General features: G+C 35.4%; 2 pseudogenes across 1 annotated transcript; both read right to left on the reverse strand.

Moving 5' to 3' along the window:
* Positions 1-5,617: 5,617 nt before the first annotated feature.
* Positions 5,618-6,743, reverse strand: LOC143541337 (small heat shock protein, chloroplastic-like; annotated as a pseudogene).
* Positions 6,744-40,348: 33,605 nt separating this feature from the next.
* Positions 40,349-43,844, reverse strand: LOC143541338 (protein CANDIDATE G-PROTEIN COUPLED RECEPTOR 7 pseudogene; annotated as a pseudogene). Its single transcript, XR_013136746.1, has 2 exons — positions 43,813-43,844; positions 40,349-41,653 (listed from the first exon to the last, which is right to left on the reverse strand). The product of XR_013136746.1 is annotated as a protein CANDIDATE G-PROTEIN COUPLED RECEPTOR 7 pseudogene (transcript).
* Between the last annotated feature and the right edge of the window lie 28,245 nt (positions 43,845-72,089).

Genomic DNA, 72,089 nt, shown 5'->3' on the forward strand with positions numbered 1-72,089 from the left:
AACTAAAATATGTGTGTTTATTTTTTAATTTAGTATATATAAATTATAAAATTATTATGTAACATTAATTTAATTTTATTCATTTCAGCTTCTGGTGGTCCAAGATTGTGAATTAGCAAATTGTCTCAAATGAGTGTGGATGTTATTGAAAATTTCTACTAATTGTAAACATGTTTTGATTGTTAATATGCGTGGATGTTATAGAAAATTTCTATCAATTTCAAACATGTGTGTCATTATTTTTTTAATATGCTTTTTACATAAAACTTTTTTCAGCTTTATTACAGAATTACATTTTAAAATACAAATTAATGACTTCAATTGATATTTAAATTTCAAATAAAGATTGTCATTTGACTTTTCTTTAAAATCTTTCTTAAAATACAAGTCTTTGTTTCTTAAATTTTGCTTAATATTCATGACATAATTAATCAAGAATAAATACGTATAAAATTAAAACATTTTTTATGCCTAAAATATGTTCCAACATTATAACCGAATTCCAGCATTAATGATTTTAAATACATAGCTTGAACAAAATATAAGTATTATCTTTGTTGCTTAATTTATTCTTAACTAATAAATAATTAATATTCATAACATATTTATTTCCAATTAGATACGGAATTTTACTAATTACTAACAAACTTTTAAAGCTTTCCATATTCTTCAATGTCAACAAACTTTCCATTTGTTTATATTTGACCATTTTTAATTACGCATAAATGTTAAAATTAATGTCTAAAAATAAACCCTCAAATTAACAATTTCAATTTCTATTCGAAATTCAAATTAGAATCATTATTATAACTTACTTTTAATTTTAATGTTACTGAAAATATAGTAAGTGTTGCTTAAATACGTAATTTGAGATAAATCATTTCGAAGTTATATTTAAATTTCATATTTTAAATAGTCACTATAACTGCTTAATTTATGGTTAATAGTCATAACATATTTAAACCCGATTAAATACGAAATTTTATAAATTAAATACAAGCTTTTAAAGTTTTCCATAGTCTTCAATCTGAACAAACTTTCCATTCTTTTATATTTGACCATTTTTATTATGCCTAAATGTAAAAAATAATGTCTAAAATAAACCCCCGATTATAATGCTTCAAAAATCAAAAACCTTTCCATAAATTTTTGAAGTTGATTAATTAAGCATATTTTTTATATTTTGTAATTATTTTGAAACAGGTTGTTTTAATTTTAAAAGAATATCAAATTTGTTCGGTATGAATTCGTGTCATCACAAGTTATTTTTAAGTTATACTATTTTTTTTTTAACTAAAAGACATTCATTTTTGATATATAAATCATTTCGTAACCAAATTTGACAAAATATGAATATTCAAATTAAACCAAAACTGACACACGTTAATATTCAAATTTAATATTCATATATAGACAAAAACTGACATCATAATTAATTCTATCACATCCTTACAAATTTTATCTAAATCATCTATTAATAAAAACCGTGTAATAATTTTGTCAAACAACTTCTATTAAAGCGTATGATAATATGATGACTATCTCTATATAATTCTTATCATAAAATTCATTCTTTCATTCCAAAGATGTATATAAAGATTTATGATTTGTTTATAAGCTTGTGAATTGTATTTATACCTTTATTTCTCTTATTAACAATACACCGAATTTGATTTTGTGATGATTTTAGTTTTCTTCTTTGCAAGTATAGAAATTACAACACATTTCTTTCTATTTCGATGATTGTTTAATAAACAAGACTTTATGACTTCATATATCATGATGTAGTTTATATTCATATATTTTTTGGCCTCATGGTTTAAGTTATAAAGATGTTTTAAGTTGGCAATTTACTTTGTGTGTTATTTTGTTTTACTAAAAACAACATTGTACTACCTTCTAATGAATGTAAAATTATTTGTTCTTATAAATATTACACTATCAATTTATTATTATTATTATTATTATCATCATCATCATCATCATCATCATCATCATCATCATCATCATCATCAATGTCGCTATATATATATTTATATACAATTTTCACGCGTATGATACGCATGTTACTAGCCATTGAAAGATATTGAAATTGTTTATTATTGTTTGAGTCTTCGTCTCCAATTCTTCCAACGTTATAGAAAGACATTTTTTAATATGTGACAACATTTTTTTCTAAAAATCATTTTTATACACATAAAATGTATAATAATATCGGTATGAATGTTTTGTTTTAAAATAAATCAAACACCAAGGTTTGGTTTGCAAATTATAATTTATAATTAATAGTATATAAATATATCAAAAACTTATTATAAAAGTCATAAATAAAACTAATTATATAATATAACTCAATTTACATATTACATGTAATATTTTTTTTATTTTTATTATAACTTTCATCCGTGTGTAACACGAGATTTCATTGTTAAACATGTTATCATATTAATGGTATATTTCATTTGGATGATATTGGGTTTTTAAAGTTTTAGGTGGTGAAGCAAAATGAGTTTCTTTTGTTAAAATATTTAAAGAAGTTGATGGTGGTTTAATATGAAAGAACATGTTTAGGTGTTTTGTTGATTTTTTTTGGGTGGTTTGGTGCACACTAACTTATTGTAACTTTAAACTTTTAATATCTAGACATTGTAAATGGACGTTTTGGTCTGAAAGTTGAAGAAACTTTGTGTTGCTTAATTTGTTGTTTAAATTTATTATGTTTGTTGACATGTTTTTCCACCTGTGTGTAACACGGGTCTACACTAAAACTGGCCCCAAAATCAAACGATTTTTACAAAACAGATATTGCAAGTCCGAAGACAGGCCAGATATATTGTGTAGGTTGTTCAAGATGAAGCTTGATTCGTTAATGAAAGACCTGAAGGATAGAGCTATGTTTGGAAAGCTTCAAGCAGGTAATTGTGTGGTTTTAGTTCGTTATCATAATTTTTAAAATGTTAATATTCATTACCTTGTCAAAATTATGTTAGTATACCATATATCGTTAACATATATTATATTGGTATTCAATAACTTATATAATCTACTACTACTTGTCATGTGCAGTTGTGTACACAATTGAATTTAAGAAACGCGGATTGCCCCATGCACATATATGCCTGTTTTTGCATTCCAATCACAAAATTTATAATCCGGAGAATATAGAAAAATTTATCTCAGCCAAAATTCCAGATAAGAATGAAGATCTGGAGTTTTATTCGCTTGTAAGCGACCACATGATGCATGGTCCTTGTGGTGTTGCTAACCTTAAATGCTCTTGCATGGTCGATAACTCATGTTCTAAAAAATTCCCAAAAGATTTCAAAATGAGACGTCAATTGATTATAATGGGTTTCTTGTTTATCGAAGAAGAGATTTGGGTAATGTTGTTGTGAAGTCTGCGGTCAATTTAGACAACAGACATGTTGTTCCATATAACAATAAATTGTTAAAAAAATATCAGGCCCATATCAATGTTGAATGGTGTAATCAAGAGGGTTCGATAAAGTATTTGTTTAAGTACATTAATAAATGCTCGGATCGTGCTACTATAGCACTTGTACAAGAAAAGACTGACAATCAAGATGAAGTGGTAGACGAAGCTAAGGCGTTTTATAATTGCAGATATCTATCTGCATGTGAGGCTGCATGAAGAATTTTTTCTTTTGACGTCCGTTATAGAGTTCCTTCTGTTACCCGGATTTCGTTTCATTTACCTGGACAACAAACAATTGTGTTCGTAGATGATGATGATGTGGAAGATGTTTTAAACAAGCCGACTGTTGGTTCTTTAAGATTCACTGCTTAGATGGAGTGTAATGAGAAATATGGTCTTGCTCGAACGCTAACTTACATTGAGTTTCCAAAAAAATTTGTTTGGAAACAAGATGAACGACATTGGGACCTACATAAACGAGGTTTCTCTATTGGTCGTGTTCATCATGTTCCTCCAACTTTCAATGAAGCATACTATCTAAGAATTTTGTTAAACAAGGTTAGAGACCCTACGTGCTTTGAAGATATTCGTACTGTTGATGGTGAAGTGTGTGCTACTTATAGAGATGCTTGTTATAAAAGAGACATTTTAGACGATGACAACGAGTATATAGAAGCTATTGGTGAAGCAAGTCATACTGCAAGTGGTTATTATTTACGAAGTTTATTTGCTACAATCTTAATCACATATAGTTTATCTAGACCGGATGATGTATGGGAAAAGACTTGGCCGTATTTAATTGATGACATTCTTTATAAACAACAAAATGAGCAAAAAAATCCAGGTATCAAATAATTAGAACTTCTTATCTTTTTAAATACTTTAAGACATTACCAAATATGTTTAGTTAAAAACTCAGTTTTATTCTGTTGTGATTCGTTATAGATTTGGTGCTTTTAGAGGCACAACTAAAGAACCTCGCCTTACTTGAAATTCAAAACTTCCTACTACGAAATAATTATACTCTGCGTTATTTTCCTACAATTCTTTTCCCTTATGAGGATTCTATCGTTGCATCAACAAATCATTTTATGAACGAGGAGCTAGCTTATGATACACAAGTCATGACTGATGAGTTTCAACGACTTTTTATTTCATTAACGGTTGAGCAACGAGATGTGTATAATGAAATGATGAAAAAAATGATCCAAAGAAGGGGGTATTTTCTTTGTGTACGGTTATGGAGGGACGGGGAAAACTTTTTATTTGGAAGACATTATCGGTTTCCATAAGATCTAAAGCTAAAATATTTTAATTCCTATAAATCTAACTAAGGATTCTACCTGTTCAATAACAAGGAATCCAGATATTTGCAACATAATGAGTAAAACGAATCTGATTATTTGGGACGAGGCTCCTATGATACATAAACATGCTTTTGAAGCCTTGGATAGAACTTTAAAATATGTTTTAAAAAGTGGTAACCGTAACACTTATGAACATCCATTTATTGGGAAAGTTATTGTTTTTGAAGGTGATTTTAGACAAATCCTACTAGTAGTACAAAACGGATCACGTAGTGACATTGTTAATGCTTCACTTAGTTCATCCCACATTTGGTCCAAATGCAAGGTTCTTAGGTTAACAAAAAACATGAGGTTAATGATCGGATGTCAGGCATCAGATTTGGAAGAGACCAGTAGATTTTGCCGAATGGTTGTTGGAGCTTGGTGAAGGAAAACTTGGCGGTGACAATGACTCTAATGCCATTATAGATATACCAGATGATCTTTTGATTAGTGATTCATCCGATTATTATTGGAAAATTTTAATGATATTTCATCTTTTAAGAAAGGATTATACTTGCACCTTTAAATGAGGTTGGCCAAGACATTAATGACAGATTTTTGTCTTTGTTTCCTGGAGAAGAAGTTGAACATCTCAGTTCTGATAGTATAGAAAAGCCTGATGGTGTTGGTACTGGTTTCTACCCGTGGCGCCCACAGGTCAATAACCTAGTAATATAATAACATCATTGTGTTTTTAATACCACTCTCACCCGTATAACACATTCCGGTTTAAACTTGGTATTTTAAAACAAACATTGAAAGAAAGAAATTTACAACTCACATCACATTATTTAAAAAAGGAAGTTACAAGCAGATATACATAACACATACATCACTGGATATCCACATCAATCACCTTTCTCTCAACTTTCACCTTTGGAATGGATATCAAAAGAACACCATTCTTCAAATCAGCTTTGATCTTATCTTTCTCACAGTTATCCGGCAGATTAATTCGAGTATGATAGGAGCTGTAATTCTTTGTAGCCCATGAATTACCTGCAGCAGCATTATCTCCTCCTCCTTCATGCTCCTCCTGCTTATGTTCACCCTTGATCCAAGCATGTTATCCTCCACAAACACCTTTAGGTCTTCCTTTGAGAGCCCGGGAACATCGAATCTCATCTTGATTTCGTTCTCGTCGTCTTGTATGTCCCATGGAGACCGAGTGTTCCATCCTGCAGTCTGGCTCCTCATTGGGAATGTCATCGAGTCGTCAAACATCTTGTCGATTGTATCCAGCATTGTCGCATTGTTCTCATCGGAGATAGCGGATCCAACAAACCTATATATAATTACAATGTATAAGAAGCCATTAATTAAAAATGGCAACTAATTATTACCTATATATATATATTTCAAACTAGTTTAAGGCCCGTGTATTACACGAGTAGTTCTTGAAAATATAATATTAAATAAATAATCAGTATACAAGAAAAAATAAACCCGTTAAACACTATTAATACAGTCGTTGTACAATAGTCTTTGAAAAAAATTTTAAGGTAAAAGATAATAATAAATATCAAATGTTTATGTTTGAAAAAAAAGAAAGTAAATATTAAATTAACAAATTTTGAAGTATAAATTTTAAGAATATGATAATTATTATTTTACTATTATAAATTTGTTAAAAAATGTGAGATTTAATATAGGAATGACAAGTGACAAAACTTGTAGCCTTTTATTAGAAAGTATAGATATAGATATGACAATATTATATACTTACCGAAGGGTGATATGGTTGAAGACGGTCGGGAACGTTGAGCAGTAGCGCCATCTTTGTTTTGGGTGTTACTGACGTGAACATCTATGGAGCTATCGTTTCCAGCCTGAGCTCTGATGGTGGAGCGTCTCTTACTATTACGGGTTTGTGAACCCGGGAAGAAGGCCAAGCAAGGTGGCTTGGGTGAAGGTTTAGAGATGAGAGGAGTAGATGGAATTCCGCATGTACATGCCATTGCTCAAGGGTTAAGTATGCTTAAAGATATTGATCGATTGTTTGATGATTTCATGGGATAGCATGAAGAGGTTTATATAATAACATGATGATGGTGGATTCTTGAAGGACCTTGAAGATTAGAACCAAACCAGACCCACATCGTGTTCTTTTGTTTTCCCGGGTGTTCTAGACTCCTTATTTGCTGTCAAATTTTCCTTTTTTTCTTTTTATTTTTATTTATTTATTTATTTTTGCAAATTAAAGCAATAAATATTTAAAGTTAAAAAGTATTAAACTTTGTTACCAAAAATAGTAATTTATTTATCACACCTTCATACAAATTTCTTCACACGTTTTATGAAAGTGTTGCTAAAATAGTTTCGTAAACGAGAAAATAGCTGCTCTTGGTTCCGATTTATGTTTCTATATTCTATTATATTTAATTTAATTAACAAAACTGTTGAGAAAGAGAAGTTCTTTCTTTATTTAATTTTTTTATTTGTGATGAAGTTGATTAGTGTTTTCTAGAAAATTGGTTTTGTAAATGAGCCAAATGAACTGGCTCGATATGTGAACGGGCTGATTTTCAGCGAGTTTTTTCAAGCCGGCTCGGTTTGTGAAGGGCCGATTTTGAGTGACTTTCTCAAGCTGGCTCGCTTTTCAAACATTGTACTTTTTTCAAGCTATTCTTAAGTACATGTACAGTTTTATTTGATATTTTAGTTTTTATAATGGAATGTTTAATTTAATAATATGCTTGTATATAAAGTTTATGTTTTAAATACTTCAGTAAGTAAGCAAGATGGACCTCCATTTGGGTCTGATAGTTCTTCAAGGGCAAGTCATATGAACCAGAAAAGCACAACCTTGTTTCTGATTGGATGTTCACATTATGTGGATGCGTTACTTTTTAAATGAGGACTGGTGATGCTCCTCCTGCTTACATGCCAATGCCATCATCATATTTGACTTTATACTCCAAGCTTGCGGGTCCAACTGCGCAGACGTCCCTGTTTAAGGTGAGTCTTGCGGGTCCAACTGGGCTCTGCTGGGACCTACCTCTTCAATAAGAAAGGACGAATAATGCTCCTCTTGCTTACCTGCATAATTTTTTTCTTGTTGTTACCTTTGACTAATTTTGCACGTTCGTTGTTACTTCCAGTTACTGAAAAGTTTGCTATACTGATATACATGTATTTTATAAATAATGTTCAATCGAATGTCAAAATTCTGATTTTATGTTCTATACTTGTGTTTATTTTGACATGTTGTGTTATCTCAAATGTCCTGTTTTAATGGTTACATGTGCCACAACGACAGTTATGCATTTGGCTTACTTACTGTTATTGTGTGTGCTATTTGTGTGATGTGGGATGAAGAGGTGGAATTCTTTAGGTTAATGTATGCTGCTGGTAAAGCTGACCGAGCCGTCAAGGCAGAAGCCGGGGCAAACAAATTTCAGAAGAATTGAAGAGCTTGAAAGATTATGGTATGTGTTTTTCTTTTTGTTACTCATAGCTTTTACTAATTGATACTATTTTTATTTTTATTTTTTCAGAATTTAGTTCTTTTTTTTTTGCAGTAAAGATGACCGAGCCATCAAGGCGGAAGCCGAAGCAAATAAATTGATGAACAATTAAAGAGCTTAAAAGTTAATGGTATATGTTTTTCTTTTGTTACTTGTAGCTTCTACTAATTGATACTATTTGTATTTTTCTTTTTTCAGAATTTAGTTCATTTCTTGGTGATTGATATAGATGTTTACATTTGCATAGATGTAGGGAACATTGTACTATTTATGAGCTTGATGATAACTTTTAGAAGTTTTCGTAAGCCACACAACCAAGTCTGTATTATAAAATTTTAGCCATTAACGTTTTTAATAGGTTATAGACATAAATTTCTCTTAAGATTGATTTGTGTTTACGTTGGTAATTTACTTATTTAGCCGTAAGTGAGATCAGACTGCTTTAAACATGTGCTTGTTAGAATGGGATGTTTTAGATATTACATTAAAAAAACACTGGTTTGAGTTTACCCTTAAAAAACTTGACTTTATACTTTAAAAAACACATGTTTACTTTACCTTTATAATAAACTTTTATTCAATAGAAATATATATTAATGAGATAAACAATAAGTCCAAGTTGCAGGTTCAGATCATGTGTGTTGAGATTAGTGCTTCCAGGTTATGCAAGCTTGGAGTACAATCTCACTTGCCGAGTTGTTTGGTATGATAATGATCTGAACTTAATTAATCTTGTAAACTGAATGCATCTTTATTTCTATTGTATTTCAATTTCTTGTCACCAGAACACCGCATTTCATTCATATGCATTGAGCTATGGGCATATTGTTTGCAAGTGTTGTACTTATTTAGCAACATCTGTTTTGAAATCTGAAGAGTTTATATTTGCAAACCCAAAAATCAAGTATCGCGTTTGCAAAACGTTTTTTTCTTTTTGATGAATTGTTAGATCATTGAGGCCAACATGGTATTATGCTCGGGCTTTATTTGGTTTAATGTCAAGTATTTCTTTTTTTTTTCTTTCGTTGAGTAATTTCGACAATCAAAAGCATGGAGATTTATAAAACATCTCATCTAACTTTTGTCTGTATTTAGTCAAATCACACTACTATATCAATTAAAAGAAAATTACTGTATTTTAAAGGGATTATAATTATTTTAATTAATCCAGTTGTTCAGTTGAAAATCGTTAAATAAATATGAATCTCTTTAATGCAAAAAAGAAAAAAAAATATGAGGACCTTGATATAAGCATGAAGTTAACAACTATTCTATATTAATGATATTTAATTTTAATGGGAAAAGATACAATACAATAATAGCTTATTGTACCATAGGTACGCGAATCCCCCTTTTGCACAAAATCGATCCATAAAATCACATCCCAATATCTCGGAATCGTCAATACATATCCTATTAATCATTGGTTCACAAAAAAAAAACAGCTTTGGATCGTTAATCGATCAATAATTTACTTTTTTTTTCACGAAAACCGTTTTGAGCGTTTTAGGTTTTGGCTAAGCGTTTTAGGTTTTGGTTAGCTTTTTTTGGGCGTTTTTAGGTTATGCCTTTGAGCGTTGTTCATATTTTATGCATATTTGCTAATTAAACTTGAAATTGTACCATTCCTTTAAGATGTTAAATGATGTTTATAAAATTTGTGTTTTTTTAATTGATGACGCAATGGGCAAACCCGAGTCAGCGCAACCTACCGCCTCAACTTGAAAGGTCCATTATACTAGATCTGAAACATTGTCGTATTGCAAGCCGTTTTTGGATCCCTCCGCATCGCGCGGGCATCTACTAATATATATATATATATATGTATATATATATATGTATATATATATATGTATATATATACATATATATTTTAAGTTGTTTGCTCAATTTAAAATATTTCATACAAATGTTTTAGTTTTCTTTTAACCCTTATTTTCATGTTTTTATTAGTTCAAGTTCGAATGATCCGTTGGCGACTTTTAGTTTGTTTAAGTCAAATTTTCGTTACACACAAGCACGCAAGATCCTAACTTATATGTATACTTATCTTATTAGCAACTAGCAAATATATATGTATACAAGTAAACACAAAGTATTAACAAATGTCATACATTGTACCATACTAACAAACTATTATAATCTTTAGTAATATATATAAATTTATATAAATATGTTTTAGTTGCTGGAATATTATAAAATTATAAGTTTTATTCTTATTGTGATTATGGTGTCGTTTTGTCGGTTTTGCCGGTTTCGCGTTTTAACGGTGAACCGGTTAACTTTTCGTGAAGATTTGAGTTTTAAATTGTTAAAAATACTTTTTAAATGGTTTTAATCAAGTTTTATTAGGTTTTCAACAAAAATGATATGGTTTCTATATTTGTTTCCATTTTTTAAAAAAAAAATTATTTTTAACGTTTTCGTGTCGGTTTTCGCGACACGAACCGTGTAGGGTCAAGCTTTGCTATCTTGACATTTTCTTATACTTTAACTTATGTTAAATATAAGAATTTTATGACTTTAGGAGCTGTTTTAAAAGAGTTCCGAAAACTCATGTCGGTTCACGTTAAAATTCGAACTTTTTGACCATTAATGTTACCGACAAGCTATTTAAGTCATAATATCAAAGCTAAATCATTTTATACAGAAAATACACACGTAATAACAAGTAATTCACCATCACATTCATGTCTGATCATATAACACCAAATATGCACACTAAACCAATTTCTCAACTAAACATGCTCAAGCCTTAACTTCAAATTTCTATCAACACATGAGCATGTTATTTCTATAATGTTAATATGATGTTTATGCATCAAATTTTCCAGATCATAACAATTTAGAACATGTTCCTATTTTATCCTAACATCATCATCTAAACAATAGTATTTTTAACACTTCAAACAACAAAGTTTCCATAATTAGCAACTTGGTTATATTTACAACTTTCATTCAACTCAAAAATTTTCATGATAATGTTTACTAATACAATTCTAATTATAAGCCCTTAATCATTAATATATCAATGTGTTCAATAATCAAATCAAATTATTAAACAATATGCACCAATTCAAAAAGTTTCCTTTATTAGTAATCAACAATTCATCATAATCTAACTTTGGATATTTGTTTTGGAACAAGCAAGTCATAAGATTTCTAGCATGTAACCTATCATGAATATTATCTTAAAGTTTCATTAATCATTTAACAATCATCAATTTATCCAAGTATTCAAATAAATCCCCAAATTGCAAATTTCAATCTATGAACAATCTTTTATCAATCTTTATCTAATTTCACTTTAATTCTAGGAGATTAATATGTTATGACTACATTAAACAACTATTTGATCATTAGTTAAACAAAAAATCCACTTTAAAATTCAAACCCACTTATCGAAATAATCCATGTTCTTCCTAGGTCTTTCAATCAAGTAAGATTATTATCAAATCCAAGTGTCATAATCAATTTCAACAATACAAGCAAGCTTATTACCATGAGTGTATGCATGTATGTGGGTGTTCAACACCCCTCACACATACACACACACACACACACACACTCACGGATGAATCACACACACACACACAAGCATTCACTAATTTTTGTTTCTAAGGTTGATTCTAACCCATTTGTGTGAAACATTACTTAATCAAACTTGATTAACCAAAAATAAACTATATATCTTACCTTGGATTTTGAAGAAACTAGTATGATAATGAAAGAAAGATCTTGTGTGTGGGTGTTTCCTAGCTTGATTCTTGCTTCCTATAATACTTAATCTTCCATTATAGTGTGTGTTCTTGATCAAGTATGATTTTCATTTGGATCGATGGTGGTGTAAGGGAGTGGTGGTGGTGGTGCCGTGAGTATATGGAGAGGGAGAGGGAGAGTAGATTAGTGGGTTGTATACTAGGATAGCGTACCATATTTATAGGTTTATTAGGACATAGTTTTGCAAGTAAACTATGGTTGGTGGCCAATGGTTTTGAGAGAAACAATGGGCGGGAACATGGGTTTGGGTTGGGATCTTGTGGGCAAATTAATCAAAGTCTTAAACTTCCTAGTTTACGTGTTATAAATTTTAGCTAATCAATCGAACTCCGTTTCAAATGATTTTTAGCATGTTTGATCCAATATTGAATTCCTGACAAAACGAGCTAAAGAAACTTAATTTTGGTGGTGGTTGGTTCCGAGTTCATACGGTGTCCTACACTGGCTTTTGAACACTTATTTTTCTAGTTTTCGCGATTTGAATCTTCTAAAATTTAGTTTATATACTATCTCTAATATTATAATATAAATTTTAATTTTTCGAGGCCATTTAGACACGTTTAGGATTTTATTCGTTTCTAAGTCATCACCGGAGGTCATTTTGCGCAGTGTTCGCTACGAGACAAAATTGGACTTTTTCAAACTTAATTAAATATGTCTCAACAATGGCTTATCCAGACAAAAAAAATAATCCTCAGGGACAGGAATATTTTAACTATTCAACGATACAAGATCCTTACTTTGCTCAAACTAATGGTGAACGTCAGAACATGGAAATATATGACATTGAAGATGATTCAACTCATTACGAAATCAATGTTACTAAACTAGCTAAAGCAATGCTCAAGAAAGAAATAGATACTTAGGAAAAGCGAAAAAAAAAGGAGAAAGGAGAAAACACCAAGAAGGACAACAAGATCAAGAAATTGATTGTTCGATGAAATTAATAAGAATCTTAGTAGTTGTAAACAATGCAATTATAATAAATGAAGTGCAATCTTGTAACAACATAAATAAAAGATATATTTAAATTTTCTTGAAATTATTAAAAGAATTATGTCAAGAATAGATCACACGAACTCTCAGAGTAATTCTTTCAGTACATCTGAAAGTGAGAGTATACTAGATAGGAAACTGGGGAAAGGTCCAGGAGGACGAAATCCAACTCCAAGTCAATGCTACATGAAATAACTCGCAAAGATTAAATAAAACAGATATAGAAAGAGAATTATAGAAATTCTCGTGGTTTGTTTGTACACAAGGTATGTACTAACAACAAGAAAGTATGGATGCCCCTCAAGAACCTCATCAACTATCATGAAGTGTAACAACTCTGGTTTTCGAATATATATATATTTTTATACCCGACTCAGTTCGATGTTCAAACTATATTATAAAAAAATGTTGCGTTTATCGGGGAGATTAATTATTAATATATTATTGTTTAAATTATATAAAATATATTCATTATACTTTTCTTGTTTTGGCATATTTAACCCAAAACACAAACTTTTATCCTTCTTTGTACCATCCTTAATCATCAGGGACTGAAAGTGAAAATTAGGTATATTATTATTAAAGAATCTATTTAACCGGTTCTTATCTCTAACTAGACCCGATTTCTCAAACTGAACCCATAACCATGATCACAATCGAATCTGTGAGCCCTAATCCAAGGATTATAATCGGAATTGATAATCCCAACTCGTTTATATGTTAAAAATCGGCCCAATAGCCAAACTTAATTATAATATCGTGATCTACAAGTATCTAATTTGATCTTTCTAGAACCAACTATAAACCCTAATCCCTAATTTTATATAAACGATGATAATATTCCAATTAAATTCACACCTACCGTCCCTCTGTAAGGCCCCGTTTCCGGTAGCCCTACTTTAGCGTTGGATTTACTCATAAACGCAGTTCTACAAGTCAAAGTTAATTAAAACATTTCGCGGAAATGTTAACTTAATCATTCGTTACAAACATTCAGACTTTTCTTTAAACATAACATAAAACATCATATTTAAAACATCATTTCTTTCATCTTCAGATGCCAGCCGTTCAATCCACGTCATGTGTCATCCTCATGCCAGCTTGTTAAACATAATTACCTGCGTGCATACTAAAAGTCAGCTACACTGAGTGAGTTCTAGTTAATCAGGCCACATACAATACATTCTCATGAAATCACGTATACGTATCCGAAGATACATATTCCTACTTAACCGAACTTCATTCCTGACACTTCATAATTATCCGTAAGAGGACAATTGCATAATATCTATTAGAAAAACAATTACTATCATTCATAAAAGTAACAACTTGAATCACCCATAGAAGGGTCTATATAAACTATCCATAAAAGGATCCATAGATATTATCCATAGAAGGATCCATAACGATACCCATAGAAGGGACCCTATATACTTTCCATAAAAGGACCACTATACTTTATCCATAGAAGGAACTCTATACCTGATCCTTAGAAAGAACCATATACATTGTCCATAAAAGGTACTCCGTGGAAGGAACACATGCTCAATTATATAATATCCGTATAGGGAACACAAATAAGGTTCACAGTCCTTATTTACGCTATCACATATCGAGTCTAAGTCCCATAGTAGTTTAGAAGGATTTGCCATCCTAACTTACTATGCCGAACGTAGATCTCACATACCATTCATGTACCTGCTTACACATACCTCACATATACGATAATTACATCGTAGCATACGAACACTCTAGGCGTTCTTCACATCATTCATCTAAAAACCATACTCCTCGACGATACGTGCAATATCCGAAGATCATTCACGCACCGACAAGCATTCATTCATAACATTCATACATACTATCACATAGTTCATTATAGCATACACTTAACATTTAAGGTAGGTGTATTAACGTTCACATTGAGTATGCACACAGCCCCGAAAACATAACAAGGAAGTGGGCTAGAAACTCACCTGAGTTCTGTTACGTTCTCCGTTAATTGTTATTCCTCTCTTTAACTGTGCTCGGCTAACTGTACATTAATTACACGTATTAATATTGTCCTAATCACATTATTCAAGTTTCACCAGAAATTTGTATTCGAATGGCATTAGAATACATTTGTGTTAGTATACATTTGTATTCTAATGGCATGTGATTAGAATACATTTGTTAGCATTCAACTTGTATTAGAATACCTTTGTATTCGAATGGTATATGATTAGAATAAATTTGTATTCTAATGATCATATTGTAATTGATTGTGCCCATGTAATTGAATGAGCACATTGTAATTGAATATGCCCATGTAATCGAATGAGTACATTGTAATTGAATGTGCCCATGTAATCGAATGAGTACATTGTAATTGAATGTGCCCATGTAATCGAATGAGTACATTGTAATTGAATGTGTCCATGTAATCGAATGAGTACATTGTAATTGAATGTGCCCATTTAATCTAATGACTACATTGTAATTGAATGTGCTCATGTAATCGAATGAGTACATTGTAATTGAATGATACATTGTAATTGTATGGGTCAATGTAATCGAACGAGTTGAAATCGTTTGGTCTTTTTATAACAATTACCATTACGTTTCATGACCTTAACACCCTATTATGGTTCAGTATTAACCCCTAAACGTTCCCGTTTCCATTTTCGGCCAAGACTCAACCCATTTAGCCCTAAAGTTTGAACCTTTATGGGTTTAAAACATTCAAATGCTAGATCTAGGGTTTCCTTATGAGCCTTATATATCCAAGAGTTTGTTAAGTCCATTTTTGAACATCAAGTTTATAACTTTATGAACCATCCACACCCGATCTACTCTAGGGTTAAGTCTCATGGCAAACCGTTCATAAAAACATAATATTTAAGATAAAGAACGTAACTTTACTTGTTGTTAAGCTACGGGTTAGCTTTGTTATGGACTATAATCTTGCATCTTGCTTGAATATCCAAGGTTTATGAGAATCTAGGCTCGGTTTTGGTCTTGGATCTCTCTCTTTAGTCGCGGCCGTGAATGGGAGGGTTTGTGTGTTTGTGTTTTGAGTGTGTAGGGGGGCTATGGTGTAGAGATGGATAAAAATGGAAAGGATTAGGGTTTAAGGGGTATTTATACGCCCTTAAGCCATGGATCTAAGGCCCATCTTTCCTTTTTAGTCCATACTTATTCCATTTAATTAGCCTACTTAACCTTCCATCTTTATTATTTTATTAATTCTTTATTACTTCAAGTAAAATTTTCCTTCATAAATAATAATAATAATATATAAAATATTATTCTTGGAAATTCCCGGATGTTACAAGTCTACGTCCTTTAAAAGAGGTTTCGGGGAGATTATTCCTTGTAAAAGGAACACTTCCTATATTCACACACCTTATCGAATCGTCTGTCCTCTCTTGGTCATCCTTCTTAATCCTGACTCTGTAGTCACCGAGTGGTGTTCATGTGTTTTAGCTATTAAGGTAGCTTGTCCATGAGGCCCTCAATGTACCATGTCTCGTCTTGTCTTCCCAAGGGACTCTGGTTTATATCATATTAAAGCTAATGCCTAAGACGACGCTTTATCACAACACAAATAGTCATCATAACCAACATGCATTCAAGACAATTCATATCATAATTAATTTAGACAATCACCGGTCTAAACTTTAATATAAAATAACACGTGTCAAGTCATTTGAATAAAACTTATGGCTAGTATCTAGCCTTCTTGAACGGTCTTTTCTAAGCATACATATGAAACTGTTAAACTTCAAACATTCTTCTCTGCTTCACGTCCTTCCTTCGGCTTCCTGCAGTCCCTTGCTAGGTGTCCACGTCCTCCACAGTTGTGACACATATGGTAATCCTTACATTCCCAGGAGGAATGTCCTGCTTTTCCACACATGAAGCACACGCCTAAACCGATTCTGCACTCTCCCGAGTGTTTCTTCCCACATTTTCCACAGACCAGAAACTCATCCTTCCTTGCCTTCTTCTTAAGGGAATCTTCTTTATTAACTTCATCTGGTTTTGTGGCTGGGTTCTTTTTCTTCGTTTCAACCTTCTCCTCTTCATTGGTGGCAAGGTCATCATAAACCATCTCGGCCAATTCCCCAGCGGAATCAAATGTTGTGGGTTTATTAGCCCTGACCAATGTTCGGGCACTTTGTTTGTGGTAGTCCTCTAATGTAACACTTGATTCTTTTCGCTTCAGTATTAACCATGCCGGGAACCAACCTAGACATGCGGTTGAACTCAATGGTGTATTCACAGTGTGTCATTTTTCCTGCCTTCAGATTCAAAAACTTCATCTCATATCTCTCAACCTCAGCATCAGCACATAATTGCTTCATCACCAACTCCTTCAGGTCATCCCATTTCATAACTTTAATCTCTTCTCGGGTCTTCCTCTATTCCACTGTCTCCTACCAGAACATAGCCTCATCACCAAATGATTGGATAGCATAACCCACAGCTTGACCAGAACGGCACTCGCTAATTCGAATAACCCTTTCCATTGCGGTTATCCACTGAAGAGTAGTTGTCATGTCTTCCAAACCAGTCAGCTTTGGTGGGTCAGAACCCTTGAAGACTTGTAGTTACACCCACCTCGGCCTCTCTTCCTGTCATCAACCTTCACAGATCGAACTTTGCTCGAGTCACCATTCTCTCCCTCATAATCTTTCTTACCATTTCCCCCTGATCTCTCAGCAGTTCTTGCATGACTTTCACCCGACTTTTCAGGTTGCAGGTTCTTCACTACCACAGCTACAGCTTGAGCAATGGCGGCTTGAACAGCAGGGTCAAGTTGATACCCTTCATTCTGGCTTGGTCCTCGTAGAGTCTCACTTGGCCCTTCAGCAGAGTTGACAATTGGTTCTTTAGAAGGTTATCGGAAAATACGTGGTCTACCATGACGTCCAGTACAACCTCCTTGTATAGCAACTTTCCTAGCTCCATCCATTCTTATTCTATAAGGAAACACAAACATCATCACTCAAGGAACTATTTAGTATAAGGATAGTAAGGTTAACAGGTAATAACAGTTGCCAGCTGTGATTAGCTAATCACGTTACTTTTCGTGTCCTATACACTTCCCTTTGTGAGTCCACTTGTACTAGTTCTACTTCTAACAGTCAGACAATCAAACAGTTCATATCAGCATATACTCCTATCCCTAGCAATTAAGCTAGAATTCATTCATCATTCAACTTTACATGTGAAATTAGTCACATACTTTACCTTTACTTAGCTTGCTTGAGTGACACATGGCCTTCTTGAACTGGCATCTTCTTTCTTTTCTTACTTAAATCCCATTCTCTATTCGAGACTAAGCATGTAGGATGCTTAATTCTCTCGAACTTATGCTCTGATACCAACTTGTAAGGCCCCGTTACTGGTAGCCCTATTTTAACATTGGATTAAATTATAAACACAGTTCTACAAATCAGAGTTAATTAAAACATTTCGCGGAAACGTTAACTTAATAATTCGTTACAAACATTCAGACTTTTCTTTAAAACGTAACATAAAACATCATATTTAAAACATCCAGCCGTTCAATCCATGCCATGTGCCATCCTCATGCCAGATTGTTAAACACAATTACCTGCGTGCATACTAAAAGTCAGCTACGCTGAGTGGGTTCTAGTTAATCAGGCCACATACAATACATTCTCATGCATTCACGTATACGTATCCGAAGATACATATTCCTACTTAACTGAACTTCATTCCTGACACTTTATAATTATCCGTAAGAGGACCATTGCATAATATCTATTAGAAGAACAATTACTATCATTCATAGAAGTAACAACTTGAATCACCCATAGAAGGGTCTATATAAACTATCTTTAAAAGGATCCATAGATATTATCCATAGAAGGTTCCTTAACGTTACCCATAGAAGGGACCCTATATACTTTCCATAAAAGGACCACTATACTTTATCCATAGAAGAAACTCTATACCTGATCCATAAAAGGAACCATATACATTATCCATAGAAGGTACTTTATGGAAGGAACGCATGCTTAATTATATAATATCTGTATAAGGAACACTAATAAGGTTCATAGTCCTTATTTACACTATCACATATCAAGTCTAGATCCCATATTAGTTTAGTGGGATTTGCCAACATAACTTACTATGCCGGACGTAGATCTCACATACCATTCATGTACCTGCTTACACGTACCTCACATATACGATAATTACATCGTAGCATACGAACACTCTAGGCGTTCTTCACATCATTCATCTAACAACCATACTCCTCGACGATACGTGAAATATCCGAAGATCGTTCACGCACCGACAAACATTCATTCATAACATTCATACATACTATCACATAGTTCATTATAGCATACACTTAACATTTAAGGTAGGTGTATTAACATTCACATTGAGTATGCACACAGCCCCGAAAACATAACAAGGAATTGGGGCTAGAAACTCACCTGGGTTCTGTTACGTTCTCGTTTAATTGTTATTCCTCTCTTTAACTATGCTTGGCTAACTATACATTAGTTATACGTATTAATACTTGTCCTAATCACATTATTCATGTTTCACTAGAAATGGTTAAGTCTGGTCTATTCTAATAGCATTGTATTTGAATACCTTGTATTCGAATGGTATTAGAATACATTTGTGTTAGCATACATTTGTATTCTAATGGCATGTGATTAGAATACATTTGTTAGCATTCAACTTGTATTAGAATACCTTTGTATTCGAATGGTATATGATTAATATTGTAACACCCCGTAACCGCAGCGGAAACGTAAACGGGATGCAACAGACACCTCTGATATCAACCACATTGTTTATAAAGAAAACTGAATACATTAATATACTTCAAATTACATTATCTCATATTTCATTACCGTCTAGGTGATACACACATCATACAATACGATACATAACTCTATTTAATATCACGTATCATAACATCCTGTACGCAAATCTTACACACATCAAGCACTTAGCACGTAAGCAATCAATTCATCTTATTCGTACCTGAAAAGCATGTGAGAAAACGGGTCAACTACGAATAGTTGGTGAGTTTCACAATTTGAGTAAACCATGATAAATCAATATCAAAATATAATATTATCGATGTAATTATGCTGAGCCCACAAGTGAAACCTCTGACTATCCACACACAACCCCGTGGCATACTCCGCCCACGAACCTGCCCCAAACCGCTATGTCTAACATTACATAGCAAAATATATATAACAACAAAATAGACATGTGCAACTGGCTGGGAAACATCAGCAAATCCATGCCGGACCAGTTGGGCTTGTCAGACCAATAGTACTATTCACACTCTACCGGCTTTCAGTTAATCACTCGTGTTCCGGGGCCTTAGAATGTTAGCAACTCAGACAATTACCATCTTAGTACATTTTCGTACGATTCCCGTACAATAAAATATATATGAATCCACGCAAATCCATGCGTTCAGTATGTACTTAAACATTTCAGTAGTAACATGCTTTCCGCCCCGAGAAAATATTTAAAAACAATTCAGAAAAAGGGGCTCGTGAAACTCACCTTAGCACATGCAAGCAGGTTACAACAATCATTATCAGTTAACACGTCCAATCTGTAATATGATCCCTACGATCGTTACTATACAATCACTATTAATATAACTTTTACCGTGTTAACCGGTACATCTGGGGACACTGTTAACCCAATACTGTACCCATTCTGGGGGCAATGTTAACCCAGAAACACTTCTCCGGACTCAGATTGTGACATCGTTTAGAGTTCACTAGTCAAAGTTACTATTAGTCGTTTTTTCCCGTTTTGCGTGCCTAACACGGTTATCCGTTTTTACGTTTCAAAAATGAGTTTGGTCACACACGACCCAAAAATAGTTGTTGACTGATAATTTAATTAAAGTTGTGAAATTAGAGCTCGGTTTAGACGCCCCGATTGGCCGCGGGACACGTTTCCGTCTTTAGTGTACCGGAACTGTTAAATCGTTTACAATTACCCAAATCATCCGAATTATTTTCGGATGATTTATTTTTACTTGTTTAACTCAGTTATATGAAAATAGTTCATTTTTAGGGTTTTTTTTATACACCGGTCAGCTCGTTTAGGTGAACTTTACCGGTTTACGCGTTTTAAACCTTAAAAGTTTGTTTTTGCACAAATAATTATCCGTTTAATCTCGGATCTTGAGATTTTGCACAAATCACTTTTTGACAGTGGGGAATTTTATAAAAATATTTCCAGAATTAATTTTTATATTTAAATTTATTTATCTATTTTTAAACACCATTTAAACACTAAATATGTCGTAAATACCAAAAGACCTTAGAAAAATCCCAAATTTTTCCTGGATGTCCCCTGCCAACCAAATAGTCCCCTGTAATTTTTCATAACCAAAATCTCTTTTTACATGCCATTTTCACTAAAGCCGAGCTAGAAAACCCTAGAACTCGTTTAACCGAAAAGCCTACTTAGACTTCTCCAACTGACCTAAAATTTTGTGTGTGACTTTTACATGTTATAGAAAGCTTATCTGGAATTTTCCAGAATTTGTCATGATATTTAACTATTTTTCACCATTTTTAGCCAAAACCGAGCATTAAATTCACCAAATATTCATCTTTTGTCCAAAAATTACCAAAAATTCACAGAACTCATATTTTCATGTATTTAACACCTTTGTAAAATTTCATGACCTAACTCTAAACCGTCAACAATCTGTCCAAAAACTCATAACCGAACATAAACCGAATATACCTTTTGTTTTCCGCCACTACAAGCTACACACTCGTCTTTCCGCCTTATATACCACTAAATACAGAACCTACAACCAACATACCACAATACCAAGCAAGTAACACTCACGATCAAGCCTCTTACACTATAGTTTCGGTTATTGTTTCAAAACTAAAGTTTAAACCGTAAAAATTCGTTTTTGGTTCGTTTAACTCCTTTCTTGGACCAAGATCCCTGTATAACCCGTATACATCACTTGATCATGCAAGAATCGGTTTTCATCTTTTAAACCTCATTTTCTTGCAAATAAACTCAAGAAAAGAAGATGGAAACGTAAATAACTCGATCTTTACCTTACTTTTCTTGCTCCAAATCTCGGTTTTTAGTTCATGAAGTGGAGAGAATTGAAGATACATGGTAATGCTTGTTAAAAAAAATAACAAAGGAAATGGGTGTAAAACCCTTATTCCGATCGGAAATCAATGGGGGGTGGGGTGGGACCCACCTCTCCATTTCTAGCCACATGTTTGGATTTCTGAAATCTGGATAACGTTTTGGATAATCTGGTTCAGTTCGTTTTTCGGTTAAAAGTTTAATTCGGCTTAAAACGAGGCTAAAACGGTCGTTTTCGGCTTAAAAATGAAATTTATATAAAATCACTTTAAAAACTTTAAAATTTAAACCATGACGTTTATTAACTTAAAACATCATATTATTAATAATTGCGCATCTTTTTCGGCTTGATCGATCGTCTCTTGCTCGGTTTGGTATTGAAGGTTTCGTTTAATGTACCGACGTACCATTAAATCGAAAATTCTTTTTCTGTGCTTTAATTCACTTATCCCGAAGCTTTAATACTTCGTAAACATCACTAAATATCATGGATATCGTCTATAATTGAACCCTCGATTCGTTCGGGTTTCAATAACTATCGATCGATTAATCGCTTAATCAATACGATTAATTATATATTCACGTACAATCAATACAGTGAAGCATGTATTCTCGTATAATTACTATGGTATTTCATGTACCCGACATTAAATATAACGTAACTATTGTCTACCGGTTAGGGTATACCTGGTTTAGTCGGAATCGTTACATTCTCCCCGCGTTAAGAAATTTCGTCCTCGAAATTTTACACGCCCACTATCCCCTTCCGAGAGAAAGGTGGGGGTTTTTCCTTCAGAATTCACCCTCGCGTTACCAGGTATAATCTGGTCCTCGCTGTGAATTCCACTTAATCTTAATCAGTAAAGCTTGGTATGTCCAAACTGTTTAGTTTTCCCATCTACTATCTCTACGGAATTATTTATGATATCAAGTATGTCTTCTATGAGTACCTCCATTACTGGTACTTTCGCTGCCTCAACGCCTAGGCACTTTTCAATCCGTATACATGGCAAAACATCATGTATAGTACTTAGCCCCTGAAGTACTTTAATCGATAAACTAAATGACCAATCATGGAGATAGTCTCATAAGGTCCAATATATTAAGGAGCTATTTTCGGTTTTGCCAAACCTTATATCACCTCTCGAAGGCGATGCCTTAAAAATTCCTTGTCACCTCTTTCCAGTGACAATGGTTTCCCTTGAATGTTGGCATAAATCCTTTGCCAATCTCGCGCTGCTTTCAACTTATCTTAAATATTATAAATCCGATTGGTTGTTTCTCGAATCAATTCAAATCTTATGGCTTGATTGACGCCCATTTTCAATGTAACAAATTGGTGATAATTACTTCACCCATAGAAAGCTTCAAGCTCTCGATGCTTCCTTCCTCGCCTTCCAGTAATGGAAGTAGGATGACTATTTCGATCTATGCGCTTCGTCCATGATTAAATCATGAAGGTCATGGAGGGTCGGGACCCAAACCCGATTTTTGAAATAGAGAATTTCGTCCACGCGCTGTTCGAAATTCTTCTCATTGCCGTAAGGTCCCTCCTTTTCCAATTGTTCCTCTTTCAACGCCTCACGTTGAGCGACTCGAATCAGGTCCGAAAGGTTCGACTGGACTATCATCCCTAGCGCTCTCACTCGTAATGGCTTAACCCGATCTTTCCTACTCAAGGCATCGGCTACGACGTTAGCCTTGCCGGGGTGATAATGGATGTCACAGTCATAATCGCTTAACAACTCGACCCATCTTCGTTGCCTCATATTCAGTTCTTTCTGATCGAATATGTGCTTCAACTTTTATGATCGGTGAAGATGGTGCACATCGTACCATAGAGATAATGTCTCCAGATTTTAAGCGCGAAGATAATCCGCTCCCAGTTCTGAGTCGGTAGTGTAATTTTTCTCGTGTACTTTTAACTGTCGGGAAGCATAGGCTATAACCTTATTATTCTGCATCAACACGCATCCTAACCCTCTACGCGATGCGTCACAATACGCGACAAAACCATCGTCTCCATCGGGGAGACTTAAAATCGGCGCTTGGCACAATTTTTGCTTTAACGTTTGAACTCCGTTTCCTGCTCTTCTCCCCATTCATACTTTCGATCCTTTTGAGTCAGGAGAGTTAAAGGTTGGGCGATGCTGGAAAAGTTCTCTATAAATAGACGATAATATCCAGCTAAGCCTAAGAATTGGCGGATTTCCTTTGGCGATTTAGGCGCTTGCCAATTCTTAATTGCTTCAACCTTACTCGGATCAACGTGTATTCCTTGATGGTTTACTACGTGACCGAGGAATGGCACTTCTTGTAACCAGAAGTTACACTTGGAGAATTTTGCATACAACTTTTCCTGATTCAGAAGCTCTAAAATTATTCTTAAGTGTTGCTCGTGCTCTTCTTTACTTTTCGAGTAAATCAAAATATCGTCAATAAACACGATGACGAATTTGTCGAGGTAGGGTTTACAGACTCGATTCATGAGGTCCATGAACACTGCCGGCGCATTTGTTAGCCCGAAAGGCATAACTAAGAACTCGTAATGGCCGTAGCGAGTCCGAAACGCTGTTGTTGCAACGTCCTCCTCTTGGATTTTTCATTTAGTGATAACTATATCTAAGATCAACTTTCTAAAATAAATCGCCCCTTGCAGTTGGTTAAACAGATCATTTACTTCGAAGAAGTGAATACCTATTCTTGATCGTCACTTTATTCAATTCTCCCTAATCAATACATATCCCAACACTTCCGTCCTTCATTTCCCAAATAACACTGGTGCACTCCATGGTGACTAACTAGGTCGTATAAAACCTTATCCAATAATTCTTGCATTTCAGTTGGTGCAAGTCGATAGGGTGCTTTAGCAACAGGGCCAGCTTGAGGCATTAAATCGATTCTGAATTCGACCCGTCGGGTTGGCGGTAATCCAGGAAGTTCTTCTGGGAAAACTTGTGGAAATTCGCGTACCACCGGGATATCTTCTATATGTTTTCTTTTAAATCGTACACTTTTCTCTGTGTCTAATCGCTTCATCGTCCGAAAGGGAGCTTCTAATCAACTTCTTTTCATATTTGATTTCAGCTTCATGTCGAGTTAGCCAATCCATGTTAACTATTGCGTCAAAACTTCTTAACTTTACTGGTCGTAGGTCAATAAGGAAAGGTTAATCGTTCAGAATAATAGGACATTTCCAAACAATTTAGTTAACCATTAGGGGTTTACCGTTAGCGATTCTACAGTATAGGGTTCTATAGTTTCACTAATCGGTATCTTTCCAAATGATAGGAGGTTAACAGGAACTAACTTCTATCGGCGACCGTAAAAATATCACTGAAGCCTATTGATTTAAAACTACCACGTACTTAATACCACCTTTAGATCACGACGTGCTTTATTCGAATTACTCACAAAAGCACAGCTCCTTGCTTGATCAGAGGTTGATGCTTGTCATGAGGTTCGTCTTCCAACGACACCTTGGTTCAACTTTGGGCAATTTCTCTTGAAACGTTCTGTACTGCCACATTCATAGCAAGTACAACTGTTTGGCATAATTTGGTTTCTTTGGATGGATTGTTATTGAAACTGTTGGGTTCGGAGTGGTTGTACACGAATGGGTTGGGGTTGCCGGTTCACAAGGCTTCAATTGGTTCTACAATTGGGGCATTACGTCCATCTTTACCATACATGTGGCCTACTATCACTCGACATTCTTCTTCCTGCCGATAACCATATTTTCCACATTTAGGGAAGGACCCTTCATGCGGTTCATGTTTTCACACCAGAACTAGTCTTTAGTACAATTCCGGGTTGTAGGACCTACCTACTTATTCAAAAGCCTATCTTGCACTATACCTTTATCATTTCTCTTCTTTAACACTCGACGTCTCAACTAACGTCCTTCCAGTCCGCTTCCCATAGAGTCAAATATATCAATGCTGGCTTGTGACACAACCCTTCCAAAGGTTGTATATTTTACAAGATTGACTATACTCCTTATCGATGGAGTTAGTTCCCAATATAGCGCTCACTTCGCTTAGTTTCAGGAGTAATTAGCCATGTTACCAGACATGACAATTCCTTCAAACAATTAGCGTGTTCTAAGTGATCAGCACACAACATTTCTATCTTCCATAGTTCAGTTTCCAATCTCTGAACTTAATTACTCGAATAAAAGTGCTCTAGCACAAGAATTTTAAATTCTGACCATATCATCTGAGTAATAATTTTCTAACTATAATTTTGTACCATCGTGTTCCATCACGATACAACATAATCTACCAACATATCTGTAGCATATTTCACTACACGGTGTTCTAGACTCTTACCAATATCCTTAACCATTTCGATCTTTTCTATCCACCCGCTAATCTATTCCTCCCTTTACCATCAGTAAACTATTAATAATTTCCTTAACACAACCAACAAACATATCCTTTATACCGGGTCTAATTCATTACGACTACTATTCATGTTTTGTTTATAACTAATACTTGTAGTCATAATAGTATTCGGTGGGACATTATCACTCTTAGTAATACCACTAAGAATTGAAATATTCATATTCATGTGATTGCTCGATCTATAATTCTGCGATCACATTTGCATCAACACTAGCAGTGATCTGTGATACGACATTCGGTATCATCATCTGCTATCTTTGAGCAACCAACTGAATCATATCAATCTCCATCATTGGAGTTACTCTTTTTATGTCATTCTGCCGTACCCATCCCGTACGCAGTAATCAATACTAATCTCCCGTATAACTCGTTACTAGCTCAATCATAACAGCAGGCACACATACACACCAAATATTATCATACATATTACACATACCAGTATCTAGTATATAAGTCCCACAAATATAATAGCATATGGACTTAACCTGACGTCGGTTAACGTTTAAATATGTTTCATAATTCTTATCACCAACTGACATATAGATCTTTCTCAACAAAGATTAATGTTTAATATACTTGATTTCAATATCCTTCTGCATGACAGCATAACCGATACATGCTCACCGTGAGCACCAAACGATTACGTACCACGGAGTTATAATATCCGTGTCTATTTGTATATCCGGCATACACGGTATACCACCTACGAACGAACAACCAACTATGCTATAATGATTCCAACACCTCTTTGTGTACGGGTAATCATTCTATTCGAGTATACATGGGTATAGGCATCTAACGGATGTAAGGATAACATAGGGAGTTGCAAGGTTCAAGGTAATCGCGAAACCCATGTTGCCTTCAAATATTGTCAATTACTATTATGGGAAACTCTATCATTTGCTCAGTCAATGACCTCAGGCGTTCTAGGTTCGCTAAAATCGGTAACTCTCGATCTGGAGGTGGTATGTCTCATATGTTTGAGAGTGAGAAATACACATATATATTTTTAGATATATTATTTTTATCTGCTCATTTATTATCAAATTTATTATTATTATTATTTTATTTTATTTTATTTATTTATTTATTTTTTTACCTTAATGGAATAGGAATGGGTTAAGGTACAGATCCGTCCGTACGTGAGGGTCGGCGGTTCGGGTGAACATAGGGGGTTATCAAGATATACGGTACCGGTATTGGTATGGTAAGGGATTTATTAATTTCGGTGGGAGTGACGGTTACTCGATATTTCTGGTTAATGTCAAACGGGAGATCTAACTTGGTACTATCATAACTATAGCCCGATAAGTCAGACTTATCATCAACCGATGCTCTAGAAATTTCAGCATCCTCGGTACTTTTTATTATTTCATTCCCCGGTTCCTTATCCGGGTCCTATTTCTCAATACATGTACCCACAAGATATGTACATATATATATACACACATTATTACGTATAAATAATATTATATACTTTACACATATGTTGCCATTTTTACCTATTAATGTACCCAGTGACTTCCCCTGAATTCCCTCGTGCAGACAAGTCTGTTATTATGTTCCGGACCATAATAACTCACTTGTCCATCCAAGTTCATCCAGATCCCGTCACTATATATTATTAGTTGATATTCAGATCCTATCATACTTGAGCTACTGGTTATATTTTAGGTGTCTTTTAAAGACATCCTAATTCTTTATAACCAATGGCTCTGATACCAAGTTCTGTAACACCCCGTAACCGCAGCGGAAACGTAAACGGGATGCAACAGACACCTCTGATATCAACCACATTGTTTATAAAGAAAACTGAATACATTAATATACTTCAAATTACATTATCTCATATTTCATTACCGTCTAGGTGATACACACATCATACAATACGATAGATAACTCTATTTAATATCACGTATCATAACATCCTGTACGCAAATCTTACACACATCAAGCACTTAGCACGTAAGTAATCAATTCATCTTATTCGTACCTGAAAAGCATGTGAGAAAACGGGTCAACTACGAATAGTTGGTGAGTTTCACAATTTGAGTAAACCATGATAAATCAATATCAAAATATAATATTATCGATGTAATTATGCTGAGCCCACAAGTGAAACCTCTGACTATCCACACACAACCCCGTGGCATACTCCGCCCACGAACCTGCCCCAAACCGCTATGTCTAACATTACATAGCAAAATATATATAACAACAAAATAGACATGTGCAACTGGCTGGGAAACATCAGCAAATCCATGCCGGACCAGTTGGGTTTGTCAGACCAATAGTACTATTCACACTCTACCGGCTTTCAGTTAATCACTCGTGTTCCGGGGCCTTAGAATGTTAGCAACTCAGACAATTACCATCTTAGTACATTTTCGTACGATTCCCGTACAATAAAATATATATAAATCCACACAAATACATGCGTTCAGTATGTACTTAAACATTTCAGTAGTAACATGCTTTCCGCCCCGAGAAAATATTTAAAAACAATTCAGAAAAAGGGGCTCGTGAAACTCACCTTAGCACATGCAAGCAGGTAACAACAGTCATTATCAGTTAACACGTCCAATCTGTAATATGATCCCTACGATCGTTACTATACAATCACTATTAATATAACTTTTACCGTGTTAACCGGTACATCTGGGGACACTGTTAACCCAGCACTGTACCCATTCCGGGGGCAATGTTAACCCAGAAACACTTCTCCGGACTCAGATTGTGACATCGTTTAGAGTTCACTAGTCAAAATTACTATTAGTCGTTTTTTCCCGTTTTGCGTGCCTAACACGGTTATCCGTTTTTTCGTTTCAAAAATGAGTTTGGTCACACACGACCCAAAAATAGTTGTTGACTGATAATTTAATTAAAGTTGTGAAATTAGAGCTCGGTTTAGACGCCCCGATTGGCCGCGGGACACGTTTCCGTCTTTAGTGTACCGGAACTGTTAAATCGTTTACAATTACCCAAATCATCCGAATTATTTTCGGATGATTTATTTTTACTTGTTTAACTCAGTTATATGAAAATAGTTCATTTTTAGGGTTTTTTTTATACACCGGTCAGCTCGTTTAGGTGAACTTTACCGGTTTACCCATTTTAAACCTTAAAAGTTTGTTTTTGCACAAATAATTATCCGTTTAATCTCGGATCTTGAGATTTTGCACAAATCACTTTTTGACAGTGGGGAATTTTATAAAAATATTTCCAGAATTAATTTTTATATTTAAAATTTATTTATCTATTTTTAAACACCATTTAAACACTAAATATGTCGTAAATACCAAACGACCTTAGAAAAATCCCAATTTTTTCCTGGATGTCCCCTGCCATCAACATAGTCCCCTGTAATTTTTTCATAACCAAAATCTCTTTTTACATGCCATTTTCACTAAAGCCGAGCTAGAAAACCCTAGAACTCGTTTAACCGAAAAGCCTACTTAGACTTCTCCAACTGACCTAAAATTTTGTGTGTGACTTTTACTTGTTATAGAAAGCTTATCTGGAATTTTCCAGAATTTTTCATGACATTTAAATATTTTTCACCATTTTTAGGCAAAACCGAGAATTAAATTCACCAAATATTCATCTTTTGTCTAAAAATTACCAAAAATTCACAGAACTCATATTTTCATGTATTTAATACCTCTGTAAAATTTCATAACCTAACTCTAAACCTTCAACAATCTGTCCAAAAACATATAACCGAACATAAACCGAATATACCTTTTGTTTTCCGCCACTACAAGCTACACACTCGTCTTTCCGCCTTATCTACCACTAAATACAGAACCTACAACCAACATACCACAATACCAAGCAAGTAACACTCACGATCAAGCCTCTTACACTATAGTTTCGGTTATTGTTTCAAAACTAAAGTTTAAACCGTAAAAATTCGTTTTTGGTTCGTTTAACTCCTTTCTTGGACCAAGATCCCCTGTATAACCCGTATACATCACTTGATCATGCAAGAATCGGTTTTCATCTTTTAAACCTCATTTTCTTGCAAATAAACTCAAGAAAAGAAGATGGAAACGTAAATAACTCGATCTTTACCTTACTTTTCTTGCTCCAAATCTCGGTTTTTAGTTCATGAAGTGGAGAGAATTGAAGATACATGGGAATGCTTGTTAAAAAAAATAACAAAGGAAATGGGTGTAAAACCCTTATTCCGATCGGAAATCAATGGGGGGTGGGGTGGGACCCACCTCTCCATTTCTAGCCACATGTTTGGATTTCTGAAATCTGGATAACGTTTTGGATAATCTGGTTCAGTTCGTTTTTCGGTTAAATGTTTAATTCGGCTTAAAACGAGGCTAAAACGGTCGTTTTCGGCTTAAAAATGAAATTTATATAAAATCACTTTAAAAACTTTAAAAACTTAAACCATGACGTTTATTAACTTAAAACATCATATTATTAATAATTGCGCATCTTTTTCGGCTTGATCGATCGTCTCTTGCTTGGTTTGGTATTGAAGGTTTCGTTTAATGTACCGACGTACCATTAAATCGAAAATTCTTTTTCTGTGCTTTAATTCACTTATCCCGAAGCTTTAATACTTCGTAAACATCACTAAATATCATGGATATCATCTATAATTGAACCCTCGATTCGTTCGGGTTTCAATAACTATCGATCGATTAATCGCATAATCAATACGATTAATTATATATTCACGTTCAATCAATACAGTGAACCATGTATTCTCGTATAATTACTATGGTATTTCATGTACCCGACATTAAATATAACGTAACTATTGTCTACCGGTTAGGGTATACCTGGTTTAGTCGGAATCGTTACAAATATACATTTGTATTCTAATGATCATATTGTATTCTAAGGATCATATTGTAATTGAATGTGCCCATGTAATTGAATGAGTACACTGTAATTGAATATGCTTAAGTAATTGAATGAGTACATTGTAATTGAATATGCCCATGTAGTCGAATGAGTACATTGTAATTTAATGTGCCCATGTAATTGAATGAGTACATTGTAATTGAATGTGCCCACGTAATTGAATGAGTACATTGTAATTGAATGTGCCCATGTAATCGAATGAGTACATTGTAGTTGAATGTGCCCATGTAATTAAATAAGTACATTGTAATTGAATGTGCCCATGTAATCGATGAGTACATTGTAATTGAATGTGCCCATGTAATCGAATGAGTACATTGTAATTCAATGTGCCCATGTAATTGAATGAGTACATTGTAATTGAATTCATGAATTGTAATTGAATGATACATTGTAATTGAATTCATGAATTGTAATTTAATGATACATTGTAATTGAATTCATTAATTATAATTGAATGATACATTGTAATAGTATTCATGAATTGTACTTGAATGATACATTGTAATTGAATGGGTCAATGTAATCAAACGAGCTGAAACGGTTTGGTCTTTTTATCACCATTATCATTACGTTTCATGACCTTAACACCCTATTATGGTTCGGTATTTACCCCTAAACGTTCCCGTTTCCATTTTCGGCCAAGACTCAACCCATTTAGCCCTAAAGTTTGAACCTTTATAAACATTCAATGGCTAGATCTAGGGTTTCCTTATGAGCCGTATATATCCAAGAGTTCGTTACTGCCATTTTTAAACATCAAGTTTATAACTTTATGAACCATCCACACACGATCTACTCTAGGTTTAAGTCTCATGGTAAACCGTTCATAAAAATGTAATATTTAAGATTAAGAACATACCTTGTTTTAGGCTACGGGTTAGCTTGGTTATGAACTATAATCTTGCATCTTGCTTGAATATCCAAGGTTTATGAGAATCTAGGCTCGGTTTTGGTCTTGGATCTCTCTCTTTAGTCGCGACCGTGAATGGGAGGATTTATGTATGTGTGTTTTGAGTGTGTAGGGAGGCTATGGTGTAGAGATGGATAAAAATGGAAAGGATTAGGGTTTAAGGGGTATTTATACTGCCTTAAGCCATGGACCTAAGACCCATCTTTCCTTTTTGGTCCATACTATTTCATTTAATTAGCCTACTTAACCTTCCATCTTTATTATTTTATTAATTCTTTATTACTTCAAGTAAACTTTTCCTTCATAAATAATAATAATATATAAAATATTATTCTTGGAAATTCTGGGATCTTACACCCTCAGCCGTCGCGTACCAATCCCCTAACTCTAATTGGGTTATTGCAACCTTCATTAACCATTTGTGACCTTGTTCTTGGCCGGCGCAGTTTGTCCTAGTTGACCCATGTTCGTTCGTAGTTGATGGTAATTGAAGATACATCTAGTTTTACGTTGTGATGATCCTCGTTAACCTTATGATTGATTAAACGCTTAGTAGCAGAATCAATCAATTTCAAAATCTAGGGTTTATGGGGTTTGGGTTAACTAAACTGTTAATATTAAAGAAACTTTTCTGGAGTCATAACCAACTGATCATCTAGAGCAGTTGGTTGAGTGGGTTTGTGTTAAGGCTAGTATAGGTTGGGGGCGCGGGTTCAAGCCAACCCCAACGCCGATATTTTTGTTGTTTGATATATTTTTCTTTTAAATCATTTATTAAGTACAATATTTATAATAATAATTTAATAAAACTATTTTATTAAAAACCATCCGTATAATTTTAATGTTTCTCGCATCTTTCGTTCGTGTATGTATATGTAACCATATTAGTATATATACGTATATATAAAATATCACGTAAATTAATATTATCGATTTAACATATATATATATATATATGTATATAAAAGGGCAAACTTATTAAATGTTTTAACAAACTAATAAATATTTTTAAAGATGAATTCTACTTAAATAATATTTTTATATAATAAATATAATATACTTTTAAGTGGATTAATAAACTAATAATATTAACTTAACAATAATTATAACTATCGAAATTTCTTATCCGGTCTAGTTCATTAACTTGGTATCTTCATATTCTATCTTCCTTATTAGGCCTTATCGTCAACGCGTGATTCTCGGTTGTTATTCTTAATATTCACTTTTCACTTTGCTCGTCTATTGAGGTGAGTACCACATTCCCCTTTTAAAACTAATTTTATACTGTTTTTGGGGACATATGCGTTTAATATTTATTTCCCTACTATTTAATACACAAACTGCAACTATTGTCACTTGTGCTTAACGATTTGTACTTTTCCTGTTATGTGCTTATTTGCTTTACGTGAACCGCATTCGGAGAGGTCCAATATAACCGCATTCGGACAGTCGTAATAGCTTTGTGCTTTTCGACAGCTCATTTATTTACTCTTTGGTTGAATTGCTTAACTCATTTGACTCTATTGCGCATTTATTATCTATTATATATACATACATCAAATCTGGTGTGTTGCTCACTCATCCTCGTGTTGACAAATCTACTTTATTTTTAACGCATATGCAGGTTATCGTGTGATTGTGAAGTTAAGTCAAGAATGGAAAGAGAACTTAGGATTCAAGATAGAAAAATAAACAAGCCTTTTATATTTTGATATATGTTGTTTGGTGAATTATTTGATTTTGAATGTTTGTATTGAATATTTGGTTTTAATTGAATAAATTAAATAGATATTGAAATTTCCAATATTGCATAATAGTAACTTGAGAGCTGTGGGCAATCAGTTCACGCCCCAACATTTCCGCCGTAGGTTGGGGTGTGACATGAAGACATTTGGAAAATGATATTATCGTTTTATACAATTATCCCAAACATTAAATTCTCAAACAAAAAAATAAAAGACTGAATTTTGTCATATACGAGACGAACAACCTCAAGAAAGATTTGAAAGAAATCCTCTCGAATTGCGACAGACTTAAGTAAACATAAAAAAATCAATATTTTGTACTTGTATCAATTATTCAACGTCACACATTTGTTGCAAAACATTCTATCATTAGAAATTTCGTACTGAATGTCTAACCCAGATAATTAAGAGAATAACGATGAAGCTTCAATTCAAAGAAGTAACATGAAAATATTAGAACATGCGCATGAGATTCCTGAGCAGGATCTGGTTAAAATACAGGAAATAATTCATAATGCAATGACTCCTCTAATCGATGAAACGAAAGAAGGGTCACACAAAAGTAAAATCCAGCATTCAAATAAATATGTTAGAACTCATCCATATCGAAATTCTTCTCATCATGAAGAAAGTGTTTATAGCTCCAACGTTGAGAGCAAATTCAATCGTAAATTCAAGAAACAATTATTAATCCAAGACTGTAGTTTCAAGAACTTCAAAGCCTATAGAATTCTATGGTGATAAAGGTGTCATATCAGCTTTGCGATGGCTTGAAGAAATTGAGTCCATTGTTATCATTAGCCAGTATACTGAGATTCAAAAGATTCAGTACTCATCTCAACACTTTAAAGACGAAGCTTTGGAATGGTGGAATACCCCAATTATGTCAAAAGGTAGAGAAACCATGTATCAATTAAAGTGGGAAGCATTCAAAGAACTTGTGTTACGAAAGTTTTGTCCTATGCATGAAACCAGTCTTATTCAAACTAAGTTTTTGAACCACAAGGTGGAAGGAACTAATCTCAAGGAATATAATACCAAGTTTCATGAGTATTGTTGATTGGTACCACACTTGGTAACACCCAAATTCAACAAAGTAACCCGCTACATTTGGGGTTTACCGCGGGAAATTAGAGACATGGTAAGATCTCATTTTCCTCAAACCACTGATTCAGCCATGGAATTAGCCGGTTATCTTATGAATAGTCTTATTAGACCAAGAAGATAAGAATGACAAAGGAAAGAAAGTAGAAACTGAGGAAAATAAAACAAAGAAAAGGAGGAAGGGTCTTTTAAATTCACAAGACCAATCTACCAAGGCTGTGGTGGAAGACATAACGGGAATGGTTTAAGACCAATAAAAAATATTTCATTAGTAACATGCACCTTCAGCAAAAAGCTCGTTTAGAAAATGATTGCAGGAGGAAAACAGTAGTATGTTTTAGTTGTGGAGAAAACGGATACTTCAGTTCGGAATGTCCGAATAAGACAAGCAACGCAAGTGGAAGCGGTGCTAAAAAAGGAAATGCGAAGATAAATGTGTTAAACGCAGAAGGAGCATCTGACAATCATGAGTAGAAGCAGACATGAGTATGCCAAATGAAAGTCAAGATTCGAAGGCATTAGAAATAACTAATAGTTTAGTTAACTCTTTTAAACTATTTGTAATTTTGTTTTAAATGAGAAATTTTGTAACCATATAAGGGTATTTAAATCCCTAATATATATAAATAAAGATATTATCATACAAATCGTGTATTTACACAAGAATGCTTATATACAAAGGAAAATAGATAGTTAAATTCGAAAACTTTTGAAAATACAAGGAACTGTGTTATTTAGTCATCATCTACATAAAGATGAAATAAAGAGAATAAATTAAACTTATATATAGAATATGTCTACTCCAAGAAAATCAATTATCCGAACTTTGAAAGTTCAAAGGTTTAATTAATGAAATAAACGGAAGGAATCCGTCAAGATCATTAAGTAAAGGATATCATTACTCGAGTATGGATATCTTAAATGTTATCAAGATGAATAAATCAAAAGGATTCTGTAGACTGAACCCAAGATGCAGTCTAGTTAACATCAGTAAATGTTTAGAATACAAAAGGTCAGGTAAATAGTTAAACACAATTGGCCACGGCGCTTAGAAATTTACAAATACTTATGATATTATGAACTATTGACTGAATACATCACTCAAGGATGTAAGTTAACAACAAATCAAGAATTACAAACATTTAAACAGTTAAAATCAAGGAGCAGAAAAAAATAGAATCTGATTGTAAATCGGTAAGCAAGAAATCACTCACAAAGAATCTCGAGGACGAGATTCTTTCTAAGGTGGGGTGGATGTAACATCCCCAAAATTTCGATCCAAATTTGACATATTAATACAGTTGAAGGATCAAAAATATTCCAAGATAAATAAATGGAAAATTAAGCTAAAGAAATAAAAATAATTTTATAATTAAGGAAATAAAAATACTCCATAAAGAATTCCATCCAATATTAAGAAAATGGGAAAGGAAAATCCATCCCACATGGAAATATAGAAGAAAGTGGAAGCATTCCACATGAGTAAAAATAAGGAAGAAAAAACTTATCCCACATGGAAATTAAGAAAGAAATGAAAGTTCTTCATAAGGAAGAAAGTATAGTAATATTATTTTATCCCAAGCATGCACCTAGTGGTCCTAGCGGAAGGTGCAGAGCACCCGACACGCACGCGCACGGGCTCGGGCTCGGACGAGGACAATGGCGATGACGATAGCGACGACGACGGGCGCAATGTGGCGCTTTGATGGCGCACTTCGCACGCTCGCATCGCCGCTAGCCACTTGGGAGCCGCCTTATTGTTTTTGGAAAGTGAAAGCTAGACCAAGGCATGACAAGTTACCAAAAGACAAGGGACAAAATTAAAATTTATATTCAGGAACCCATAGCGATACGCGATGAGTCCAAGAATTAGGCCATCGCGATATGCGATGGTTCGTTATGACTCAGCAACACGTGTCACATCCGGGTGACACGTGGAAGACGCTAGGGCTGAGTCAGCATGCCACACGTCATTTAGATGCCATCGCGATACACGACTTCTAAGGAAGAGGGTCCACCGTGTATCGCGATGGGACCCAACTTCAGCTATAAAAGGAAGGTCACGACACTCTCCGTCCTCACACCAAATAACACTCTCTCTAAATTATTTTCTCTCTCTACATCGTTTTGCGTGTCAAACCCCGAAGTTTCGACGACTTAAGTTCTCGTACGCGATGTATAGTTAATGTGCTGCTCGTACAAGCTTAGGCGTATCAACTTTGAATACCCGCGTAAGGTTAATCATTCATTCATTCGCAAAGGTTTTCAACGAGATCACCACATCATTCAGAACAGACAAACACAGGTGAATACGTTAAACCTTTTACAATCAGCCAATATAAACAGGTTGTTTATCTTAATCAACGTCAGTCAAATATTTTAAGAGATTACGTGATCTTTAACATATAGATTTAAGGGATTACGTGATCCCTAATATACAAGATAGAAAATAAAAGCAACTCAGACCGAGTACACATGCGTCTGGATCCAAACATAATTTATCTAGTTTTTCAATCAAGGATATGTGACTGCAAACTAGATATCATAATAAAAGTTCTCTAATGGGCATCAGTTCCCAGAGAATCGTAATTGTGTGTGTATGACAGTGGCACAAATCCCAGAAATAAGAGACGTTTCTGCTGAAGTTGTTCAAGAAAACTATGTTGTCAGTCAAAGAATAATTTATTAAATGTTTTTTGAGTCAACGATTCACCAGCATATCGCTGACGTATTTCCCCCCATATTTCAGGGAAACATATTAGTACAGGTAGAAAGGAATTAGAGTCATTCAAGAAGATAGACGCTCGCAAGGTAGAGATGGCTAGATTTCAATCATTAAAATATTATAAACAATATTTAAACATGAAATGTAAAATCAAACAAGGTTTATAAATCAAACACTCAGATATTTATTATCCGAGAAGCCTTTCAAATAAATTAATATCTTATTATAAATAAAGATTTCAAAATATATTAATATTTTATTATAAAATAAACACTTCCGCTAAATAACCCGCAAACTCTGATATATTAACAAAACAAGTACCAGCTATTGGTCACACGCCTAGGCCCTAAGTCAGGATGTGAGAGATGAATATGTAATATCATAATTCTTTTATATTTTGTTTCTCTATAATACTTATCCACTCAATATTTATACATGTTTCTTATCATTATAATTCGGGCTTCGAATTTATTTTGAAGGACATTTTGGAAATAATCAGAAACTTCGGGATTTGATAAATTGACTATTTTTCTCTCGACTATTAAAATTTAAGAAAAGATTGTGAACACTTTCGACATGCCACCCTCAGGCCTATCAATGCTTCTCACTTTTATCAAATTTGAAATATTTGTTTCAGAAATAACTTTTTCTTCAATGGTGATCAGAACGTTGGGAAACATGTTATGCAAAATGAAGCAAAATATTCAAAATAATGAATGGGCTAACATGTTTTTGATGTTGTCATTATGGTAGAGTCGAAAAGCTCTCTCAAACTTATCAAAATCTTTTTCATGGTGTAGCTTAGAAAAACATAGTTCTTGAAGAGCATCCGTCATTATAATTTAATGTTCCCCGTCCCTTCTATGAGTGGTAAATTGATAAATATATCAATAAATGTAACGCTCCTATATTAAGCTGAGTAGTCAGAGTAGTATTATATGAGAAGTTTTCTTCCCGAAATTGGTTCATAACCAAGATTCTTTCAATTATACATATGTGACATTGAGAATGAAATCTCCAATATAAGGAGCGTTCTCGGGTACGTTTTTGCACGTGCATTTTTTATTAAGTTAATTTAAAAAAAAATCATTTTGTGATATAAATAAAATCAATTTATGTACACATAGTATAGATACAAGCATATACGTTATGTAATTATTTGTTTTACTTATAATTTTATAATTTGGATAATCTCGTGTGTGACACGGACTCTAAAACTAGTACGGTATTATATTACATTAATAATTATTCATCTTTATCATTTGAGTAAGCCGCGGTTTTCGAACATGTGTTTTGTCCAAATCTGCGGTTTTAGTCCAACAGTTTTAAATTTGCTATCTTTGTCTACGTGGTTTCATTTCACTCGCAATTAAACCCGTCTCCACTAACCCCGTTAAATCTGGTTGATAAACCCATTAGCGTGCCCCTCACGTGAATAAACCCCAACCCTAATTCGCAAGCCCTCCTCACGTGAGGGGCACACTGATGAGTTTAACGACAAGACTTATTGGCGTTAGTGGGAAGTGAAATGAAAACACAAGGACGAAAATCGTAAATTTGAAACTATTGGACTAAAACCGCAGATTTGGACAAATCACATGGACGAAAACCGCAGTTTACTCTTATCATTTAAAAAAACTTAGCACAAATCAACGATATTATAAATTAACAATAGGTTGATGGTTCATTAGCAAAGACAGTCTTTGAAACAGCAAGGGCGCACTGTTTTATCTATTATCATTTCCGGCAATGTCAACTTGGTTTGTAGTTTTCAAGTCGTGGTTTGTGATTCGGTCAAGAACTTTCACCGATCCAATCAAGCTAGACTTTAAACACCTCTACTTTGTTAACTCCACTTATAAGAAGATGCATATGAAACTGTCCCATAAAGATTTTCATATATCAACCTTCAGATTCGAAATCATATTTCCATAAATACAAATTTTCAATGCTATAACACAACGCTTCAACGCAAACATCTGGTTTACTGACTTCCACAATAAACAACTAACAATTACAAACCATAACCAATTGGATCTTATGTTCTGTTGCTCTCCAACCTTGATAATGTAACTTGCAAATTCTTTTTCTAATATTGCTAGTTTTTATAGAGTCTCTACTATTCTTAAAAATTATAACAAATAAATTCAAGTGGTGTCACAAGACCCCAATTCCACATTCACCAACCAGGGACCAACAAGAAACATGACTTTGCAACGTTGTCATGTTCATGTAGGAGACATTACCATCAAGCTACCAAATTTTGGGCCAAAACTACACTTTTTTTTTGGCCTAAACAACTTTAATTATCGTTTCTTCATGAGCCTTACAGCTTACAAGCAAAGCACAACACAAAACAGCAATAAAACTCCGAATATATGTTTTCATCAACAATGATTTTACACACTATATTTCACCAACTTCACCAACAAACCTCATAACTCAAACTCATCTTCAAGCTTCAGTATCTCAACCGCAGCCTCCTCATCCTCATCATCAATAGCAAAGTAAGGATTATGCACCTTTGGCCTAAAACTATACCCCGTAAACACATAAAACGCCAGCGTCGCCATCTCAGCCGCCAACACACTCGTCCACGCATACCTATACGACGTAATCGTCTCCAACACATAAACCGCCACCCGCGTGAAATAAATATAACATATCACCACAACGTAGTACTGCCTAAACAACGTCAACTTCATCAAATTCACGGCCGCCTTCCCATCTGTCATAGCCGCCTCCCTCAAATTCTTAATCGACCAAATAATGGGAAACAAAACCGCACAACAACAGATAATATCCACCAACAAAAACACCTGCCTCCACGTTGTCGAGTCCTCACCAAACGGCCCCGTCTCATCTATCACCACTTGCGCCACGTTTGCAACCACTTGCAGCGGGATCACAACCATCAACACCTTCTTTTCCCTGTCTTGCAAGTACGGTTTCAGAAACGACCAACCCATTCCGATCAACACAATCAAAGTGGACAACGTAATCCCTTTCAAGAAACTAAAAATGTAAAACAAAACATCCCAGCCGTGCGGAGTTCCCGTGCGCTTAATATACGATTTATCCTCGGTTTCGCATAGCAAATTCAGGGCTTGAGTAAGAGTACAGATAGCATAAAGTAATGTATCCGAAAGAAGGACGTTTTCCTCCGGTGAAGGGTGTAAACCCAGAGGGCGGAGAGCGAAAGATAGATTAAAAAGAAGAAGAAGTAAATCGAAGGGAGGTTGGTTTTACCGGCGGGGAGGTAATCGCGAACGTTGTTGTTAAGGTTGTACATGACGGAGAGAAGATCGAGGGAGACTTTAAGGCTGTTGTCGCCAGCGCAATTGGCGAAAACGAGAGTGAAGTGACTGGCATCAGTGACGTTGAAGAGGACGTCAGTGGTGGGTTTGAGGCGGTCGAAAGTGAAGACGGGCTTGACGGCGGTGGAGTCGAGAGGGCATTGGATCTGGTTGGACTGGAGCTGCCGGAGGACGTGGGTCCAGGCGTCGCGGGTGGAAAGGAAGAATCCGAGCCTGGAGAGGTTGGGGGCGGGTGGGGAGAAGGAGATTTGGGAGAGGTTGAGGAGGAGGTGGCCGGAGTGGGTGAAGCCGAATTCGGAGATGGGGATGGTGGAGCGGGAGTCGGATCGGATTTTGGTGAACCGGATGTCGGCGGAGTTGAAGGTGAAGAGGAGGATATTGATCCTTTTATATATAACACAAACCGAACTATCCCCTTTTGAATCGCAAAGCCTATTCTACTAAATATAAATCCTTTGTTCCTCGGGCTCTGCGAGTCACTGTGGACCACCTTCTGCACCCACTCCAAGAAGCGAACCACCTCGGGAGCTAGGGATCCAAAAGTGTCGAAGGCAAATGGAATGAACACGTGCTAATTCTCCAAAAACGATGTCTCATGCTTAGCAACCTTCCTAGACTCCGCTCTCAAAACCGCTTGTCCCCGTACAAAGCCACTGTCTCTCAGCCCCACCAACGGGGACACCCCAGTGAGGTCAACACACGCATGCTTACCCCCTGCCCAGCCAAACACAAGAACATCAACATGACGCAGGGTAGATTTTCCCTCACGCGGATCAGTCAAAAAGTTAACATGTGCCTCTTTCTTGGCTGAGATCCCCACACGTCTAAGCACATCCCATAACACATCTCTAACCCAGTCATGACGATACTTGAATCCCGGCAATTCCATACAGTGGAGGGCATGCTCACCGAATCTATCCAAACAAGCTTTTTTACAAATGGGGCATAATTCATCTAGAGGGAAAAGGGGAATCATAAGCCGGTATTTAAGGATGGATCTGTATTCAACTGTCGACATCTGTTGCTCAAGACCTTCAATGGGCACAACAGTCAAAAAATCATGGGCATGAGCCCCCTTGAGACAAGCTAAAACTGCCTTTTGTCTCGGGGTCATATCGAATCGCTCCTCCAAATCATGTATGTATTTACCATAAAGAGCACTCGCCAAGGTTTGTTGAGGTTTCTTGGGGGCGGTCTCCTTATCAGTAAAATCGCCTATATCAAGGTTCGGGAGAGTTGTTCCAATATTACCAAGTGCAAAAGAGTAGTCAGGATCTACCCCCGTAACACCAGCGTTTCGCAGGACGTGGTCCTGCAATTTCCACGACTGAGACCTGGAAGCCACAAATGCATATGCGGAGACATCCTCAGCCGAGAAAATTCCTAAGCCTCCGCAACGCATAGGGAAGGAAGCCAACCTCCACTGGAGGTCCCCAAAATGCGGTCCTCCACACACAATAATATCTTCAATTGCCCCCCGCAGGCCCGCATCAAAAATGGACACAGCCTCTTTGACATGTTCAGGTTGACAGGTCCGGAGCCCAAACACTAACTTTGCAACCCCCATGCACGAGCGTAACAAAAGGAGCTCACTTTGGGGGTCCCTCATGTCCGGCAGGCGTTTCATAAGTTCAACCGCTCTCAAAGCTCTTTTAGTTGCCAAAGACCGAATAAACCCTGCATCCCGACTAACCGCCCCCCCAAGAGTTTAACTCCCATCGCAGGCCTGATAATCTCTCCAGGGAATAAACCCGACACTTTCTTCGAATCATCACATGACGGCCAAAAAACCTCTGTTTTTCGAATATTAAGCCGAAGCCCTAGAGACGCCCCCTCTGAGCGAATAATGCCCAACGCTCTAGCGACCTCCTCAGCCTTACCAATAATAGTGCCATCGTCTAAATACCAAGCATGGAAGGGCAAGGAACAGGTCCCCTGCACCCTAAGGATGAGCGGATGAAGGACCAACACAAAAAGAAGATGGCCAAGGGGCTCCCCTTGCTGCACCCCAGTAAAAGCCCCGATATGAGTATCCCCCACATATAAACGGGCGGGGCGGGCATATAAAAACTGGACCCATGGGAAGATGGATGGACATATGCAGCTAACTTCCCTGAGAAGGGTCGTTCGATCCACCTCGTTGAAGGCGTTAGAAAAATAAACAGTGAGCATAGCCAGGGACCCGTCAGAATGAAACGCGCTCAAAAATCTGTTAGCACTATGCAATACCGCTTCTGCCCCATTAGGGATCCCAACCCCGAATTGGAAATCCCCTAGATAAGCAGCCACTTTTTTCCCTATTTTACGCATAGCGACTTTCGACGCCAATATTTTCCAAATGGCCCCCACTGCGATGGGTCTAATTCCATTGTCAGGCTTCAACAGGGGTCAACGGTGCCGAAGCAATGAACTCCGCTAGAACTTTTAGACAAAGCCCCCCAAGCCACAAGTTGACAACATCAGTGATGGCCTTTAAGAGCCCGGAGGCGGTCGGAGACCCCTGGCCACAGAAAGCGTCTAAAATATTTAGGAGGATGAAAAACGAGAGTTGGAGTTGGAGTTGGAGGGAGGCCATTAGCATTAGCATTAGAGGGGAGTTGAATTGGGAAGTGTTGCCGATGAATTAAAGAGGGAGGGTCAGGCGGTGGACGGCATGGGTGGGCTTTCAAGTAAATAGTGTATGTGTGTGTGGGTAACGACGAAATGGGTTCCTAGGAAACCACGGTTGTAACGATTCCGGCAAATTCAGGTATACCCTAGCCGGAATATACCATTTACGTGTTATTCAATACTGAAAATATGAATTATAATGTGCTTATACGAATATATAAGATTCACAGTACGGATTATACTCGAATATACAGCTAGTCGTATCGAAATTACGATTAATCGATGAAAGGTTATTGAAACCCGAACGAATCGGGGATTACATTATAGACGAAATATATAATGTTTAGTGATGTTATGAAGTATTAAAGCTTCGGGATAAGTGGATTAAGGCACAGAAAATGGATTTCGATTTAAAAGTACGTCGGTACGTTAAACGAAACCTTTAATACCAAGCCGAGCAAGAGACGATCGATCAAGCCGAAAAAGATGCGTAATAACTAATAATATGACGTTTTAAGCTAATAAATGTCATGGTTTAAGTTTTTAAATCGGTTTTATATAAATTTTATTTTTAAGCCGAAAAACGACCGTGTTGGCCTCGTTTTGAGCGGAATTAAACGTTTAACCGAAAAACGAACTGAACCAGATAATCCAAAACATTATCCGGATTTCTGAAATCTAAATATGTGGCTTAAAATGATATTGTGGGTCCCACCCCCACCCCCACATGGAGCCGATCGGAATTGGGGTTATACCCCTTTCCTTTTTATTTTTTTTTGATAACTCAAACATCCATCTTCATCCTTTCTCTCAAGTTCACAAGCTAAAACCCGAATTTTCTAGCAAGAACAACGAGGTAAAGATCGAGTCATAATCATTTTCATCTTCCTTTTTCGAGTTATTTGCAAGAAAATGAGGTTTCAATGATGAAAACCGATTCTTGCATGATCAAGTGATGTATACGGGTTATACAAGGGATCTTGGTCCAAGAAATGAGTTAAACTAATCAAAAACGAATTTTTACTGTTAAATCTTTGTTTTTAGTATCATAACCGTAACCATGAAAGAAATAGCTTGATCGTGAGTGTAACTTGCTTGGTATTGTGGTATGTTGTTTGTAGATTCTGTATTTAGTGGTAGACAAGGCGGAAAGATGAGTTTGTAGCTTGTAGTGGCGGAAAACGAAAGGTATATTCGGTTATGTTCGGTTATGAGTTTTTGGGACAGATTGTTGATGGTTTAGGGTTGGCTCATGAAATTTTACAGGGATGTTCTACACATGAAAATAAGAGTTCTGTGAATTTTTGGTAATTTTTGGATACAGGATGAATATTTGGTGAATTTAATGCTCGGTTTTGGCCAAAAATGATGAAAAATAGTTATGTATCATGAAAAATTCTGGAAAATTGTGGATAAGCTTTTCATATCATGTATAAGTCACACACAAAATTTGAGGTCCGTTGGAGAAGTCTAAGTAGGCTTTTCGGTTAAACGTGTTCTAGGGATTTCTAGCTCGGTTTTAGTAAAAATGGCATTTAAAAGAAGATTTTGGTTTTGGAAAAATTACAGGGAACTATGTGGATGGCAGGGGACATCCAGGAGAAATTTGGGATTTTTCTAAGGTCGTTTGGTATTTACGACATATTTAGTGTTTAAATGGTGTTTAAAAATAGATAAGTAAATTTTAAATATAAGAATTAATTCTGGAAATATTTTTATAAAATTACCCACTGTTAAAAAGTGATTTGGGCAAAATTTCAAGATCCGAGAGTAAACGGATAATTAATCGTGCTAATTATCGAACTTTTAAAGTTAAAACGCGTAAACCGGTAAAGTTCGCATAAGCGAGCTGACTGGTGTATAAAAACCTTAAAAATGGACTAATTTCATATAATTGAGTTAAACAAGTAAAAATGAATCATCCGAAAATAAGTCGGATGATTTGGGTATTTTTAACCGATTTTAACGGTTTCCGGTACGCCAAAGACGGAAACGAGTCCTGCGGCCAATCGGGACGTCTAAACCGAGCTATAATTACACATTTTAAATCAAAGTATCAGACAACCACTATTTTCGGGTCGTGTGTGACCAAACTCATTTTGAAACATAAAACGGATATTCGTGCTAGGCACGCAAAACGAGAAAACGACTAATAGAAATTGTGACCATGGAACTCTAAACGACATCACAATCTAAGTCCGGAGAAGTGTTTCTGGGTTAACCTTGCCCCCAGAACGGGTACAGTGCTGGGTTGACAGTGTCCCCAGGTGTACCGATTGATAAGATTAAAGATTATATAAACAATAATTGTATAATAATGATCGTAGGGATCATATTACAGATTGGGCGGGTTAACTGATATTGATTGTTGTTACCTACTTGCATGTGCTAAGGTGAGTTTTCACGAGCCCCTTTTTACTGAACTGTTTTAAATATTTTCCCGGGGCGGAAAGCATGTTTTTTATCAAAATGATTAAGTACGTGCTGAACGCATGGAAATGAATGTATTTATATAATGTTTAATGTACGGGAATCGTACGGTAATGTATTGAAATGGTAATTGTTTGAGTTGTTAATATTGTAAGGTCCCGCAACAGTTTCTGGGGTAACAGAGTTCCCAGAGGTTATTGGAAGTGTGTTTCTGGGGTAACAGAGTTCCCAGAGGTTATTAAATGTGTTTCTGGGGTAACAGAGTTCCCAGAGGGTATTAAATGTGTTTCTGGGGTAACAGAGTTCCCAGAGGGTATTAAGTATGTTTCTGGGGTAACAGAGTTCCCAGAGGTTAATGGAAGTATGTTTCTGGGGTAACAGAGTTCCCAGAGGTTATTAAATGTATTTATGGGTTGACAGTGTCCCCAGATAATATTATGTTATGATATGGATTTATCATGGTTTACTAAAATTGTGAAACTCACCAACTATTCGTAGTTGACCCGTTTTCTCACATGTTTTTCAGGTACAACTAAGATAAAGTGATTGATTACGTGCTAAGTGCTTGATGTGTGTAAGTTTTGAGTGTTGGACGTTAGGATACATTATAACAGATAGAATTATGAATCGTATTGTATGAAGTGTGTATCACCTAGACGATAATGAAAGTTGTGACAATGTAATTTTGAAGTATATTAATACATTCGATTTTCTTTATAAACAATGTGGTTGATATCAGAGGTGTCTGTAGCATCCCGTTTACGTTTCCGCTGCGGTTACGGGGTGTTACAGAACTTGGTATCAGAGCCATTGGTTATAAAAGAATTAGGATGTCTTTAAAAGATACCTAAAATATAACCAGTAGCTCAAGTGTTATAGGATCTGAATATCAACTAATAATTTATAGTGACGAGGTCTGGAAGAACTTGGATGGACAAGTGAGTTATTATGGTCCGGAACATAATAACAGACTTGTCCGCACGAGGGGATTCAGGGGAATGTCACGGGGTACATTAATAGGTAAAAATGGCAACATATGTGTACAGTATATAATATTATTTATATGTGCTAATGTGTATATATATATATATACGTGTGCATATCTTGTGGGTTCAAGTATTGGGAAATAAGAACCGGATAAGGAACCGGGGGATGTGATAATAAAAAGTACCGAGGATGCCGAAATTTCTAGAGCATCGGTTGATGATAAGTCTGACTTATCGGGCCATAGTTATGATAGTACCAAGTTAGATCTCCCGTTTGACGTTAACCAGAAATATCTAGTAACCGTCACTCCCAACCAAAATTGATGAATCCCTTACCCTACCAACACCGGTACCGTATATCCTAATAACCCCAGATGCTCACCCGAACCGTCGACCCTCACGTACGAACGGATCCGTACCTGAACCCATTCTTATTCCATTAAAGTAAAGGAGTAAATAAATAAAATAAAATAAAATATTGAAATATATATATATGTATTGCTCACTCACAATCATATGAGACGGACCAACTTCAGATCGAGAATTACCGATTGTAGCAAACCTAGAACGCCTGAGGACATTGACTGAGCGAGTGTAGAGTTTCCCATAATAGTAATTAATAATATTTGAAGGCAACCCATGTTGCGCAATTACCTTGAACCTTGCAACTCCCTTTGTTATCCTTACATCCGTTAGATGTTTACACCCATGTATGCTCAAATAGAATGATTACCTATACACAAAGAAGTGTTGGAATCATTATAGCATAGTTGGTTGTTCGTTCGTAGGAGGTATACTGTGTATGCCGGATATACGAATAGACACGGATATTACAACTCCGTGGTACGTAATCGTTTGATGCTCACGGTGAGCATGTATCGGTTATGCTGACATGCAGAAGGATATTGAAATCATGAATATTAAACATTGATTTTTGTTGAGAAAGACCTATATGTCAGGTGGTGACAAGGGTTATGAACCATATTTAGACGTTAACCGACGTCAGGTTAAGTCTATATGTTATTATATTTGTGGGACATATATATTAGATACTGGTATGTGTAATATATATGATAATATTTGGTATGTATGTGTACTTGCTGATATGATTGAACTGGTAAAGAGTTATACGGTGAGATTAGTATTGATTACTGTGTACGGGACGAGTACGGCAGAATGACATAAAAAGAGTAACTCCAATGATGGAGATTGATATGATTCAGTTGATTGCTCAAAGATAGCAGATGATGATACCGAATGTCGTATCATAGATCACTGCTAGTGTTGATGCGAATGTGATCGCAGAATTTATAAATCGAGCAATCACATGAATATGAATATTTCAATTCTTAGTGGTATTACTAAGAGTGATAATGTCCCACCGGATACTATTATGACTACAAGTATTAGTTATAAACTAAACATGAATAGTAGTTGTAATGAATTAGATCCGGTATGAAGAATATGTTTGTTGTTGTGGTAAGGAAATTATTAATGGTTTACTGTTGGTAAAGGGAGGAATAGATTAGCGAGTGGATGAAAAGATCGAAATGGTTAAGGATATTGGTAAGAGTCTAGAATATTGTGTAGTGAAATATGCTACAGATATGTTGGTAGATTATGTTGTATCGTGATGGAACACGATGGTACAGAAATTATAGTTAGGAAATGTTGTTCAGATAATATGGTCAGGATTTAAAATTCTTGTGCTAGAGCACTTTTATTCGAGTAATTGAGTTCAGGGATTTGGAACTGAGCTATGAAAGATAGAAATGTTGTGTGCTGATCACTTAAAACACGCTAACCGTTTGAAGGAATTGTCATGTCTGGTAACATGGCTAATTACTCCTGAAACTAAGCGAAGTGAGCACTATATTGGGGACTAACTCCATCGATAAGGAGTATAGTCAACCCTGTAAAATATACAACATTTGGAAGGGTTGTGTCACAAGCCAGCATTGATATGTTCGACTTTATGGGAAGCGGAATGGAAGGACGTTAAGTGAGACCTCGAGTGCTAAAGAAGAGAAATGATAAGGTATAGTGCAAAATAGACTTGTGAATAGGTAGGTATGCCCTACAATCCAGAATTATACCAAGACTAGTTCTGGTGTGAAAACATGAACCGCATGAAGGGTCCTTCCCTAAATGTGGAAAATACGGTTATCGGCGGGAAGAAGAATGTCGAGTGATAGTAGGCCACAGGTGTGGTAAAGATGGAAGTAATGCCCCAATTGTAGAACCAATTGAAGCCATGTGAACCGGCAACCCCAACCCATTCGTGTGCAACCACTCCGAACCCAACAATTTCAATAATAATCCATCCAAAGAAATCAAATTATGCCAAACAGTTGTACTTGCTATGAATGTGGCAGTACAGAACGTTTCAAGAGAAATTTCCCAAAGTTGAACCAAGGTGTCGTTGAAAGACGAACCTCATGACAAACATCAACCTCTGATCGAGCAAGGAGCCGTGCTTTTGTGAGTAATTCAAATAAGGCACGTCATGATCCAAAAGTGGTATTAAGTATGTTGTAATTTTAAATCAATAGGCTTCAGTGATATTTTTACGGTCGTCGATAGAAGTTAGTTCCTGCTAACCTCCTACCCTTTGGAAAGATACCGATTAGTGAAACTATAGAACCTTATACTGTAGAATCGCTAACGGTAAATCCCTAATGGTTAACTAAGTTGTACGGAATTGTCCTATTATTCGGAACGATTAACCTTTCCTTATTGACCTACGACCAGTAAAACAAAGAAGTTTTGACATGATAGTTAGCATGGATGGGCTAACTCAACATGAAGCAGAAATCAAATAGGAAATGAAGATGATTAGAAGTTCTCTTTCGGACTATGAAGCGATTAAATACAGAGAAAAGTGTACGGTTTTATGTTACCACTCTAATCTCATCTTGAGATGTTATAATATTTACGACAAGAAGACGTGGTGTATTTAACAAACGTGATTGCCAAAGTATTTAAAAGAAAACATATAGAAAATATCCCGGTGGTACGCAAATTTCCACAAGTTTTCCCAAAAGAACTTCCTGGATTACCGCCAACCCGATAGGTTGAATTCAGAATCGATTTAATGTCTCAAGCTGGCCCTATTGCTAAGGCACCCTACCGACTTGCACCGTCCGAGATGCAAGATTTATCCAACCAGTTACAAGAATTGTTGGATAAGATTTTATACGACCTAGTTAGTCACCATGGGGTGTACCAGTTTTAATTGGGAAATGAAGGACGGAAGTGTTAGGATATGTGTGATTAGGGAGGATTGAATAAAGTGACGATCAAGAATAGGTATTCACTTCTTCGAAGTAGATGATCTATTTAACCAATTGCAAGGGGCGATCTATTTTTAGAAAATTGATCTTAGATATAGTTATCACCAAATGAAAAAAAAAAAAAAAAAAAAAAAAAATCCAAGTGGAGGACGTTGCAACGACAGCGTTCGGACTCGTTACGGCCATTATGAATTCTTAGTTATGCCTTTCATGCTAACAAATGCGCCGGCAACATTCATGGAACTCATGAACCGAGTCTGTAAACTTTATTTTGACAAATTTGTCATAAAAGTTCATTGATGATATCTTGATATATTCGCAACGTGAAGAAGAGCACGAACGACGGATAAGGAAAATTGTGGAAGTGTTAAAGCAAGATGAGCTATACACGAAGTTTTCGAAATGTGATTTTGAATAAAGAGGGCATAATCCCTTGGTCATGTTGTGAAGCAATAAGGATTTAACAAAGACCCAATTAAGATAGGAACCATTAAAATTGTGCCAAGCGCCGATTTTAAGTCTCCCCGATGGAGATGATGGTTTTGTCACGTATTGTGACGCATCGTGTAAAGGGTTAGAATGCGTGTTGACGCAGTATATTAAGGTCATAGTCTATACTTCCCGACAGTTAAAAGTACACGAGTAAGATTACACTACTCACGACTTAGAACGGGGAGCGGTTATCTATGCACTTAAATGTGGAGACATTGTCTCTACGATACGAAGTGCACCATCGTCACCGATCATAAAAGTTGCATCACATATTCGATCAGAAAGAACTAAATATGAGGCGTTGAAAGAGGGACATTTGGAAAAGGAGGAACTTTACGGCAACGAAAGGAATTTCGGACAGCGCGTGGATGAAACTCTCTATTTCAAAGATCGGGTTTGGATCCCGACCCTCCATGACCTTAGTGAATTAATCATGGACGAAGCGCATAGATCGAAATAATCCATACATCCGGGATCGGATTTGACTATTGATGATACGGATATCTGAAAGGATTTTATTAATGGTCGAGTTTGGAGAAAGATACGGTCACGTGTATTGGTGAATATTGAGTTATGCAAGAGATAAGGCTGCATACCGAAAACCCTTGGGAACGCCACAACGACAGAAAATTTGCCAATGATAGTGGGAATATATTACAATGAATTCTTGCCCAAATTCCTGATGGTGAAATGGTATCTCGTCGTGGAGTACCATTTTCAATGATCTCAGATCAAAATAGTCATCCTACTTCCATTATTGGAAGGCGGGGAAGGAAGCATCGAGAGCTTGAAGCTTTCTATGGGTGAAGTAATTATCACCAATTTTTAAATTGAAAATGGGCGCCAATCAAGCCATAAGATTTGAATTGATTCGAGAATCAACCAATCAGATTTATAATATTTAAGACAAATTGAAAGCAGCGCGTAATTGGCAAAGGAGTTATGCCAACATTCAAAGGAAACCATTGTCGCCGGAAAGGGGTGACAAGGTATTTTAAGGCATCACCTTAGAGAGGTGATATGAGGTTTGGCAAAACCGAAAATAGCTTCTTAATAATTTGGACCCCATGAGAACTATCTCTATGGTTGGTCATTTAGTTTACCGAGTAAAGTATTCTAGTGACTAAGTTCTATACATGAAGTTTTGCCATGTATACGGATTGAAAAGTGCCTAAGCGACAAGGCAACGAGAGTACTAGTAAAAGAGGTACTCATAGAGGACGTGCTTGATATCATAACTAATTCCGTAAAGATAATAGACGGGAAAACTAAACAGTTTGGACACACCAAGCGTTATTAATTAAGATTAAGTGGAAATTCACAGCGAGGACCAGATTATACTTGGTAACGCGAGAGTGAATTCTGAAGGAAATACCCCCACCTATTTCTGCAAAAGGAAGTAGTTGATGCGTAAAATTTCGAGGACGAAATTTTTGTAACGGGGGAAGAATGTAACGATTCCGGCAAATTCAGGTATACCCTAGCCGGAATATACCATTTACGTGTTATTCAATACTGAATATATGAATTATAATGTGCTTATACGAATATATAAGATTCACAGTACGGATTATACTCGAATATACAGCTAGTCGCATCGAAATTACGATTAATCGATGAACGGTTATTGAAACCCGAACGAATCGGGGATTACATTATAGACGAAATATATAATGTTTAGTGATGTTACGAAGTATTAAAGCTTCGGGATAAGTGGATTAAGGCACAGAAAAAGGATTTCGATTTAAAAGTACGTCGGTACGTTAAACGAAACCTTTAATACCAAGCCGAGCAAGAGACGATCGATCAAGCCGAAAAAGATGCGTAATAACTAATAATATGACGTTTTAAGCTAATAAATGTCATGGTTTAAGTTTTTAAATCGGTTTTATATAAATTTTATTTTTAAGCCGAAAAACGACCGTGTTGGCCTCGTTTTGAGCGGAATTAAACGTTTAACCAAAAAACGAACTGAACCAGATTATCCAAAACATTATCCGGATTTCTGAAATCTAAATATGTGGCTTAAAATGAACTTGTGGGTCCCACCCCCACCCCCACATGGAGCCGATCGGAATTGGGGTTATACCCCTTTCCTTTTTATTTTTTTTTTATAACTCAAACATCCATCTTCATCCTTTCTCTCAAGTTCACAAGCTAAAACCCGAATTTTCTAGCAAGAACAACGAGGTAAAGATCGAGTCATAATCATTTTCATCTTCCTTTTTCGAGTTATTTGCAAGAAAATGAGGTTTCAATGATGAAAACCGATTCTTGCATGATCAAGTGATGTATACGGGTTATACAAGGGATCTTGGTCCAAGAAATGAGTTAAACTAATCAAAAATGAATTTTTACGGTTAAATCTTTGTTTTTAGTATCATAACCGTAACCATGAAAGAAATGGCTTGATCGTGAGTGTAACTTGCTTGGTATTGTGGTATGTTGTTTGTAGATTCTGTATTTAGTGGTAGACAAGGCGGAAAGATGAGTTTGTAGCTTGTAGTGGCGGAAAACGAAAGGTATATTCGGTTATGTTCGGTTATGAGTTTTTGGGACAGATTGTTGATGGTTTAGAGTTGGGTCATGATATTTTACAGGGATGTTCTACACATGAAAATAAGAGTTCTGTGAATTTTTGGTAATTTTTGGATAAAGGATGAATATTTGGTGAATTTAATGCTCGGTTTTGGCCAAAAATGGTGAAAAATAGTTATGTATCATGAAAAATTCTGGAAAATTGTGGATAAGCTTTTCATATCATGTATAAGTCACACACAAAATTTGAGGTCCGTTGGAGAAGTCTAAGTAGGCTTTTCGGTTAAACGAGTTCTAGGGATTTCTAGCTCGGTTTTAGTAAAAATGGCATTTAAAAGAAGATTTTGGTTTTGGAAAAATTACAGGGGACTATGTGGATGGCAGGGGACATCCAGGAGAAATTTGGGATTTTTCTAAGGTCGTTTGGTATTTACGACATATTTAGTGTTTAAATGGTGTTTAAAAATAGATAAGTAAATTTTAAATATAAGAATTAATTCTGGAAATATTTTTATAAAATTACCCACTGTTAAAAAGTGATTTGGGAAAAATTTCAAGATCCGAGAGTAAACGGATAATTAATCGTGCTAATTATCGAACTTTTAAAGTTAAAACGCGTAAACCGGTAAAGTTCGCATAAGCGAGCTGACTGGTGTATAAAAACCTTAAAAATGGACTAATTTCATATAATTGAGTTAAACAAGTAAAAATGAATCATCCGAAAATAAGTCGGATGATTTGGGTATTTTTAACCGATTTTAACGGTTTCCGGTACGCCAAAGACGGAAACGAGTCCTGCGGCCAATCGGGACGTCTAAACCGAGCTATAATTACACATTTTAAATCAAAGTATCAGACAACCACTATTTTCGGGTCGTGTGTGACCAAACTCATTTTGAAACATAAAACGGATATTCGTGCTAGGCACGCAAAACGAGAAAACGACTAATAGAAATTGTGACCATGGAACTCTAAACGACATCACAATCTAAGTCCGGAGAAGTGTTTCTGGGTTAACCTTGCCCCCAGAACGGGTACAGTGCTGGGTTGACAGTGTCCCCAGGTGTACCGATTGATAAGATTAAAGATTATATAAACAATAATTGTATAATAATGATCGTAGGGATCATATTACAGATTGGGCGGGTTAACTGATATTGATTGTTGTTACCTACTTGCATGTGCTAAGGTGAGTTTTCACGAGCCCCTTTTTACTGAACTGTTTTAAATATTTTCCCGGGGCGGAAAGCATGTTTTTTATCAAAATGATTAAGTACGTGCTGAACGCATGGAAATGAATGTATTTATATAATGTTTAATGTACGGGAATCGTACGGTAATGTATTGAAATGGTAATTGTTTGAGTTGTTAATATTGTAAGGTCCCGCAACAGTTTCTGGGGTAACAGAGTTCCCAGAGGTTATTGGAAGTGTGTTTCTGGGGTAACAGAGTTCCCAGAGGTTATTAAATGTGTTTCTGGGGTAACAGAGTTCCCAGAGGGTATTAAATGTGTTTCTGGGGTAACAGAGTTCCCAGAGGGTATTAAGTATGTTTCTGGGGTAACAGAGTTCCCAGAGGTTAATGGAAGTATGTTTCTGGGGTAACAGAGTTCCCAGAGGTTATTAAATGTATTTATGGGTTGACAGTGTCCCCAGATAATATTATTTTATGATATGGATTTATCATGGTTTACTAAAATTGTGAAACTCACCAACTATTCGTAGTTGACCCGTTTTCTCATATGTTTTTCAGGTACAACTAAGATAAAGTGATTGATTACGTGCTAAGTGCTTGATGTGTGTAAGTTTTGAGTGCTGGACGTTAGGATACATTATAACAGATAGAATTATGAATCGTATTGTATGAAGTGTGTATCACCTAGACGATAATGAAAGTTGAGACAATATAATTTTGAAGTATATTAATACATTCGATTTTCTTTATAAACAATGTGGTTGATATCAGAGGTGTCTGTCGCATCCCGTTTACGTTTCCGCTGCGGTTACGGGGTGTTACAACGGTGTTGTTGCATCCCTGAACTTTTTGCTCAATTCTTATATATATTTTATTTTCAATTAATATTTTTGAAACTTATTGTTTTCAATGTTTCCTTATAATCATAATTTTTTTTAATCATGGTTTGGTGAGATTCATACTTGTGAATTCGGGTCAAATGCATGAGAATACTTCATTTACAAATAATGCAATATAGTGGTTTGATAGAATATAGGAAACAACCAGCGAGCTTTTAAAGATTTCATTTATATATATATATATATATATATATATATATATATATATATATATATATATATAGATTATATATTATTAAGGAAGAGTGATAGACAATATAGGTAATTTCAAAATTACATAATAAGAACAAAACGACATTTCATATTTGGGCAAGAAAAGTAATTTGCCAATGGCTTGATTTTTTCTTAAAAGGTTTTGTGCAACTTCATGAATCTTCATGTTTTATGAAATTACTCTTCCGTCCTTTAACTATTGAAGTTGGAGGAAGCCCAAAGGTTTATCATTTAGTGGGGTTTTAGTAATTATGATAATCTGTGACATTTATCAATTTTTCGTATTCGTATTTGTATTCATTAAACCGATACGTGTAGTCGTTTCAATGTATTTGTTTTTATGTGATTTATCAAGTTATATCAATTTCAATAATTTAAAGTTCGTATCCGGTTACTTTCTATTCATATTGTTCAAATAACAAATCTCCGAGCTATAAAAGTTTATAAAATAATCAAAGTGTAAAACTATACGAGTATAAAACGTAAAGATAATAAAATGTACCAAGTTTTGATTAAGTTATATATATAGTTATAAAGTTCAAAGTTCAATATGTAAATAAAGTTTAAAAACAAAATATAAGGTTATCCGTAGTTTGAGGGCCAAAGTGTAAATAGAATTTAAATAATAATAATAATAATATAAACCAGCCCAAATCCTCCCCCCCCCTTTTCTCTTCGGTTTTCCGGAGGAGCAATCCGGCGACGGCGAAACTCTTCGGCAACATTTAAAACAACGATTTAAGCTTCGTTTCGATCCGTTAATGCATCCAAACTTCATCTCCACTTATTATAAACTTTATTTCATGATTTGTTTCATCAGTAACAACCTCATTAACCCGTAACTAACACCAACCGATGGGATTATAATTCAATACACCAATAACTCGTATTAAACATCAAAGGGTTCAATTGACACTATAAATAGTACCATAACCTTCAACTAAACGAGTTGCAAACATAAAATTATACAAACAAACACTTTATAACCATTAATTTGTTCACCCATATACGATTCCGGCCAAGTTCTGTTCGCCGTCTTGCCAACACCATCCAAGGTAATTATTATATGGCTTGGATTCGTTTCAACCCGACTAATAAAACTCCTAACATTAATTCAACAAACATGGAACAGATTAGGAGAATTGAACACCTAGGGTTTAAAGGAAGAAGATGAACTTGAGTTATTATATTTATGTTTCTGTTTCTAATCTTATAACACAAAATCAGTTTGGTCCAGTGGTTGAGTATGTTTGCTATGGTCACGAAGACCCGGGTTCGAACTCGGGTCATTTCAGATCCATTTTATATTTTTTAACCATTTTATAATAATCTTATATATATATATATATATTTATAAATTATTATAAAATAAATAAAATCATATTTATAGTTAAATAAAAGTTGTTTTAGATTACTTTAGCATTTCCGTCCAAGAACCAAACTTTTACAAACCCGAACCGATCGTTACAACTCGTAAAATAACTACATAAATATGTGTATATATATAATATAATATCGTTGTATCTAACTCTAAACCGACAAACGTTTATAATGAATAAAACATACCGGTAACGCTAAAATTTCGTAAACATTATTATAATCAATATCCGTCTTACAAATAATATTATAAATTGTTAAAATCCGTTAGACTTAATTACTAAAATACGTTAAAATGTGTAAAAGTATATATACAAACAATAATATATGAACTTTAAAACCGACATGTTATTTCCATTAATTAGTTAGTAATTATCGTGTTCTTATTATTTTAGCTCGTGAGATTCGAACTTTTGGTTTCATATAACGCGCTTCTCGTTTTGTTTCCAAGTTGTCCTTAAAGGTGAGTTTCTCACACCCCCATTTTTACCCTTTTTAACTATTTTGGGGGTAGCATATATATCTTATAAACAATTCAATTCCGTTTATTCATTATTTACAAACTACAATTCGTTACATGGACTTGTGTGTTTATTTTCTTACTTGCTCAAAGATTACGTGCTCATGGTTTCCTCATTAAGTATGATCATACGCCCCTGTATGCACTCAGTACCTCTATGTTATGAGTGGAATAGGGACCCCTGATCTGAGTACATTTGGTTGCTACCAAATGGAAAAGACATTGCTTGCGCTATTACTACACTAAGTTTCATGAAATTGTATGATTTTTATGTACTTGTATCAAACTTGTGTGAACTCAACAACTATTCAATTAGTTGACTTTATTTTATATATATGTTACATGTACTTTCATTAGAGGATGAAATGACGAAGATACTAGAAGTTAATTTATTTAAATAATAAACAAGAAGACGTTTGTTTTATTTCTTTTTCTTTGTATTTGTTTATCTGATCAACTTGTGTACTTGGGATTTGAATGAATTAATGTTATTATTGTCACTTAATAGTGTCACATATATTTTGAACAATCTGTAAATCACACGCGGGCGTATTCCGCTTTAGCCGGGGTGTTAGATAATCCATTTAGTGGGAGTTAAGTAATCATGATAATTATTGTAAGTTGTAAATTTTTTTTAATGATTGATTATTTAGAGTAAGCCCAAAGGATTAACTACTTATTATATTATTCGTATAAAGAGAGAAAGAACCCAAGAAATCTTTTGACAGTTGTAGATTTCTACTGAATCGATGATTAGACATCAGGTTTAAATTTCGCTCCTCTCTTCACAATGTAATTTGGCTTTTCTTTCACTTAATTTTGTAGGAATATGTGTATTTCTAAGTTCACCTGAGACCCATTCAAATTGGGCTTCCATTCCTTAAACCCCATGTATGTAATTTTGTGATTTATTGGATAATCATACTAATATGGGGCTGATTTCATGTTTTGATCTTCCGTTTTCAGTTAACTAATAATTATTCATAAACTGCCGACCTGATCTTAAATTTGTGACTCATTTTTTATGCTTATACGACTAAACATGTTCGTTTGGCAATCTTCATGGAAATGCAATTCTTTGTTGTTTTATAAACTTGATTTGCTACAACACATGGGATCCTATATCTATATTTTGATGTAAAATGAGATCTCATCATTTGTAAATGTATCTTATGGCGTGTATAAAATGTTACTAAAAAGTATGGATGAAACGTATGGAATCCTTTAGATATATTGATGTAAAATGAGATCCAAAAGTCTCATAATAGTGTATTTGTATTTTGTGGATAAAGGCCACGGAGCCGAAGGCTGCTAGATAATCTAAAAAAATTAAAAAATTGATGTAGGAGAAGCATACTAAGACATGTGAGGAAATCATAAGTTGTTGATGCATCATAATGATAAGCCATAGAATAATCAATTAGTTTTTTCTAATTACATGTTATTAGAAAACTCTACTGACAAAAGGAGGTCAAATTATTTTCAGCATGTTGCCCTTCATGATTTGCTTTTAAATTATATGGCCTCAAGTTTTTATAATTCACCACCACACCTGATGCAAAGCAACCAAAAGCTACAGTTACCTTGGTCCGTTCATGTTGTATTTTTCCAGATCCTACCATTTTATCTATGTGTCATGCCTTTACCATTTACTTTAATAGAATGGATACAAAGAGACTGTTTTATCGTTGACATTCATTACTTGCACTCTTGATTCGGGGGCCATTACCGCATGGAGAAAAAAATGGAAACTAAAGACCATATTGAGGTATTACATTAAATCATAAGTTATTACTATTTGATGCAGATAACTCAAGAAGAAGTAACAAGATATGTGAGATTTGAAGACTTCATATTATTATGCAGTCATATATATAAAATAATACTGCAAAAGTTAACTATTTTTTTTATAAAGAAACAAAGTAATTTTCATTACAATTATGGATAGTTTTAGGGTTCAAATCTAGGTTACTAATAATTTTTGTAAAACATGTGAACCTAAACACGACACCCATATTCGCGGGTTTACCTGAACATGTCTTATTTGGCCCGAAATTTACCAGTTTTTATGTTTTCACTTGATAATTAGCTCGGTTTGCCGCTAACCTATCAAGTAAAACATAACACTACTCCCTTCAGATAACAAGTTCACGAGTGATAGGCATGGAGGTAATTTTACAATTACATGACAAGGATAAAAAGACATTTCATAATTGGTAAAAAAATGTTATTTGCCAACATTTGGATCCGTTCTTAAAGCGTGTAGTGCAACATTATGAAGCTTTATCCGTTTATCAAAATTACTCTTCTTTCCTTTGGGATTGAAAAGCTTTCATGTAAATGTCATAATTATTCATTATTATAGAATTAAAATGCTTTATCATACATAATTATTTTCATTATTCATTATTATGTAATTAAAAAAAATTTAATCATGGGTCATTTGGGATGCTAAAGGTTTCATGTAAATTCCATAAATATTCATTATTATGGAATTAAAATACTTCATCACTGATAATTTGTAAGGCCCCGTTACCGGTGCCCAACATTGGACGTTGGATTTACTAATAAACGCGGTTCTAAATATCAGAGTTAATTAAAACTTTCGCGGAATAATAATAGTCAACCATTCATTACAAACATTCATAACTTGTCTTTTAAAACATAACATAAATGATAATATCAAAACATCATGACAAATCTTCATATGCCAGCCTCTTCAATCCTACCATGTGTCCCATTCAAACCAACTGTCTTAGTCTGTTAACCTGCGTGCATACTAAAAGTCTGCTACACTGAGTGAGTTCTAGTTAATCAGACGACATACAATACATTCACATACTTACATATGCAACCGAAGGTACATACCTTCATATTTACTTACATACATACATACGTATATTCATTCTTTCTTTCATACTTACATACATACATACTTTCATTCATACACATATGTTTTAAAGAGCATTCTGCCCTATAACCTTCGCCGATATTATTAAGGTCGGTTCACTATATTCGCCGATATTATTAGGGTCGCTCCCCTACATTCGCCGATATTATTAGGGTCCTACATTCGCCGATATTATTAGGGTCAGTTCCCTACATTCGTCGATATTATTAGGGTCGGTTCCCTTCCTAACCATACCTTCCGTTCGTCATATAACCATACATACCTTTCTCTATATAACAGTCCTTTCGTACATACTCATTTCATTACGTACTTTCATACATACATATTTCATACTAGGCATACTACATATTATTGTCCATGTCGACACGCGCAATATCCGAAGATCGTTCACGCACCGACAAACATTCATTCATAACTTTCATACATACTATCATCAATCATTATGACATACATTTACCATTTAAGGTAAGTGTATTAACATTCACATTGAGTATACACACAGCCCCGAAAACATAACAAGGAAGTGGGGCTAGAAACTCACCTGAATGCGGTTACGTTCGCCGCTAATGGTTATTCCTTTCCTTAGCTGTGCGCGACTAACTGTAGAACAATTACACGTATCAATTAACTATCACTACCCATATCACGTTTCTAGTTTAACTATAACCCTCAACGAACGGGGGTCCAGGGGCAGCGCCCCTGGCAGTGGAGTTCTAGGGGCGGCAGCCCCTAGCAGGGTCCAAGGGGCAGAGCCCCTGGCTGGGATCGAGCTGCCATGTTAGCTTGGAAAATTTTTATTTCCATTAACTGTCTAAACACATTTTTCATTAGAATTCAAATTTATTATTTTATTTGCTAATTCATAAAGTTCGAGGGCTTCTTTGTAATTAATCCATTTTATTCTTAGTCCAGGGTCCTTTCTGTCATTCTTTCAATGTTTAATTCGTTATCCAGTTCCTTAACGAATGGGGCTCATTCGTTACTTCTTGACGAATGGACTTTATAACGAATTGAACCTTTACAACGAACTGGTCCTTATTGTTGGACTCGGTCTGCCCAAGAGACATATTAAATTGATGTGGCTAGTACGTTATGATCCAAGTCGGGTCATACCCAATAACAAGCTAGAAAAACACCGATAATATTCGTTCATATATGATGTGATCATAACAAATGAATATTAACATTTGAGTTATTTGAAAAGGGGTTTCTAAATAAAATGTACTTGTGTAATAAACAAATCATATGGATGATTTATGTTTTATGAAAGAACATTACATAGTGTTATTTAAGTTGGTTAAATAACAATATGTGAATAATAATAACCAAGCATGTCTCTTAACATATAATAGGTTTTATAAGTTATAAGTTATAAACTTATAAAAGTATATATGTATGGATATATATATATATATATGTTTAAAGTTTTATAAAAGAAAAAGATAATAACTCTTTCAAATGTAATATTATTATATGTTTGAGTGGAGACATGCAAGGTGAGTGGAGACATGCAATGGTTGTTATTGGTGAAGAGAAAGATGCCTTTAAATAAAACCAAGTCTTTCTTTTTCATTCTTTCATAACACACATAATTTCCAAGTAAACTTTTCTCTCTTCCTCTCTTGGGTATTTTCATCCAACATAAGAAAAGAAGAAGAAAATTTCAAGTGCAAATCCTAGCTATAAGTGGTGTGTTGTTGAAGCTTGGGGTATGCTAGCTTGAGGAGCTTCCATATTCAAGTTCTTACCTTTCAATCATCATCTCTTTCACCCGGTTTTGTCATATTGAAAGGTAGTAGTAACATGCATGGACTTATAGTGACATGCATGTATTTGATAGTGTGTAATTCGTATTTGGATCCGGGTTTGGGTTTTGCATGTTTAAAATTGGTTTTATACATATCATATTAACAAGATTTAAAACTTTTATATCCGCTACGTTTTTTGGTAAAATAGGGATTTTATCACTTTGATAATCTTGTTAAAACCCAACAATGGCATCAAGAGCCGCTTATACGAATGCATGCTTCATTAGACCCAAAATTTTTCGGGTTTATGGTGGGTTTCACCATTTAGCCGAAACTTTTTGGGGTTTTGGTTACCCCATGGTTTTTCAAGGTTATACTTTACATGCATGTGGTAATCTTGAAAAACCAAGTCATTTGGATGATTGTTTTGTTTGTTTGGACAAAACCCGAAACTTTCGGTTTGCTTAAGCTTTGGCCGAAAGTTTTGAGGCAAAAAGGGGAACCATTTTGGTCTTGTATTATTGCATATTTGGATGTGTAATAGATGTTCTTAACCTAGCCATGGCCTTGTGTTTGGTTGAATGATTGTGTTGGTTGTTTGTTCATTCGATTTAGTTGTAATATTTATTTGGGTTTGTAATCTATTTATTCATTCATATGGCTTGTAATAATAAGTAGATTAGATGTATTTCTTTTACTAGAAAAATGTATTAGGATATATTTTGTAAAAGAAGATGCATGGATGGAAGCCTAAATAAAATGATGAAGACCACAACACCGGGAGTAAACACTTGGAGCATATGGATGCGGAATCAAGTGGGAGTTCACCGACACAAGTGCATGTTCTTTTGGGTCCCTTAGGAGAGACTTTTTGACAGACTTGTCTTCGGTCAACAAGTGTGGTCAATATTAGGAGGCTATGGTTATGAACTTGTGGTTGTGTATATTTTGTGCTTGCATGGTTGATTTACTTATTATTTGCAATATGGTTTGCTTAACAACTTAAAATCAACTAGCATAAAATTGGTTCCTTAGAAATCGTTAGGTAATAAAAATTGGTTTTATTAATAACTAATGATTTCATAATAAAAATGGGTTTTATTAATTGGAACTTTGAAAATGGGTTTTTCAACTAAGTACCATACATTTGAATGCATGCAAATGAAAGGTACAATAAATAGTTTTCCAATTTAGAATTTAGAAAACTAAAATCCCTTTTTAAAAACAAGTTAAACACCATCCTTTTATACGACATTTAAGTCACTTGTAGACTTGAAAGTGAGTTAGGATTACCTAAGCACTTTTAAGAAAACTTGTGATCTTAAGGTGATTTTACAAGTACATTTGGCATTAGGATCACCTAACCACTTGTATGAGTAAACTCACACGTGTGTATAAGTAGGACGACTTGATTTGAAACCATGACTATAGGATCACCTTAACATGGCGTTCAAAGGTGTTGATGGGATTTAACATACCAACTAAACATATGATGTTTACCGATCCCATAAAACTAGAAGTTGCAAAGGGTTGCAATTGTCAAACGTTGACTACCTTGTTAATTCGAATAGTAGGATAAAGGTCACCTAACTACTATTTGAATGAAACGTTGGGTTCTAGATTTTAATCAATAATTGTCTTGGAAACATTTAAAGGGTATTAAAGATTAAAATTTTATTAATATCGAAAATACTAATTTGAACTTTGTTAAAATTCTTTTAGATGGCCGCAAACAACGCACCGAACGCAATTATCCCACACGTGCATAATCTATCACTAAGATCCATTCTGGATAAGGATCGTCTAAACTTTAACAACTTCATGGATTGGTATCGAAACTTGAGAATTGTTCTTATATTTTAGACGATCCTATTCCCGATGAACCCGATGTCAATAACTTGGATGCCTATGCGGATTGGTTAAAATACACCGAGGATTCGGTGCAAGTTTCTTGCCTCATGTTGGGAACAATGATTCCCGAGATCCAAAAGGATTTCGAGAATCATGGGGCGTATGACATGATAACCCAACTTGAGGAAATGTTCCTTACTCAAGCTCGGGTTGAGCGATTCGAAACGGTTCGAGCGCTTCATGCATGTCATATGGAAGAAACACAATCTGTTTCATCTTATGTACTTAAGATGAAGAGCCACATTGATCGGCTTGAACGGCTTAACTGTCCCGTCTCAAAAGAGTTAGCCACGGATTTAATCCTAAATGGCTTAACTAAAAGGTTTGAGACATTCGTCATGAACTACAACATGAATGGATGGGACAAAAGCATTGGTGAGCTTCACGCAATGCTTAAGACAACCGAGGCCGGCATGGGTAAAAAGGTTTTACCCGTTCTTGCGATCAATGAGGGTGGCTCAAAGAAAAGGCATCACCCGGAACCAAAAGCAAAGGTTGGTAAGGGGCAAGTCAAGAAGGGGTTCAAGGGAAAGGCAAAGGCGGAGCAAAAGCCAAAGAAGCTAAAGGTTAGCGCTGAGGATCCGTGCTTTGGTTGTGGTGAGATAGGTCATTGGATGAGAAACTATCCGACCTATCTCAAGGAGTTGAAAGCTAAGAGGGATGCGGGGCAAACCTCAGGTACAACTTTCATGATTCACATTGATCTTAATATTATTTCTTCTAACACATGGGTATTGGATACCGGATGTGGAACTCACATATGCAATTCATTGCAGGGGTTCAAAAGAAGAAATGAGGTGAAGAAAGGAGATATAAGTCTCTTCATGGGCAATGGAGCAAAGGTTGACGTCCAAGCCCGATGAGATTATGTTTTAAAGCTTCCAAATGGTTTGGAAATTGTTTTGAAAAACATTTTATATTCCCCTAGTTTGACTAGGAATATTATCTCTGTTTCTGTATTAAGACAATCTGGTTATGACTTTAAGTTTGTTGATAATGGTATTTATGTTTTCATGGATAATGTCTTTTATTTTAAAGCGATGCCGTTTTATGGCATTTATGAATTAATTCATGATGACTCATACATTGATAACTCGTTGTACCAAGCTAACACCAAAAGACTCAAAATGGATTTGAGTAATACTTTTCTTTGGCATTGTCGTCTTGGTCACATAAACAAGAATCGTATTCATACACTTCGAAAGAATGGTCTTTTGAAATCAAATGTTGATTCATTTGATGAATGTGAATCTTGTTTATTGGGAAAGATGACCAAAGAACCCTTTAATGGAACAAATGAAAGGGCGAAAGACTTATTAGGTATCATACATTCGGATGTATGTGGACCTTTTAGGACAATGACAAGAAATGGTGAAAGATACTTCATTACCTTTACCGACGATTATAGTCTCTATGGGTATGTGTTCTTGTTTAGACACAAAAATGAGGCCTTTGAAATGTTCAAAGTCTTCCAAAATGAAGTACAAAATCAACTCAACAAAACAATCAAAGTACTACGTTCCGATAGAGGAGGTGAATACCTCAATGATGCGTTTCTAGAACATCTTAGGAGTTGTGGGATTGTCTCACAACTTTGTAGGATACTTGGCCAAAGTGTGACCTGTTAGCCCATAAGTAAGTACTGTGACAAAGCGGCTGTTGCTCACCCGACACGATTGTACGAGGTCACAATTCACCCAACACGATCCTCCGAAACAAGAGATCAAAGTGATCTTCCTCCTTTTTCCCAATAAGTCGACGGCCTTACACCATTGGGAGACTTCGAATAAACTGGAGTACATATAGGAGAGACCGGTGCTAAAACCTTTTATCAAGATATCTTCCAAACTGTTGGGGTCCTTGCTCCGGATGTTGTTCGTACGGTGTGAAAGCAGTTGGTTACGTAGTTTTAGAATTCTGCTGATCCCGAGTAGTCCATCTCCATCATTGCATATGGCAATATAGAAAGTAAAGAGGAAAAGGCATGACCAGAAGAATTGTGTGAAATAAGTGAATTTATCCAGTTGAGGCATCTTGATTGAGAATAAAGGATTCCCCCCATACAGAAACTCCACCTGGAACACCACAACATAATGGTGCGTCCGACAGGAGGAATCGAACTTTATTGGACATGGTTCGATCCATGATGGCTAGATGCTCATTACCTCTATCATTTTGGGGTTTCGCTGTGATCTCTGCTGCTCGTATTTTAAATATGGCACCAACCAAGAAAGTGGATAGGACACCTTTTGAAATATGGCATGGAAAGGCTCCAAAATTTTCATATTTAAAGGTATGGGGTTGTGAGGCTTATGTTAAGATCTACACCCCTGACAAACTTGAATGTCGATCCACTAAGTGTATATTTGTAGGATATCCCACGGATTCGATGGGATATTATTTCTACAATCCAAGCGAGCATAAAGTGTTTATAGCTCGAAAGGCTAAGTTCTTGGAAAGAATGTTCCTTATGGAAGGAACTGATAGAACTGTAGAACTCGAAGAGGGTCGAGAACACAAGCCGATACACGTTTGGTTGACACTAGCAATCAACAAGAGGTTGTTGAGGATGATCAAATGGTTGATCAAAACACACAAAACATTCGCAAATCTGGTAGAGTTAGCACCCCACCTGAGAGATATGGATTCTTCATGGATGGATGCTACATGGTTGATTCGGATGAACCCACCACATACCGAGATGCAATGTCGCAATCTGATTGTGACAAATGGCTAGAAGCCATGAATGTTGAGATGCAATCCATGCATGACAATCAAGTATGGGACTTGGTTGCTCCACCTCTAAATTCCAAGCTGGTTGGAAGTAAGTGGGTTTTCAAGAAGAAAACTGATATGCATGGAAACTTGGATACTTATAAAGCTAGACTTGTAGCAAAGGGTTTCACTCAAACTCAAGGGGTTGATTATGATGAAACTTTCTCGCCTGTGGCGATGCTAAAGTCTATAAGGATATTGTTTGCCATAGCCGCATATTATGACTATGAGATATAGCATTTGGATGTCAAAACTGCTTTTCTAAATGGGCATCTTAATGAAGATGTTTATATGGTTCAGTCTGAAGGTTTTGTCGATCCACAACATCCTAGCAAAGTATGCAAGCTGAAGAAATCAATCTATGGATTGAAACAAGCATCCAGAAGTTGGAATCACCGTTTTGATGATGAAGTTAAGAAATTTGGATTCATCAAAAACGCTGATGAAGCTTGTGTGTATAAGAAAGCTAGTGGGAGCATCATAACCTTTCTGGTATTATATGTCGATGACATATTACTGTTTGGAAATGACATTCCAACCTTGGAAGGTGTGAAAGCATGGCTTGGAAGCTGTTTTTCCATAAAGGATCTTGGTGAAGCTGCCTATATTCTGGGAATAAGAATCTATAGTGATAGATCAAGGCGGTTTATAGGTTTGAATCAAAGTGCATACATTGACAAGATCTTGAAAAGGTTCAAGATGGAAAACTCTAAGAAAGGTTTGGTACCTATTCAAAGAGGAACGATGTTGAGTGCTTCTCAATGTCCAAGCTCAAAGGATGAGCAAGACAAAATGAGTGGTATCCCATATGCATCTGCTATAGGATCCATCATGTATGCCATGATTTACACTAGACCGGATGTGTCATGCGCCTTGAGCATGACAAGTCGATACCAACAAAATCCGGGAACTAGCCATTGGATGGCTGTTAAGAGCATATTGAAATACCTTAGAAGGACTAAGGATATGTTTCTAATATGTGGCTCTGGTGAGGAGGAACTCGTTGTAAAGGGTTACACTGATGCGAGTTTCCAAACTGATCGAGATGATTCTCGATCACAATCGGGATACGTTTTCGTTCTCAATGGTGGTGCTGTCTCATGGAAGAGTGCAAAACAAGACGTGGTAGCTTTATCCACCACTGAATCTGAATACATCGCCGTCTCCCTGGCAGCTCAAGAAGCTGCATGGATTAGAAAGTTCATTGCCGATCTAGGAGTGGTTCGTACCATTCAGGACCCTCTAGAGATCTTTTGTGATAACGAGGGTGAGATTGCTCAAATCAAGGAACCCCGCGCACATCAAAAGACTAGGCACATTGAGCGGAGATTCAACTACATAAGGGATGAAGTTGAAAAGGGAAAGATATGTATTCGCAAAGTTCACACTGATCAAAACATTGCGGACCCACTCACGAAACTCCTTGAAAGGCCGAAGCATGAGAGTCATACTTGCGCCTTAGGACTTCGATATGCTAGTGATTGGATTTGATCAAAATTTGTATTTGGATATTGGAACAATTTTATTTTAACTCAATCATATGGTTTTGGTTATGGTCATGTTCTTGAGTTATGTTCCATTTTAGTATGTTTAAATCCGTGAATAATTTGAATTATTCTAAACGTCCGTAGTCGTTCATATTTGTGGGAACAAGTGTGAAAGTAAGACTATTATGAACTTGGATTGGTAGATATTCATGAGGTATGAATATAGCAAAGGGTTGCTGCCAAGGTTCATAGATATTTATGGGATAAATATTGGACTGACCCGCTCTCAATTTTACTGCATGGAATCCTTGGGATTTGTGATCATAAGTAAATTTGAGTAAAGGCGAACTTCATAGTATCCTTCGACCTGAGATACATATTGGGTCTTGATATTCGTCGACTATTATGCTTTGATTTAGTTCTTCGCTGCTCTGAAATATTTCAGTACATAAGGCTAAGCTCAAGTATAGTACAAGGTGATAGTGAGAGACGTATGTAGTCAATATGGGATTTGTCCCTCTTATTCGTTGAGAGTTAAATGTCTAAGGCCTGACAAGTTAAATCAACAGAGAATGATCACTCTGTGTCTCTGGATTTAACATGACATTTGTGACAAAAGGATAAATGATAGTTTCACCTAAATCATTTTCAAGTATGGGACTTGAAAGGGATGATGTTATTGAATGGCACTTCGTCATACGTATTAGGGGTAGTAAACCGTAGTTAGGCGGTATTTGCTACTTGCATCAATCTTCTATGTATCTTGTGCAAGTGGGAGATTGTTGGACTCGGTCTGCCCAAGAGACATATTAAATTGATGTGGCTAGTACGTTATGATCCAAGTCGGGTCATACCCAATAACAAGCTAGACAAACACCGATAATATTCGTTCATATATGATGTGATCATAACAAATGAATATTAACACTTGAGTTATTTGGAAAGGGGTTTCTAAATAAAATGTACTTGTGTAATAAACAAATCATATAGATGATTTATGTTTTATGAAAGAACATTACATAGTGTTATTTAAGTTGGTTAAATAACAATATGTGAATAATAATAACCAAGCATGTCTCTTAACATATAATAGGTTTTATAAGTTATAAGTTATATGCTTATAAAAGTATATATGTATGGATATATATATATATGTTTAAAGTTTTATAAAAGAAAAAAAATAATAACTCTTTCAAATGTAATATTATTATATGTTTGAGTGGAGACATGCAAGGTGAGTGGTGACATGCAATGGTTATTATTGGTGGAGAGAAAGATGCCTTTAAATAAAACCAAGTCTTTCTCTTTCATTCTTTCATAACACACATAATTTCCAAGTAAACTTTTCTCTCTTCCTCTCTTGGGTATTTTCATCCAACATAAGAAAAGAAGAAGAAAATTTCAAGTGCAAATCCTAGCTAGAAGTGGTGTGTTGTTGAAGCTTGGGGTATGCTAGCTTGAGAAGCTTCCATATTCAAGTTCTTACCTTTCAATCATCATCTCTTTCACCCGATTTTGTCATATTGAAAGGTAGTAGTAACATGCATGGACTTATAGTGACATGCATGTATTTGATAGTGTGTAATTCGTATTTGGATCCAGGTTTGGGTTTTGCATGTTTAAAATTGGTTTTATACATATCATATTAACAAGATTTAAAACTTTTATATCCGCTACGTTTTTGGTAAAATAGGGATTTTATCACTTTGATAATCTTGTTAAAACCCAACACTCTTAACATAATTAACATATATGTTAGTCTAATAATCACTTTCATTTTCAAAATCATGTACTCTTATTTTCTCACAAAATGTATACACAGGTAAATAATGACAAAAAGTAAATACATATGAATAAGATAGTTTTTGTTATTTTTGGTGGGTTGACAAATTCATCATAGTCTGCAATATCAGTTGCATCATAAAGTGGGAACATAAGAGCACCATCTTTGCTTGCTAAGATGTATATTTATATGAAGTCCTTGGCCTGTATGGTGTTAACCTGAACCCGTATGAATTAAGTGCAAGTTGATGAAATCTGAGCAGCAATCTCACCAGTTTTACTAATAGATTGAAACTGTAATTTGATTCTTTGTGGCCTGCAATCTTACAAAAATATCGTTCTCAAATCTTTGAATATGTCAATTTTGAATGATACACGAAACTCGACTTTTCATCAAACATAATCCAATAGCAACTTCTTAGGTTACCATAAAAACAATAAGGCTAATTCAAACACCTTGCATGTGTGCAAAGATACCATGCCAGTTTCAAAAACCAAATCGAACCATAGATACGTGATCATCATAGTCGTTAGCAACCAAACCGTACGCTCAGATATGTCATTGCCGTTAGCAACCAAACCGATCAAACGGTAGCTATAAATCCGCTGGTAGTTGATAAACCACATAGCAACCAAACTAAACAAATGTAAAGTCGTAAAGTCATAGGCCAGTCAACTGAAGACTATAGTTGGCAAACACAACAGCCTACAAAATGCCAAAAAAAAATTAGCATTTGATGTGCAGAACCAAAATACCAAAAAAATTGCATTTGGTGTGTGCTCAAATCAGTTTTAGTCCATCATCATAGCACAAATGAATTACAATAAAACGAAGTTCGCATCAGACCTACATCAAATGTGCTCAAATCGGTTTCAAACCATCATCATAGCACAAATGTATTAAAATAAATCAAGGTTAAAAACGAATCTGATCACAACCATGGACGTGCAACCCAACTCAGTCAGTTGTCCCACGTACGATATTAAAAAATGATCGATTTGAGAAAGTGTCTTAACTATTAAGAACAGTGGAGGTTTCAGCCGAGATGTTCTCGCCTCCCCACTATTCAACCCATAAACCGTCACTGCGTAATCAGAGCATCACATCAAAGTTATATGAACAATCGATCTATCAGAAGAGGTTTAGATCTCTAACAATCATCTTTTAACCTGGAACTCTTCAACAAATCTGATTAACAAATCATATGCCACAAATGAAACACCACAAACTGCCCAAAATCAAGGGCTAAATTATTTAAATCAAGGGCGAAAGTGCCAAACAGCGAGACGCCAATTAATGCTAGATTTTTGCAAATAGAATCCGATTGTAGTACGTTAGTCATGTACAGTCGCCGTAAAGCACCACCATAACCCGGCAGTAGTAGGTCGGTGGCGTACAGCTGCCGGAAAACACTACCGGACCACCATCGCCACCTAGGGTTATCAAATAGAACCCGACAGCAGTAGGTTAGTTGGAAAACACAACCACCACTACCTAGGGTTTCCAAATAGAACCCGACAGCAGTAGATGGATACCAGATAGAGAGAGAGCATGGTAGATGGTGACGGTGATTTATTTTGTGAAAGAGGAGAGAAAACATATACCTAGATTCTGGAAGGAGGAGAAATGAACACGTCACCTAGGAAATCAACG

The sequence above is a fragment of the Bidens hawaiensis genome, unplaced genomic scaffold, assembly GCF_021521415.1.
Source record: "Bidens hawaiensis isolate Kalapana, Puna unplaced genomic scaffold, B.hawaiensis_p1.1 tig00012553_1, whole genome shotgun sequence".
NCBI lineage: Eukaryota > Viridiplantae > Streptophyta > Magnoliopsida > Asterales > Asteraceae > Bidens > Bidens hawaiensis.